Source organism: Numenius arquata, chromosome 5 (assembly GCF_964106895.1).
Source record: "Numenius arquata chromosome 5, bNumArq3.hap1.1, whole genome shotgun sequence".
Lineage (NCBI taxonomy): Eukaryota > Metazoa > Chordata > Aves > Charadriiformes > Scolopacidae > Numenius > Numenius arquata.
This window is the reverse complement of record NC_133580.1, coordinates 12,592,348-12,649,452: the sequence shown is the minus strand read 5'-3', so window position 1 is coordinate 12,649,452 and position 57,105 is coordinate 12,592,348. Positions and strand designations below refer to the sequence as shown.

The 57,105-nt window shown below is 46.7% G+C and overlaps 3 protein-coding genes across 3 annotated transcripts; 2 read left to right on the top strand and 1 right to left on the bottom strand.

The window, feature by feature from the left end:
* Nucleotides 1–3,426: 3,426 nt before the first annotated feature.
* On the top strand, nt 3,427–25,421 carry LOC141464516 (synaptotagmin-like protein 2). The gene is made up of 16 exons (XM_074147478.1): nt 3,427–3,760; nt 6,052–6,203; nt 11,113–11,206; nt 12,678–12,771; nt 12,939–13,032; nt 13,659–14,780; nt 16,085–16,183; nt 16,886–16,977; nt 17,421–17,522; nt 19,441–19,610; nt 20,413–20,515; nt 21,171–21,332; nt 22,066–22,144; nt 22,695–22,794; nt 23,776–23,981; nt 24,736–25,421. The coding sequence occupies exons 1-16, from the start codon at nt 3,660–3,662 to the stop codon at nt 24,879–24,881; spliced, it is 2,916 nt and encodes a 971-aa protein (XP_074003579.1). The 5' UTR covers nt 3,427–3,659; the 3' UTR covers nt 24,882–25,421.
* An 11,486-nt stretch (nt 25,422–36,907) lies between these two features.
* Nucleotides 36,908–42,748, top strand: RAB39B (RAB39B, member RAS oncogene family). Its single transcript, XM_074147031.1, has 2 exons — nt 36,908–37,146; nt 41,357–42,748. The coding sequence occupies exons 1-2, from the start codon at nt 36,932–36,934 to the stop codon at nt 41,781–41,783; spliced, it is 642 nt and encodes a 213-aa protein (XP_074003132.1). The 5' UTR covers nt 36,908–36,931; the 3' UTR covers nt 41,784–42,748.
* A 3,553-nt stretch (nt 42,749–46,301) lies between these two features.
* VBP1 (VHL binding protein 1) lies at nt 46,302–56,509 on the bottom strand. Its single transcript, XM_074147030.1, has 6 exons — nt 56,376–56,509; nt 51,969–52,093; nt 50,873–50,939; nt 50,311–50,409; nt 48,432–48,570; nt 46,302–47,512 (listed from the first exon to the last, which is right to left on the bottom strand). The coding sequence occupies exons 1-6, from the start codon at nt 56,466–56,468 to the stop codon at nt 47,442–47,444; spliced, it is 594 nt and encodes a 197-aa protein (XP_074003131.1). The 5' UTR covers nt 56,469–56,509; the 3' UTR covers nt 46,302–47,441.
* Nucleotides 56,510–57,105: the final 596 nt, after the last annotated feature.

Genomic DNA, 57,105 nt, shown 5'->3' with positions numbered 1-57,105 from the left:
GTTCTCTTCCCCAGGAAAGCTGTTAGAGGGAAGAAAGTCCTTTGGACACTCAGTGTGCTCCTCTGTTCAGATTTATGGTCTTTCCTGTGGCCATGATAATCCATTTTTCCTACCTGCTTTGTTGTGGCAGGACCCAGCAGGGGTGGTCCCCCTGCACTGGGGCATCGTGGTGGTGCAGTGCCTGAGAGCAGTCTGAGCTTGCTCTGCACGGTGGGCATCAGGCTTTAAGCAGATGCTTAAAGGCACAAACAATTCACTCTTTCATGACTCTCCTGTTGCCAGAGAGCAATCCTGACCTAGGAGGGGTCTCCCACTGGCAGGAGGGAATGAGAGCGCAACTGGCTTTTTGCTTGTCAGAGTCTGTCCAAAAGCAATTTACATCAGCAGGCTAATAAAAATGCTTGCACCTAAGAGGTCCCAGTCTAGGGTAAAATTTGCCCCAGTGCTGCCCAGTGACTCCCATCGTTGCCCTACAAATCTGCAAAGCTTTTGTGTTTCCCTTCCCCACCATTTGCAGAGGTGGCGAGGCGAGGGCTGGGCAGGACACACAGAAAGTGGCCCCATCTGCATGAGACCTGTGAGGTCCTGGCTTTCTTAGGGATCTCTTGATTTAGGTGTTTGTACTGCATCATCCCTGTGGTCTCCGAACTGTTTATTACCAAGGCTTTGAGAGGGAAGAGGATTATGAGCAATCTAACAAAATAAATCAAAGCTGTGTGGTGGTGCCTAAGGAGTGTAAAAGCGTGAGCCTTAGATTAAGCAACCTGGGGGAGTGGGCGATGGTTAGGTACAGTGCAGTGTGCCTGCCTGGTAACACACTGTACACGTCAGTTGACTTTTATCCTCCACCTATTGCGCTTGCAGACCCAAGTAAACAAATAACACACTCTCCCTTATTGCTGCGTACCCGAGCAGTTAATGGTGGGGTTCTCCTGTTTCAAGCCTCTGCAGTGGCCAAGACACAGCAGCGCGGTGCACCCATCGGAGGCTGCAATGGCTCAAGTCTCAGCAGGGACAGCCCTGTGGCCGTGGTGCGTATGGAGATCCTTTCCCAGCCCTGGTTACTCCTGCAGGCCTGAGTGGACAGCTTTGCAGCTCCTGAGACTGGCAGCAAAACCTCCAGGTGGAGCGGTCTGCTGGACCAGCTCACTTTCCCACAGAGAGTGCACCAAGTGGTTTGATTTTTAACTATTTAAAACAAAAGAAGGAGTTGGCCGTTTGGTTTCTGTTAACCTTTTCCTTCTTATTCTAGTAAGATAAAACATTCTCAGGGGGGAAAAAAAAGGCTATTTACAAAGTAGCAGCCTTTATTCTTTTTCTAATTGACTACCATACTGATGAATAAATATGAGTCTTTGCTGAAAATGTTTTCTGAAGTACTTTCAGCCCACACGTCATGCGTTTGTTAAAAATAAATAAAAGTTCTAGAGGAGCAAATACTGTGAAAACCGTGTCCCTAGATACTTTTTTTTTAAATAAAATCTGTCCCAGAAATTTCTATAAATGTCTTTGTAGAATTTTGTAGAAGTAAGATTGTGCCTGAGAACCAGAGAGGGTAGATGGTTGGAACCAAGCATGGTAGTGCTGTGCCAACCTGGATGAAACGTAGGTTTAAACAGTAGAGATTCATTAGCGCTTTTTATTACTGTTTCTGTTTTAACTATTTAGAGTGGTATCAATAGTTTCTCAGATGATAAAGGCTATAACTGTAGTGTGACAAGCACAGCCGTACTTGCCTCTAAGAAATATGAAGTGTTTTTTCCTTCCTTCCAAAAATTATTTTCAAATAATTGCAGAGTTTTAATGACAATGCTCATTCCTTTTATGAGCCTTTTTATGTGGTATTTCTTTGTAAGCATTAAGGTCAGATGCCTATTCTTTTTTTCTAACATGTTGTTAACACCATTATGAAAAAGACATACATTTGGGAATGTATCATCCATAAAGTAATGTAAATCTGTGAAATTATGTCAAATGAGCAAAGTTCAGCTGAAATACTTGTGTTCGGCTTCAGCTGTGCCAGTTGAAGGAAGAGGTGCACCATCTGGAGATAGCCCAAAGCAGAGTGACAAAAAGGATGGAGACCCAGCTTTGAGGAACCTGAAGGAGCTGAAGCTGGTTAACATGGAGGCTGAAGTATAAAACCTTGTCAGGATGGCTGCAAAGGGAGCATCCCCATGATGGACAAGTTGATCTATCAGGGAGATCTGGGGCAGGCAATAGGAAGAAGCTGCTTGCTGCTAGTTAGCTAAGCACCGAAATAGGTGGCCCAGGAGGGCTGTGGCTGCCATCTTCAAAGGGGTGGATTAGACGGACAGAGAGCAGAGGTGATACAGGCCTTGAGGTTAGGGAATGGGCCTGATAATCTTCTGATCACGTTTGCTGAGAAAGCTGGGATTTAATCGTTTTTAATGACCTGGCTCCCAAGGCTATGGCTTTGGGAGAAAAAGCCAAGTATGATGAAACCCACGGTCACCTGATGGGCTTGGAAACAGTGGAAAAATCCCATCTGGTGAGCTAGAAACTGCCTACATGGACACAAGCAGAACTGTACTCTCGGAGGTGTGCCTTATTGCCCTCAGGTTGGCCATGAGAGAGGAAAAGGAATAAAGCAGCAAAGCAACACATAATTTACTCTTCCTCCACACCCTGCAGCCTCTGGCCATTTTCAGTGTCTGTTGAGAAGTTAAGTGATCTGCACCCATACTGTTTGAACAGCAAATAGCAGTGCAGCATGAAGCAAAGTGCACGGTTATTAGAAAATGAGCAGCCTCTGGTATTTTATAGCATAACATGCAGCAGTGACACTTGCAGGTTGCTGTTCTGTCATTTTCCAATTACTTTGCAAAGGTTGGCTCCTTATCCTCAGTCTCATTTAGGGCAGAAAAAAGTGAGGAAAAGAAGAATGGAGGTAAAAAAGCAAGCAATTTGGTAATTTAGATGCATATTTTACTTGTATCATGCTGAGTCAACTGTTTACCTGTTAGTAGGAAGGCAGCTACAATAAAATATTGTCTTGGTTAGGTTAATACCACGTGAGGAGCTGTAGGACGGGGCGGAAAGTAGGGCAGCTTGTTTTGGAACTTGTGCTGAAGAACAAATAAAATCCCCCAATGTACACATTCGGTTACCATATGTCGCGCTTATCATAAAAGGCATCTCAGTGTTATTTCTTTGCAGGGATGCTTGAACTCCACGGAGGCAGACTTCCCTGATGAGGAAAGCGCATGCCAGAGGTGCTGGGGTTGCCGTTGGTGAGATGAGCTTTCCTGGCTGTTGAGGCAGCTCAGGCGGGCGGCGAGCTCTCTCCTTCCCGTGCTTGCCTGTTTGATTGACGTTGGCTTCCAGATCGCTGCGACTGTGCCTGAAGAAAACCGAAGGAGCATAATTTTGCTGAGAGAATTTTCCTGGCAAGGGAAGGCATGCAGTGCAGAGAAACGTGCCAGCGAAGAGCCTAGAAGTGCAAGTCCGGGTGCTAAAGCAACTTCCACCCAAGCCATGCTGTTGTGAAGTCCTTTTTCTCCAGACCCATCTTGCTCAGCGCACCGGGGCAGGCTGCACGGGGGGCTGCCCATGGCATTGCGGTGCTCCAGGCTGGATTAGTTCCTGGTGTGTCACTGCTTCAGCTGTCTGAAGAACTGAAGAAGAGTGCAGGGAAGATGTTGGACTTGAGCTTCCTGACCGAGGAGGAGTATGAGAAGCTGATGAAGGTTCTGCAGAGAGATGCAGAGCTGAAGAAGAAGGATGGGGATCGCATCAGGTGAGAGAGCATGCAATAATAGCAGGATGTGAGCTTCCCCTGCAACGATTTTTTTACTTCTTTTAGAGAGGTGTGTGTGTGCGCGCGCAACAAGGAGAGGTGAAGGCTGCAGCAGTGCTGTCCCTTCTTGCTCAGATCCTGTCAGATCTTCTCATTGCACCTTCTGCTTTCTCATCCATCCTGCTGTCGCTGCTGTCCTCTCTCTGCAGGATTGCAGGGCTGGACTCTCCTTTGAGTTAATCAGCAGCCCTCAGAGACGCCAAGGGGAATCATCCCTTTCCTGCTCTGGGAAGGGAGATGCTGATTTCTTGGTGTCAGAGGTCCAAGCAGGAGAGTAGCTGCTACCTTGTTTTCCTCATTCGGTAGCACAGAAATCCCACAGATATTGCTTTAAAATGAGACTTTACATTCCCACCTCTGCTTTGTGTCCCTTTGATGCCCTTTGAGGTGGGTTAGTATGAAGCTTCCATCCTGCAGGCAGAGAGGGGCAGTGAGAAGCTACATGACCTGCCAAAGGTTTGCGGGGAGCCCTTGCAGAGCCAGGAATCGCTGTCAGTTCAGCTCACTTGCCACTGGCCATCCTGGAGCTCAGGTCTGGTGGATGGGGATTGCTTGTTGCTGCTGTCACTTTTTAAATGCCAGCCATTAGACCATCTGGGTTGACAGTATGCACCAGGCTCTGGAAACTGGCACCAAACTCTCCACGGCAAGAAATTAGTAGTTCACTGAGTGTGGATGGCCCTGTGCCAGTTTACCCTTGTTGAGGATGTGAGTTTTTGACTTGCTGTTGAGCCAAAAAAGAGTAAGCCCCGTGTAGGAGGGGTGCTCAAGGCTCAAAGGGGGAGTGGGTGGCTTGGCAGTGGGCTCTGGGGAGCCTTCATGCCCTAGCCTCTGCTTGGGGGTGAGAGCTGGGGGAAGAGAACTGGTGGTGGCATGCAAACGGCTTGGGCTTGAGCTGTTATGTGTCTGCATGCTTTTATATCTCCTCTGAACTGAAACAAGGTTTCAAAAAGGTTTTCTCTTTTTTTTTCTTCTTTTTTTTTCTTTTTCTGGAATGCAGTAAAATTTCTGCTCTGCTGTGGAGGTTTGGGGAAAAGAGTATTTGGGTTATTTCAGTTTTATTTCACTTCTCTTTGGAAGCTGTTGCACAGAAGGCTTTTACTTAGGAGCAAAGGAGTTAGATCCTGATGGGGGTGGTGCCAAGCCCCCCTTGCCGTCAGTAGGGCTGTATGCAGTAAGACCTGTGGTGCGAGTGTGGACACGTTTGGCTCCAACACAACCTGCCTGCTGGGTGAAATGAAGTCAGTGGCATTACGCTGATCTGGTGTCAGCAAGGTGAAAATATGTTCCTACGTCTCCTCTGGTCCAGCACCTCGAGACCCCCATGGGGGCAGATGCAACTGTGATCTAGATGGGAGCTGTGCATCTCCCTGGCTGTTGGTCCTGCTGCCTGCAGAGGCTTGAGCCCGGTTGTTCCCATACCTGCTTCCTTTTGGCCGCCAAATGTGACCCTTCAAGGCTCCACGGTTTTCTGGGGCTTTTCCCCCTTTTCCTGCTGAGAATTGGGCAGAGGTGGGAGTTTCCCTTGGCCTCTTGGGTCTCGCAGGGACCCTGAATTGTGGTGAGCTGTGGGAGGCAGCTAATCCAGCAATCCATGGTGTAAAAACAAAATAACCGGAGGAGGGTTAAAAGTGCAGGCTAGCAAACAGAGCACTGAGAGGTTTAGGTGCCAAAAAGCAGTCCTGGGTGTGCCCAGCGAGTTACAGTAGGAGAAGCTGTGCTGAGGAAGGAGAGCTAACTGTTTCAGTGCCAAAATCGGCATGGCAGGAGGAGGAGTGTTCGGGGAAAATGCTGCAGGGACAGATTGCTCCCCTAAATAACATGATTTATTTCCCTGGTTTGCATCAGATTTGATCCAAAAGGCTTTGCCTCTCATAAAGAGATTAATAGACAAATAAAACAGAGAAGTGCAAGACCTGCAAACAGTCCCACAACTTCCCAAGCCCTCAGGGCTGCAAAGCAAATGGACAAATCTCCTTGCCAGGTGACTCTGATTTGGATTTGTAACATTTGGAAGAAGTGAAAGCCTGTGATTACAAGATGCTGTTCCTACTTCAGATAAAGAATAAATCAGCTTTTGTTTTAATGCTGGTTTGGCCCTTGTGAATAATCTCTCCACCCTTTGTAGTATCAGACAGGTGAACTGTATGGACAATTGTTATGAAGGTAGCTCGGGGGAAGTCAAAACCTTCGAGATCCTTTTGGTATGTAATGTTCTCATTGACTTTCAGGCGGATACAAGGCTCCATCAAGGATGAAAAGAAGAAGAAGTTTGTGACAGGTGAATGGTTTTCAGAAGTGAAAGCAAAACGGTTTCAGGAAGACTTAGAGGGGCCGGATCTACTTCGGGCATCCATTAGAAGGAAAAAGGGCAAACTAGAAAGTAAGTATGTTAGTGTGCATCTTAAGAAAACAAATTGGTGGACCAGAAAAAAGTGGTCAAGCGTGGGGGTCTCCCTGTACTGGGAGGTTGCTGGGAACCAGCCTTTGTGTTGGGATAAGGGGTTTCTCAACTAGGCCTTCAGTACTACGAAAAAAACCCTGATTATCAAAATCAAAGAAAAAATTGTGATGTGGCAGAGGACCAAGGCAAAAGCTGTTCAGCAACTACATGCAGTAAATGCCTTTTCCCCATTTCAGCTTCTTTCTTCCAAAATGTCTGTTTGTCAGAGGTCACTGGTATAATTTCTTGTCATAGAAGCAAAAAGGGAAGGGGATGACAAAGGGCAATTTCTGGCATCAAATTGATATGTGCGGGTCAAACACCCCCCAGATTCCTAGAGTGGTCTGAAAAAAGCAGCCAGCCAACAGCTCTCACAGGCCTCCAGGACGGTGGGGTCAGTCACCTCTTTGCAAAGGGAGGGGGTGCCTCCCTTCACTTGGCAAATATTTGCCCGCTTGAGAGGGTTCATGCCTAGCTTTTTATGTGGGAATAATTCCAAGGCACAATGTGATTTTCAAAGTAAAAAGGGCTTTGGGGCCAAGTCTGAATGGTACCCAGGCTGCTGTGCCATAGCAAGGGTATGTCTGCGACCACGTGCTAATTTGAAGCAGATGTATTGTGTATTGTTTGACATGCAGATGAGCTCTCATGGTAGTATGTAAAACAGATCAAATCAGATTTATTGGCTCAGGGCAGAGAGGAGACGACATCAGCCCTGGGTGAAATGAGCAGGACTGTGCTTTGAGTCCACATGTAGCCAGCCTGGAGCCGGCACTTGGTGCTGAACATTTATGCAAAGCAGAACTGGGGATGATTCACATCCACATCCTCAACGTGAAGACAGGCCAACCGACTCCACAGCAGGACTGTGGGACTGCAGCCCGGTCTCACACAACCTCCTTGATAATTTGTCAGAGTGGGTAATCACAGATACTCAGACATGGCTGGTGAGTGCCTGGCTGCTGCTGCTCTGGAGAAGCCGTGGTCTGACAGCTCCAAGCAAAGTCTACCCCAGTCCCTAATACAAAGACCCTATAACTGGGCTCTGTTCTTTTGCAGTAAAGGCTACTCATAGATCTTCCATCTGTCCAAAACTCAAATGTCATCTCCAGCAGTTCAGTTCAGCCCTATCTCCTCGGCCCAGCTGCCCATTCCTGCTGTGGGGTATCGGCAATATAGATCGCTCCTTTGTTTGGTGGGCCTCATTGGGCAGGGTATCTCTGTAACATTAGTTGCCTGGGTTTAGTGTACCCCTCTGAGCCCCACATTCCTTAGACATATTCTCAAAGCTAAACACTGGCTAGAGACTTTGCTGAGAGCCTCGTTTTCTTTTTGCCTTTTACTTATCCCTGACAGCTCTTGTAACTTAGCGTAGATTCATTGGAGCCTCTGATGCAGAACTGGCCCATCATATTTCATATGAAGTTGCTTTTATCCTTGGTATTAAGGATTCATGATGTCATTAAATTTACTATTTTATCATCCCTCCAGAATGCTAAAACATATAAAACCTTTTCCAGCTCAACAGAGTTGCCTGGCCATTTCTGCAGAGCATGCTCTCTGCTTTTGAGGGTGTGTCTTTGTGCTTGCACCCTCTTTGCATGAAGAGACAGATGCTTCAGCAGCCCCTCTGCTGGGGCCCAGATCAGACAAATGCTCTATCATCTGCAGCCCAGCTGGTAGCCAGCAATGAATTGGATTCAACTGCCTGTTGCCTTGTTGCCAGAGGCATCAACACCCTTGAGCCCATTTCAGGGCTTGCAGCTCATTTCAGGAAAGCAAAATTTGAAGTACTGTTGGTTTTAGATTTAACTTTTACTGCTGGTGTGCACATATGAGATGCGGTCTCAGGTTATCATCTAAAATAATCTCCTTATTAATATAGCAGTAATAGGCAAGTTATGTCTTTGCATGTGCAAAGAAGGAACTTTGCTGTTTTAAGAAGGAAGAAGCAAATGTTACTGAACTACTATAGTAATTATGTTTAGATTTAGCCCTCTATTTCATTTTCAACTTTTTTTCTTCACTTTCTTTCTTTTTTTCTATTCTCAGACTTATTTTGGTAAAGCACGGGTATGACGTAACTTTGTTCCTTCCTCTTACTTTTCCCGCTGCCATTTTACAGCAGTGGTTGAGGATCAAGATTCTGCAGCTAGTATTTTCACCTTGCTGTTACCTGTTGTGTGCTCCACTCCTGCGGTGGTTACTGTATAGATTGTCTCCCTTCACATGAGAGGGCAAGTGCTTCTCTCACTGACTTGTCAGCAAGAGTATTGCACTGGAGAGAGCAGTGCTTGGCCCATCAGGGAACAAGGGTGAAACCCCTTTACAAACAGCTTGGCCGTGCAGCTCACCTTCAATTCGCAGTAGGTGATATAAGAGCCTTTGATTGCCTTCTTGACACCTTTTTTTCTTTTCCTAGAAAGATCAGTCATTCACTTTCTGTTGGCTTTCAAGGTGATGAAGGGGTGCGTATTCATTTAGCCAAATCAATGTAACATTTTCATGACTCTGGGATTGTTAATCCTAATTTAAGTCTTTGGTGATTGTGTTGAGGAGTGAAATGAGAAAATTCCTGCATGGAAAAGCCCGCTGAGACAATTGCTGGTATTCCCTCTGCATGGTAATGGTAAACAGGCTGAGGAGGAGTGGAAATTGGTGCCTGCATGGGAAAATGCTGTGACCTTTTCTGGAGGAAGGTTTTAGCCTTCAGAAGGCAGGGCAGTGTGGATCCCTAAGGGTCTTCACAGTTGGTATTGATTACAATAGAAAACACTAGTAATCACCAGTAATATAAATCTGTAAAATAGATAGATACCCTATATTTAAACTACAGCCTGCAGAGCAGCACAGATGGATGAATTTGGTGATAACTTCTCCTTGAGCTTGTGTGCAATGGATGGGAGCTAAAAATTGTCTAGGAGAGAGACCTTTTTATGCACCTGCCGGGGCAAGTTGGCGCCGATGGCACGGTTAGCTGTGCTTTTCCCAAGTGGTGAGTGTCTTCATTTTAGAGTGATAGGAAATGAGTGAAGCAACTAAAGTGTTAGAGCAGGAGTGGCTGTATATGTATGTATATAAATACATGTATGGACGAGTTAAACTGGTCAGGCCACTACTAATTTCTGTTGGAATTTGCTGCTTTTTCTGTCTCATCCTAAAGTTAGCAAGGACATTTTGCTTGTCTTGATGGGTTATAAGGTACCGATAACCTATTAGTTTGTGGTTGTAGAAGCCAGGTATAGCTGTGTCAGTAGCTGAGCCATTGTGAAGGGCAGTGATCTGGATGGGAGGAAGCGAACACCTCTGCCAGCTGGGAGGGGGGAGCTCTGTCTGAAGGGGGAAGTGTCAGTGGAAAGCAAATATGATGCAATGCCTTTGGAAGTGGAAGCGAGGTGAGAAATTAATGCAGTCGGTGGTTGTCAAAGTCTTTTCAGCCATGACAGGCAGAGGGAAAACATGGGAGCTCTGTGTTTGGTTCCTCTATGTCCAGTGCAGCTACCTGCTGGCATCTCCCTCCCTTGGGTCTGGGGCAGAAGAGGAGGACGTGGCTCACTGTATAAATAAATGCCCCTCAGCATGCTAGTGTGCCTTCCGATGTCTGCACATGGTGTGGCTGGCACTTGCCACCAGCCATGCCACAGCTTGTCACTCCCAAAATTATGTTCAACATTCACATGGACAAAACACAGTCCCTCTCTCAGAAATGTGCTCTCTAAAACCAGCTTGTTCTTACACAGCCAGACTCCTGTCTTCCAGCAGAAGCTACTCCCCAACTTCCCACCACTGCAAAAACCATGGGGCCACCCAGCTGCCATCTCATGCGTGTGCCAGAGATGTGGTCCTGATACAGACATCCCTGAGCAGTGCCTGCTGTGGTCCCCTGCACCACAGGGCAGGCGCTGGATGGGGAGGAAGAGTTGGGACTGCAGCATTTTTCTCCATGGGGATGCACAGGCAAGGCGGAATGAAGCTCCTTCTTGGGATATCCCTGTTATCTGCAGACTGACATTGATATCACAGCCCGTCTGTAGAACTGATCTGCCCTTGCGCTTAGTGCAGTTTTCTAACCAGGTAACAAGCGAGGCTATATTATTTAATGTCACATCTGAATCCTTTGAGCTTCTGATTCTATTGTATTGTGTAATGAAATATATCCTAAAGAGGTTTGGCAATTTTTGTAACAGATATATTTACTCTTTAAAATAGACCTAGCTGCATGTGAATAAATATGTGCAGATCTTGTTGACCAGACTAGTTTTTCATTGCTGTTTGAGAGTTTAATCCTTTTGGTTTTGCAGTAGCGAGAAAGCCTGTTTGCCAGCAAAACGTCTAATGCGACTTTATACCCTGGCAGGCAGCTCTAAAGGTTACTGTCTTCTGTTGTTTTTTCTTTTGGGTCTTTGAGAGCTTAGAAGACATAGCTGAGCCTTGGGCCAGTAAAAACAACAGGGATCTCCTCATTAACTGTATTGGCCTCCTCCTTTGTTTGCCAAGATCAGATGACTTTGAGTCAAAACAGGAAATGGCTGAATTTAAATCCTGGTACGGATTAACTTTATTGACAGCCGCGGCAGCATCCTGCGAAGGTTTCCAGTGGTGGGACAGCTCCTGGCGTGAGTCGGGCGTTAGGCAGCCCCCTTTGGCCTCCCGAACCCATGGGGTCTAGAGGTGCCTTTGCCACACAGGGAGCATGAGCGATCCTGCTCTGGGGCCATCTCCTGTTAAATCCCCAGGGTTTGTGCTGGTGGGACTCATTGGACAAGCCTTCTCTTTCCCCAAACAAAACACACTGGCCATTACAAGTTTAGATAAATGTCATTTCTCAATTGTCTCTGTTACATTACAGATGAGGCCACCGAGCACATCCAGACGGGTCTGGAAAGCAAAGCTGTCCCGAATCCTGCCTTCTCCAAGCACGCTGCTGGCACAGGCGAGGAGAGGTAACCGCTGCTGCTCCTGCAATGCTCTGGTTGCTGCTCTTACTTCTAATGAAAATGGAATGCTACCCATTAAACCCTGATCTTTAACTGAGTTTCCAAGACTGTATAAGTAATAGGTTATATAGGATATTTTTAAAATCCATTTTCCAGGAATTGTCAGAATATCAATCCTCCCCCAATAACTAAGTGCTAATGTGCTTATCCCAGGAAGGTCTTTTCCTGCATGATTTGATAAGGGGTCAGTAAAATGGAAGCTGTCTCTAATGTCAGGATATTCTAGTTAGTTTCTCAAAGTAATTATGGTTTTATTTGTTTAATTTTTGCCATGGAGCAACACTAACAAAATGAACTGTTTGAGGAAACTGCTCATTTCCTGCTGGTGCCAACCTCTGTGTCCGGTGCTCAGCACTCTCCATCAGGGCTTGGTAGGATTTCACATTGTGCTGACTGAGCAGAAACACCCACCAAAAGCATTCCAATGAACAAATCAGGGACCTCACTCAATATTCGTGAGCTATGGAGAAGCCATTAAAATACTCATATATTCATTTATTGTTGCTCCCATCTCATTTGCAATTTTTTGTCTGCAGAATGAGGAATCGTTCTTCACAGGTGGCAATTGCTCCAGTTAAATATTAAGTATGGAGCTTGACAACACTTCCAAACCTCTTGCAGCTGATCATTGGGTGTTGCTTAGTGAAGGATTTTGGGATTTTTTGGGGGTTGATTAAATCTTGATAAGCTTGCTTTGTTTTTTGCATTCAGCCCTAAGCACAAAGCATTCCCATATGAAATTTCACAATCTTGACTGCCATTCTCCATCTGGAGAGCAGCCACCACTAGGCACTCCCAAAGATGGTAGAAACAGTCAGGTAAACTGCCTGTGATATTTGTTTCTTCTATTTATTTATGAGGCAGTTAGTGATTAACTTATATTCCAAACATGAAGATTTATATCCTGTACTATAGTTTTGCCCTAACTATTGTTGTCATAATAATTCCTGTAGTTTCTAAGTCTTCAGTCAATCTGGTTATGCCTTTGGCCTGAACTGGGAGGTGTGGCCTGTTCCTCCCTGGGCCACAGCATGGAAAGGCATCTCTCTCCAGCGTGGCTCTTGGGCTCTTCTGGCACTGCTGTTTCCTGTATTTTTCCCCGCAGTTTTCTCCCAGATGGAGAAAGTCTGAATAAACCTAGTTGTTTTTATTGAGCAAGCTCTGTGCTGACTACAGTAGGAGACTTGTCCTTACTCCAAGTTCAGGCCATTTAACATGTTCCCCAGTCCTTCTAGCCATAATGGAGAAAATAAATAAAGGCACCAGCTCTGGACAGCCTGATATTGGGCTGGGTCGGTAGATAAAAGTGGCAAAGTAGCTGAGCAGAACTGAGACGGCTTTGAAGACTGCCTGATCACCCTACCAGGCACATAGCTACCACTCATCTCCTTGCTCAGACGTTTCTCCTCTCCCACAGATTCAGCACACCTGCTCATGATACTGCAGAGGAGCGTAAAATCTTGCCAAAACCAAAGCCGAGACTTCCTGTCCTGCTGCCTGCATCTCACAAGGTAGTATGGGCACAGCCTCTGTGCTTTGTTTCTTTATTCCTGCACACAGTCTGTACCTACTGGCAGGGGCTCCACAGGCTGCCTGCCTTGGTGTCTGTGCTCAAATAAAATACATTCTTTCAGTCTTGCCACTTTATATACACTGATTGCGTTTGTTTTCCATTCAGAGATCCAGTATACATGATGTCTCTTCCTCAGAGAGCGACACAGGAACAAGTCCATTTGTGGCTGCAACAGACAGCTTGCATTTATCTAAAAAAGGTAAGGTTTTTGTTTAGTGAGCCATTGGTGGTTTTGTTATTCAACATCAAACACCAAGAGATGAGATGCTTTTTTTGTGTATGTATAAATCAATAACAAAGAATATTTCTTACCTTGGCATGTAAGAACGGGCTGCCAACACTTGTATGAGTTATGCCCAAGGCGGCAGGGACCAAGAAAATAAAATCCAATGACTAAAACTTCTCTTGGCTCTCAGTATGTTTTAAACTGAGTGCTTGGCTCACAACTCCTTAACCCACAGGTCGAAGTCACCTTCTTTTTCCTGCCTTGAATGTATAGTGTATTTTTGGTATATAGCAAATAGCCAGTAGGAAAGCTGTCAAACTGAAAGCAAAGCTGCAAACAAATCACCAGCTCACAGCAGCAATGTAGAGCTCAGTGGATTTTTTTCATGTCTTGATGCAGTAAGAAGGGCTGGGGTTTTCAGGGCTTTCTTCAGGTGGAAGGGGGCTTGCTAGAGTCTCAGAATGGGGAAGAATTAGGAACATATTGATCGTTTCTGGAAACTTCCCCTGGCTTTTCTTTGAGAAGCTGCAGCCCAGACTTTCCAGGGAAATACAATGTGATGTGGTGGGACAGGCTGTGAGCGTTTGTTGTCGTTGTAGGTCATGGAGTATCTCCATTGCACACCAAGCTTTCAGAGGATGCTATGCCTCAGCCCAGCAGTGCGGCTGGAGGAGAAGCTGTTGATGGGGCCGCTGGCACCACAGTGGGGCCAAAAACTCCACCCGAAGAAACTTATACTCCCAGCAAGATACCAGTTAAGAGGAAACCAAGCAGAACTTTCCCCAGATCCGAGCAGTTTGGGAATCATGTGGGGCTGGCAGAGAACAACTTTGCAAAGAGAGAGCTGGTGGCAAGTCCCAGACCACTGACCACAGAGGGGGAGAGCAGCCAGGCTGTGAAGCAAGGCGTGAACTATACAATCTCATCGATGAGTAACAAACAGGAGGATGTCGGTCTCGATCGTGAACGCTTCAAGAACTTGAAGAACTTCTGGGAGAAGGGGGCAGACTCTGTGAAGGTGGGAAACATGTCAGAGGACCCGAACTCTGTGGAAGCAGATGGTAGGCAGTTCAAGCTCTGCCGCTCACTCTCCGTGCAGTCTGGGCAAGGCCAGAACAGCGAAGAAAAGCCTGACATCTTCATCAAAACAAGAACCCCCTACAAAAGGACAATAACCTTGTCTTCTGGTGAAGAAGAACCAAGCTACATATCCCCTGCAAGGAAGGGCTCAGTTTCCATCATTCCTAGGTCCACATATGCCAAGAGCAAAGGCGGTCTGGTTACAAGAAATGACTCACTGAGTGAAAGCAATGGGAAGCCACCGATGCCAGAAGAAGAGAAGATGGCACAGCACTGCTCCAAGAAATCCAGATTGCCTGTGCGAGCGCCTTCCGTCAAAATCGAGTCACCTACCAAAGAAGCGTCTGGCAGCACATTTGAGCCAGAGACGCCCACGGACGAGTTGATGGTGGCAGAAGAGCGCAAGCACGCACCGAAATCCCTGGCGAGCAGGGTGCAGATACTCATCGAGCCTGTGCTTACAGATGGTGAGAGCAATGATGAGAAAGAGGAAAAATCTGATTTTGGCACTCATGACAACATGGAAATAAATGGAGAGCTACCTGAGGAAAAAACGTGTGAGTTGTCAGACAAGCCAACAGCTGGTGAACCAGCCAGAGAGAGAGAAGCCGTTCAGGGTACAGACTCGGCTGTTTACTCAGGTACTGAGGGCTGTAACTGCACCCTGTGAAATCCCAATAGAGGGTCATCCCTAAACCTGTTTTCTTCCCTAGCCCTTCTGCATTTTGCACATTTTCTTCATTTGTCCATTTATCCTATATTGCAATTTGTACAGAGTTAGTGTGTGTGTAATATGTTTAGCAACAGCTCTGGAAACAAATCTCGTGTAGTGCGGTGTGAGTGTAAAAGGGGACAGTGCCCTGTTCCCCTGCCTTCCCCCCTGCTACCAGCCCTCAGCCTTACCAGCGAGCACCTCAGCTTGGGACAGCCCTCTGTTTCTTTAGCACTACCTACAACAGTTCACGGGAACTTACTTTATTTCTCTCTGGGAAGACTGTACTTTCTTCAAACATGAGGCTGGAGAAGTTTTTTGTGCTTGTAGAGATAAGTCTGACACAAATAGAAGAAATAAAATGTGAAGCAAAATGTTTAATAAATACTTGAGCTGTTACACTACTTTGGTACAGCAGTGTTTAAATGACATTTTGGGTCTTTTGGGAATCCACAAGTGAATTTGGATATTAAACTGCAACCATAGTGGACCGAACACAGGGTCTGATCTTTCTAGGTTCTGATACTATGATGGTGTCAATAGAATCACCACTTCATCGCTCTCTCTCTGGTTTTGACAGGCTCTTGTAGTGAATGTTAGTATGAGCAAAAGTTATTGTTAATTGCAATTCATTTTACATGTGGGCTCTGGTTGCCCACGGCTTTGCTGTCTGCCAAGTAAAGACCTAGGAAGAGAGAGCTCGCTGTTCTCTTTTTCCAGATTTTGTGTCCTCATGTACCTGGATAAGACCTATTTGAGAGGATTTTCCCATTGACTCATCTGATTTTGATTTTTAACTATGTCAGTTCATGGTTTATTTCCTACCTGTTAACATTTCCATGAAAATCCTGAGTTGCGTTTCAGGTAAACATAAACATTTCCTTTCTGTACCAGAGCATTCTTCTATTTCTCAGGTTTTTTGCCTTATTATTACATGCATGTCAGGATGATATTAAAAGATGGCTGTGTTGCACTGGAAGCGCTTTGCAAGGGCTAGTCTGTTTTAGGGACTGGACTAATCCAGTGTTTACATTTCCCATCATAGTGTGAAGAGTTTTTCTCGGGGGAAGACATTACAGTGCCTGATGATTTGAAAGCAGCCCTGGGCAACGTAACTGCAATGTGCTCTGAGCAGAGTGAACAAGCCAGGGGAGGCACACACACGCGTGCTTGTTGACACACTGCCCCTTTGTGTTTATTTACCATGTTGATTTGGCTTTTCATGTATTCCAGAGGAAGATGGGGATCATTCTCCTGCCGCTCAGGCATTGGCCCGAGTAAATAGCATTAATCTTGCAAAGAGCATGGTGAACATTTACACAACCACAGAGAGTGAGTAACATCTTTTTTTTCTCCTTTTTGGTTTACATTCCATGGAGGTAACGTATTGTACCCGAGTTCTGCATCCCTGGTGCTTCTGTGCATGTACCAGGCAAGGAAAATATTGTTTCATCGTCAAATTAAAGAGCTTATAGTGCCTAAAATTAAATTCAGAGCCAGGAAATTGCAGCTAGATTGATGGTATATTACTCAGTGTCTTCAGCAAAAACCACGAAGGCTTCAAAGGGTTGGCAAGAAGCTTGTGCCCATCTCTCCTCTTCCTCCACCAAGTACTGCTCTTTGTACAGGGCAGTGTTCTATGAGATGGAAATGTGAGCATGTTTGGTTTCTTTGACAAGGAGGCAGATCTGTATGGGCTTAGTCTAAATTAAATCTACACAAGTGGTGCAAACAAGATACACATCCTTAGGCTAATAAGTGAATTAAATTAGACACTAGAGGGAGTTTGCACACTCCCACACATTGAGCAAAAACACATTGGAAATAGCTTTAAGACGTTAGCTAGCAGTTTTTGTCTTCGGGAGGGGCAGCTTCAATGGCCCAACGACAGAAGTGGGGCAAGTGGGTGGGACTCCAGGGCATCCCACAAGCTTTTCCTCCTTCCTTATGCCCTTAAACAAAAATGTGACTTTCTTATAGTTCCCTCATTCTGTGACAAGCTATCTTGATGCCTTTTTTTGTTTGTACCTGCAGCATACAATAAACCTCATTTGATACCTCATCAGTTTCTTGAACCTGAAAGGGTCAAAGAGCTGAGCAGATCCTCTCCTCTGCTGCTGTCTGAGGTAGGCTAGATGCCAGAAATGGCTGGAATAATGTTTACAGCATCCCTGGAATGGTAGTCAGTTTCATGAGAATGTTTCTCCTGAACACCAACAGTACTTGCTTTAGAGCATGCCTTGGTTATGCCATAAATAAATGAGAAAAGCCTTAAGAAAAAAGCTCCCAGTAACCTAAACCAACCCTTCTATCCTGGACGAGTTTTAGTGTTTCCCTGTCTCAAACCACCCTGTCCTTCCCAAGAACCCAGGCTCTGTTTGGAGGCAGGTAATGATGACGTTCGCTGCCGGTTGGAGGGAATGCCTCTGGGGAGACTCCCTGCATTCTCCTCCGCTCTCCTAACCTGATCGCTGCTTAATGGGACTCTGCTGAGCTATTGGTTTTTCTCTGTAGTGTTGCAAAGTGCTCATACGGCAGAGCTTTAAGATGCTTATTATTTTCTGAGCAGACTGAATCAGACACGGCTTCAGAAATCAGCTTCCAGTTTAACAAGCACAAAAAGACGCCTAGCATTGGCAGCCACTCATCCGACATGGCATCTGTCTCTTCGGTAGGTATTTAACGCGTACATCTCGCTAGATAGGGTTTCTCAGTCAGATGCAGTGACGCTGCATTTAGGCTGATACTGATGATGTGGCCTCCGGAGTATCCTGTTGGTTTCTGCATGGTACGTTATTAAAAGAATGGTGATGGCTAATTACTTACTTACGTTAAGGGAGTGTTTCCAGGTACCATCTCAAATTAGAGACCCACTGGATCATTGTTAGACAAATTCACAGTGATAGCCCCCACTGTGAAGTGTGGGGGTGCTCTGAAGGCTGGCAGCGTGCAGGAGAGAGGGGGAGCTTTTTCTAGGTGGGGAGGTGAGTCACACAGCTGTTGAGTGACGTGTTTATGGTCCAGCTCCAAGAGAGCTGGGACGGCAAATGAGTGCCCTCTGCACGCTCATCCTTCACTTTATCAGCAAACTCGAGCTGCACAGCAAAAGCATGATTTAGAGCTGCAACTTCTAAGGAAAGCTGAAAAGAACTAAGAGTGTTTAGTTGAGCATTTTTAAAACATTCCTTAGAGACAGTGTTTGGGGGGGGACGACTGCTTAAATGTGCTTGAATTTGCTGTATTACTGTTACAGCTTTCTCCAAGGTGTATATGTGAGATTTAAAGAATATATATGAAGCAAAGCTGGTAGGGAAAGGTCATGAATGTAGATATATATGATAAAAAAAAACCTTGAACGTTAGGGCACATGAGTCCTTCCCCTAGTCTGGAGAGTCTGGGAGCCATAAATGGGCCTTTTGTGTCCAAGTCATACAGGTATTCTTGAAAATCTCACTCAGGATTCTCTGCTGGGGTGAGTATGTTGATGGGGTGGTAAGTGCAGCTTCAAGGACTGAGAAGGAGATGCTTAGCAGGTTCTTGTAGGTTATAATGGAATGACATTCAGAACCAAAGGAAGTAGGGGAAGACAGAGAAGAATTGCGTTAATTACTAGGAAAGTTTTTTGATAAATGTTCATGGCTGTACCACGGAAAAGTGCCAAGGGGTTTAATTATTTGCTTTGTCAGTGGCATTAGCTTTTATGTTATCCCTTCAGGAATCATGAGTGATTGGTGCAATAGAAAATTCTCTCATCTTTCTGGAGCTGTTTTGTTTCTGCTTCATTGCTTTCTACCAGTGAAAGGCAAAGCCTTGAAAAAGAACTCCAAGGCCTATGAGCAAATGCAGTTTGTTCTGGGAAAGCACATGACTCTTAGGTGCCTGCCTCCCGATTTATACCTGAAACATCATTTTGCTGTACCTTTGTGGCAGGTAGATGCACACAGGCTGCCTCTGGTGGGACAGTGGCTCTTCAGGACAAGGGTTATATGTATTTCTGTTCTGTCCAGCTACATGCACGTGAGCAAGCAACAAGATAGTTTTCCTATATTTCTAGTCTGATATGGTTCTTGCTAACCTATTTTAAATATTGGTTGAGAATTGTGTGACTATATCTACCAGAAATAATATGTTCATGTACAGGTAGTTCCAGTTCAGTTGTCTCAATATATTTCTTGCTCAGTCATGAGACTGGGTCAGGATAGCAGCTGTTTGTACTGTAAGCATAGGGAAAGGGAAGACATTTGTGTGCCTCCCCCCCAGTAATATTTGACTCCGTTTCTCAAAGTCGTGGGATTCAGGGGTGAAAAATCTTCTGCATTTATTGAGTATTCAGGAGAATAGTGCTTCTAAATTCTGGTCTAGGATAGCACATCCTTATGAGACCCTTATTTGGGTTCCCTTTCCCTTGCTTGTTCGAGTACAGCTGCAGATGTGTACCATTTCTGTGCCAAGGACACCACACTACACAAGGTCTGAAAATGCAGATTATTTCTCTGGGAATGTGCTTTTCAGACTATCATTTTTGTCCAGAAACCAAGTCAGGAGGGTGCCTGTGTCATTGGCACTGACCTTGCTCTTCCACCTGGCAGGTGAGTGGCAGCGTGCTCAGTGTCTACAGTGGCGATTTTGGGAGCGTGGATGCCCAAGGTACCGTGGAGTTTGCTCTAGACTATGACGAGAAGAACCGGGAGTTCCAGGTTCATGTGTCCCAGTGCAGGGACTTAGCTGTTGTGGATGAGAAGAAAGGCAGATCTGACCCGTGAGTGATGCTTTGGTGCCTTGTGACTTCTACATTGCTAAATTTTTTGTTCTAGAGGATTTATTTTCTTATGCTTTCTCTTTTTAAAAGCCATGGTTTCTTCCTTCCTTCAGATTTCTGGTGCATGCTTACTGCTGGGGCTTTCCTAGCTGATGGTTCTGGAGCCATTGGCATCAATAAATATGTTGCCACAGACATAAATTTGAACAGATTGAGAAAGCTTTGATCACTACCAATTGTTCCTGTTATCACCGGAATATGTTCTTTCTGCGTCCATGTGAATCTTGATCTCCCCATGGTGAATACACTTTGGTAATAACTCTGGTGATGCAGACACATCTATATGAAAAGAAAGTCTGTGAAGAAGTGCTGTTAGGGGCACAATGGTAGTTGTACAGGTTAGTGATCTCCGCTTTGAAAGATAATGAAAAGGAGCTTGAATTTGAGCCCTGAGAGAGAGACTTAAAGACATTCCACCTTTTTCCTCCTCTCTGATTTCGGCCTGATTTTGAATGCACAGAGATGCCATAGTTATGAGCATTTCAGAAAATGGATATATGGCCTTGCTGTCTTCCCATATTGCCTAGACAGCTGCCTGTTCTGAATGTTGGTGGCATCCACCCATCCCCAGTTCTATTCATAACTTCACATGCAAACCTAGTTAATATTCTAGTCCTCTATTAGTTTTGCCTTCAAAGAGTCAACTCCAGGTCTTCTGTTCCCATGTCACCATTCACAAGTGTTGCCTGCTTATTAGAGCTTGGTGACACAGAACAATATCCAGCTCGAGTTTGTTTTCCAGGTATGTTAAAACTTACCTGCTCCCAGACAAAGCTAGAATGGGAAAGAGGAAGACTTCAGTGAAGAAGAGGACAGTGAATCCCATTTACAATGAGGTGTTACGGGTAAGAACAAATACATGCTCTGAAAACTTGTGTTGTAGCAGGCACCTGTACCAGGTCAGGCCTGGAAAGATCCTGCCTTTGTGGCCAGGCTTCTTCGCCTGCCTCCCACCAACATTGTGCTGCTCTTCCCTTGGGTTTGTGAGGGCAGAGATGTTAAAGGTTTCTCTGCACCCATCTGTGTGGCACCCAAGATGTCAAAACACATAGTGATCTTTGGATGAGATAGGGACCTGCAGCCTGTTCTGTCTTCAGCCAGAGCAAGGAGTGTTCTTCTTCCCTTCCCTGGTGTGCAGTCACAAGGTATGGGACTAGTAAGAAAGGTTTTTGTTATGTCATCTTACTCATCAAGGCCTAGAGGGTTATTTAACAATGCCTGGGCCTGTGTTAATAATTCTTGAAAGACTATTGGTTTTGCCCTGTGATGAACAGAGCACTAGGTTTTGCTGTGCTCAGCAGAAAAAGCTTTGTCAGGGTAGTAGTATTGCTGCAGGACAAAAAAAAAGGTGTTCAGAGTGGAGCTAGTCCGTTAGTGCATGTGTGGAGTGGGTTTGAGTGTCTCAGTCACAGCTTATTCAAGCTTTTGAGTAGTTTATTTCTGACTGTGAAAGAAACAGAAGAAAAATTTGAACCACCTGACTTCTCTTTCTTCCTCTAGTATAAAATAGAGAAAATGGTATTGCTGATCCAGAAATTAAATCTCTCAGTTTGGCACAATGACCCACTGGGACGTAACAGTTTCTTGGGAGAGATCGAAATAGACTTGGCCAGCTGGGATTGGAGCAACAGGAAACTCAACTGGTACCCGCTGAAGCCCCGAGTAAGTGCACCTCAACTGCAGTCCCTCCCCCTAGCCCAGCCCTGAAGCCTTTAGGGGGTGGCAGAAGTCCTTCCTGACTCCTCTGAGGTCTTTGGGTGGTGTGGTGGAGCAGAACAGCCTGAATTGTCCCTAGGGAAGCGCAGTAAAACACCCACGAGCCCTGGACACATTAGTGCAGTATTCAGTGCCCTGAGCTCAGGCCTTCTTGCATCTTATCTGGTGACTGATCTGTAGGGACACTTTCGTAAATGTGATCTGACACTAAGCAACAGAAACTCTGACATGACTTTGCCTCTCTACTCACATAAAGACCATCCCTTAAAAATAGACAGTGCTAGGTGATGTAGTTGAAGATGCCTTGAGAGGTAAATATTCAGGTGCCACTTTTTGTAAAGCCTGTTCTGCTTCCTGCATGCTTCTGGGTTCAGTGGCCTGATTGGAGATCCCTTTTCAGAAAATAAAGGACGTTTGTCTTTCAGAACTAAGATGCTTAACTGTGTCTGGCTGGACATGTCTGGAAGAGACATGTCTGTGAATCCTCACGCTGTTGGTTATGAGGGGCTGAATTTGAGAACAAAGCCACAAAGAAGGGAGCTGCCCTGAGAACGGGCTGCCCCAGCCGTGCAAAATCCGGGTTTGTCCATTTGTGCCCCTCCACTGAACTCAAAAGCTGTTTGCCTTGCTATGTTTACACAATCCCTCGTTTAGTCAATCACAACTCTTTCTATTTCAGAGCCTTTCTGCTGTTAATGGTGTGGATCATCGAGGAGTGATGAATTTGTCTATTAAGTATGTCCCTCCAGGAAGCCTAGGTAAAATATGTTTCATGCATTGAGAAGTATTGCCTCTATGCAGGCACGCCACTTGCAATGCCTCATCTGCTTAAGGGCTGGCTAAAGAGTAATCTCATTAGAGCAAGATCTTAGAGATCAAGCACAAAGGCACAACGAGCAGTGCTTGATAGCACTTTCTGCAGCCGACATCTGATTTTCACATCTGGTTTTATTGGGAGAGTGTTGAGGAGAGAGGAAGGGCTCAAGAACTTCAAACTCATCAGCTGTTGTGAGCACTGTGGGGTGCTGTGATGTGGTGGCAGCAATGCACAACCCCACTTACAGTGGGGCATGCACAAGGTTGGGTTTGCCCAGTAGTTCCTTCTCCTTTCCTGTTTCAAAGCAGCACCAGCACATTGTGGGGCTGGTAATAGTGTTGTGGCACCCAGGTAGAGGAGTGCAGAGCTCCTGAGAGAGTGCACAGAGAAGTCATGTTGCTCCTCCCTCAGGTCCCTGGAGATGAAGCCTGTCATTTTGCAAGCTATTGTAAGGACTGGCATGACAGTTTTTCTCTTCTCCTAAATGGCAGGTCCCAAGAATCCTCCCTCTGGCGAAGTTCACATTTGGGTCAAAGACGTCAAGGACCTGCTGCAGTTGCGTCCTTCTGGAGTTGACTCCTTTGTGAAATGGTAAGTGCATGAGCATGGTCTTGGCTTTGGTCCTGGGTCTGTGCCTCCACAAAACAGTATGTTTTCTTCTTTTTTTCTCAGGCTCCCCTACTTGTGCCTCCTTAGTCTAAAGCCTTCATGTTGCTCTGGGCTCTGTAGGAGAGAATTGCCCTTGTTATTAGCTTGTGGCCAAATTAGGAAAATCCTTGCTGTGATAAAGCTCTTGGTCAGTCACTGGCTGTGACTCACTCAGTGATTTGCTTCAATAGTATCTGAGTGAGAGGAATATGTGGGCCCTGCACCTCGGCCCAGTGTATTCACATGAAGTTGTGAATTTCACCGTGGTATGGGCTTGTGTGCAGTTTGGGAATTTTTTAGGGATTTGCCAGGACTGACATACAGACAGCTGGATCCTGCTTTCATCTTCTCCAGAATTTAATATGTGCATGTTTTCTGCAGCCTGCAACATCAGTTCTGCCTGTTATATGGGAGAGGGTGCTGCAAATATTCAAAAAAATTAAAAATCTTTTAAGGGGATTTTAAGATCTATTTTTTCAGTGATTTGAAGTGCCCACCATGTATTTTGTATATTTAAAAACCTTTCAGAGTTCTCCTGCAGAAAGGTTTGCTGCTCAAGAAGCCTAACTGACCATTTCGACGTGCCCTCTTGGGCATCAAAGTGCTGAAAAATTTGTGAAAATAGAAGTATGACATTTTTTAATGTAAAATGTCAGTTTGCAAAAAAAGTTTGCCAAAAGCAGGAAATTTTAAGCATGTACCCTCTTTTCTGAAAATTTTTGCTTTTCAAATGGATTTTCTTGGAAAAGTTTCATCCAGGAATTAGGAACATTTCACATTAAAACCACGGAGATTTCTTATATAGAGACCAAATTCCTCCTTTCTTCAGAACTGAGGCTTGTTTAGACCGAGAAACTTTGTAGGAGCAATTCAAACCTCAGGTGATGTTCTATACTACATGCTGTATTTTTTCTTCTCTCAAAGCTATGTGCTTCCAGACACCAGTAAGAAGAGTTACCAAAAAACCCGAGTCATAAAAAGAGACACAAACCCTGTTTTCAATCACACTATTGTGTATGATGGCTTTCATACAGAGGATCTAAAGGATGCTTGTGTTGAACTGACTGTGTGGGATCATGAAAAACTTACCAATCATTTCCTTGGAGGAATCAGGCTGGGCCTCGGGACAGGTAAGTGATATCCTTTACCTTAAATGACTACTGTTACCATATTGCTGAGCCACAAGGTACAATGGGAAGTTGCAGAGCATTTTCCTGTTGGGGAGAAACAAGGGATGGAGAGTTTAGGTAATTGGTGAGAATCTTGGTGCTTGCGCTGTCTCTGGGATGGAGGGGGCCCTCGTACCATGATAGCAGTCCTCTACACCCACATTTTCTGCCAACATCAGCTCTGAGGTTTGGCAAAACTCAAGAATCTCGTTGGGTCCATCAGAGAACTTTCCTGCTGTTACAGGAAAACAGACTGCATTACACATCAACATTTTATTGCTGCTCCTCCCAGGAGCAGCAATCTCCTCACTCGGAGATTAAGACAACTTGAATGTCGTGTGGGACAGCACCACCTGGTGACTCTGTCCACATCACCTCCTCCCTTGAAATGCTTTAGTGTCAGCAATAACTAATATTTGAAGAACAGGGCGAGCTATGCTTGTTGATCTGAGCCCAATATTATTTTCCTTGGCAGGTTATGTTTAGGGTTCTTGCATTTTGTGGCTTTTACACTGACTTAATTCTGAACTCTGCTGTAAAATGGAGGTCATTAGCAGAAGAACAGGAGGTGTCTAAGCTGTAACTTGTTGAGGGGAAGTCAGCACCTTTCATGTTAAGGCACTGCCTGCAACAGTTCCATCCCATTGAGTATTTTTGCATGGAGCAGAAGCTCTTTGTGTAGCTCCCAACATTGTAGTTCTCTTGTTCTTTTCAGGTTTGAGCTATGGCATCTCTGTGGACTGGATGGACTCCACGCAAGAGGAGGTGGCCTTTTGGCAGGAGATGATGTCGGCTGCCAATGAATGGATTGAGGGATTGCTGCCACTGCGCTCACTGGCAGGGAGGAAAAAACTGAAATAACCTACCATTCTGCAATAGAACGGCAGAGTGTGTTCATTAGAATTAGGAACCTTCCTGCACCGAGGTGATCGAGACCATCTACGGGGCTGGCAAGTGTCAGGTTAATAAGGCAACTGATGGACAGCACTTTGGAGATGTTAAACGTTAAGTACTAATTAATTCCCTGACAAAAGACATGGAAGATGCCAAACTGACGCTATACTTGATTTTGACCAAGAAGAAACTTAATTTACCTTTTTATTTAATCATTTATATTCTGTATCTTTGCATTGCATTAAGCTCTGGGAACAGTGACAAAAGGAAAAGGAGATATAGATATTTTTATTTTTTTACTGTTTCTTGTGCAGTTTTTTTTTCTGTGCAGAGATGTAGTTGTACTAAAGCAGCAGTGTGGTATTATTCATATTCCCCTGCAAGTGGTACACTTTGTACTTGATGTAGAATTGCTCCAAGTCACCAGCAGCACAGGCTGAGAATGGGAGCTTTGCATTTGTCACTGGTGATAACACGTCTCTAACGTGAGGAAAATTGAGATCCAAGGTGAGTCTAAAGAAAGACAGGACTATTTGAAGCAGAAAATGGAGCAACCTGAGGAGGATAACAATGAGGAATTCAATGTATTAATTTCTTTCTGCTTTAATATGAAAGAGAAATGTGATGCAGCTAGTGGGATTTTGCAGCCAGGGGCTGTTTTCCTAGCTTTCCCACAGGTTCCTCAGTGACCTCAGACACATTCCTCTATGAAAGGACAGTTTCAGTGCAATATAAACTAAAGTGCTTGCCCAAATGGAGAATATGGTTACATTGCCAACAGGCCTAATCGCACCTTTGAAATGCCTTGTGTGCAAAACATTTCAATATGAAATAATGATGTAGTAAACAGTCTCGTGTTAGGCTGGCACAACGGGTCAGGAAAGAAAGGTCAAAACCACACTGGGACACTGGAGATGTTGTGAGCCGTTGGGAGAGGTAAGTAGGGAGTGAATGAATGCAAAGGGTAACTGGGGTGGTGTCCTGCCTCTGCACACCCTGCTGCCCGTCTGCTCTCCCTTTCTCCTGATGCCTGTTAGTGCGTTGTCTGTGGCCGGAATTTCCTTTTTGCCAGTAGCTTGCAAGGACTTTGCATCTGGCACATAGACCATGGCAGAGTGGCGATGTGAATGCATTTTGAAATGCAGCTTTGTAATTTCTATTTTGGATGTACATATTGTGATTAAATAGAATGTTTTTCTTTAGTCATCAACTGGTCTCCTTGTACCTATTTTTAGCATGATCTAAGTAACGAAAAAGCAAGCAAAAGAGGTGTTAAATTTTGTCATGTCAAAATGAAGCATTTTTGCCCAGGGCAGGTGAAGTGTCATGCAGAAATAACTGATGCTATCCTACCCTAGATTTTGGCTCTGTGAAAATTTTGATATTCTTCTTTAATGTATTGATTTTATTTAATTCAAGCTCAGTGTAAATTTGGAGCTTAGCAAAGATGGTTGTGAATAGCCCAGAAGGCCAATCACATCCCGGGCTGCATCAAAAGAAGTGTTGCCAGCAGATCCATAGAGGTGATTCTGCCACTTTGCTCTGGTGAGACCTCACCTGGAGTACTGTGTGCAGGTCTGGAGCCCTCAATATAGAAAGGACATGGACCTGATGGAGCGGGTCCAGAGGAGGGCCACCAAAATGATCAGGGGGCTGGAGCACCTCTCCTATGAGGACAGGCTGAGGGAGCTGGGATTGTTCAGCCTGGAGAAGAGGAGGCTCTGGGGAGACCTCATAGCGGCCTTCCAGTACCTGAGGGGCCCTACAGGAAGGCTGGGGAGAGTCTGTTTACAAAGGCCTGCAGACAGGACGAGGGGCAATGGTTTTAAATTGGAGAAGGGGAGATTTAGATTGGATATTAGGAAAAATTTCTTTACTATGAGAGTGGTGGAACACTGGAACAGGTTGCCCAGGGAGGTGGTTGAGGCCCCTTCCCTTGAGACGTTCAAGGTGAAGCTCGACAAGGCCCTGGGCAACCTGGTCTAGTTGGGGGTGTCCCTGCTGACTGCGGGGAGGTCAGACTAGATGACCTTTGGAGGTCCCTTCCGGCCTGGACCAATCTATGAATCTATGAATCTGTGAATAACTGAGTGGAAAAATGTACACTTAAAATAACACGACTATTTCATGAAATGAAAACATTTGGGAGATAATCAGCGGCTTTTATGGGGAAAAAATAAGACAGTTTTGAAATTGGAAAAAGATAATACGTGAAAATGTACCAGTCATAGTACTGAAAACACTAAGAGTCTGTAGAGCAACAGAATTAAATAATGGCTATCTACTGAAGGACCTGATATATATATATATAGCATGTCAGCCCAAAGATACTTTGCATGGGCTCCAGCCTGGCATGTTTTGTTCACCAAGGTTTGGTTATTTATTGCCTTTGTGGGATAAGATAATAATAATATTGGGCCTAAGATGAGAGTTTTTAAATTATTATATTTACCTGTTTAGGTGCTGAACATGTGAATATTTATGCATACATATAACTTACCTGCTACGAGGAGCCCTGCTCACCAGTGCGACGGCTTGTTGCAGTGAGGATACCCGCAGGACTCCTGCTCTCACCCTGAGCGCTTCCTTACCCTGCAGGGTGCTCCCGGGTGGAATTTCTGCTGTGGCTGTGACAGCGGTTGGTAACGCTGGGGATTTTGGCTTGGGCAGGCCTGGGTCTCGTCCTGGAGGGTTCAGCTGACTTCTCTCCATCGCAAAAATTGAGTCATCCCACCTCTTCCTCCTCCTTATCCTTCTCCTCCTCCTCACATGCGGTATTAGCACGAGTTTGTGATGACGTTGCCAAAACTGCTGTTTGCGTCAATGGAGCTGGAAATGTTTGTGTTGGTGTTTCAGCAAATTAACATCTTTTTCATTGGTGGTGCTAATAGGATAAAAAGGGTGTCAGTGGGCCAGTTTCATCCCAGCACAGTTGCTTTTATGAACTTGGCCCAGGACTTCGTGAACAGACTATTTTTTGCATTCAGATTCCATTGAGGATTTTTGTTAATCTTTTGGTGACTTGTTTATTTAAATTAAGCCCTGATTAAGTTAAGAAGCTTTCTTTGGCATTTAATAGTTTATCAGAGAAAAAGATTACGCTGCCAAACCACACGCACACTTGTAACACAGCTGTATTTGAGGTAGTAAAATTTGCTGTGTTGTATCTCTTTCACTTACTGCACAGAAAGCACTTTATCAGAAAAAGATTTAAGGCACTTTTATTGTCAGTGTCATATGGAGGAGTGGAGGAGCTTGTGAGTATAAGGTTAACGGCCGGTTTGTATTTGGCTTATGATGTTGACATTTGCTGTCTGTGAATGCTACACTTAAAGGAAACTCAGGCCCGTAGGCATGTGCTGATGATGACGTGAGCTGGGTGGTAACTGGTCAAAAAAAAGAAAAAACAAATGGAAAGTAAGACTTCATGCATGTAGTAAATGTGTTTTTTAAGCCTCTCATTTTCCTGAGTACGAGCATGTGGGTACCAGTGTCGCAGCGGGAGCTGACTGCGGTCACCGAGCTCTTGCTGGAGACAGGAGTGACCCCGGGCTCTGAGCGGGTCCAGGCAATGCGAGGTTACAGGCACCGTCCCCTCAATGTAAAATACAAACCTCAGCATCTATAGCTGGGTACCCGCTTTCCATGAGTGTTCTGCATTTGAGAGTGAATGTGCTTCCTTTGAGTTTGTGCCTTATTTATATAACTTTTTCTAAGGAACCTTCCAAGCAAAAAAAAAAAAAAAAAGAGAGAAAGCAAGAGTCTGGAAAGCATTTCTGCCCCATCAGGCAAATAAAATCTGTGGCCTGTGTCCATTCAAAACTGTTCATATTACAGGTATCAGAAACTATTGAAAAGATCTTAGAAACTCACTAAAGAAGAGAAAGAAAGAGTTGTTGAATCTTGAACAACATCCAGTGAATGAGTGTCTCAGAGGAGATGGAAAAGAAGTGGTTGAATTAATTATCCATTACTAAATATTTGCTCAGCTTTATCCTTCACCAAGACAGGAAAAAAAAATTGAAGTACTATGGAGATTCAGGGAGAAAATTGAGCTGGCTAAATAAACCCATTGTAATATGTGATCTGTTAAAATAAGAAATGCTCTACTTTCACAGGCGTGTTAAATTAAGTCAAAAAATGTATCAAATAGACTGGTGTATCAAAAACTGAGTAAATAACCATGCTTTAGTTCCTGATAACTAAGAGTGAGCATATTCAGCACCAGGTTTGATTGTTGTTTTAGCTGGCTGTTCTGTACTTTAGTATCTTTCATGGCTTAATCCTTTTTCTTTTCCACCTGCCTACTTTCCACCCCTCAGGTGTCCAGGTCATCTGCTGTTACTGTTAAAACAGATGCCCGGGAGGACATGTCCCTCTGAGTGCTGTCATAAAGGTTGTCGGAAGACATTGGGAAGCTCACTGCAAAGCGCCATGCAAAAGCATGTTTGCAAAGACACCGTAAGGTATGTGTTTCTGGAGCTGTGCTGCTCTCAGCAGCATCGCTACTGCGCAAGATCCTGCTGACCTGTGGAAAGCTCTTGGAACAGAAGTCCCTTCCCATGTGGTCAGCCAGAAGCAGCCACTTTTTCCCAGGGACGGCACTTTTGGGGATGCTCCCTGTACTGGTGGCTCTGCCACAAGGAGCAGCTCTCCCAGCAAGGGTCAGGGTGAAGTTTGTGGGGCCACAGGAGGACTCTTGAGTGTATTTTGGTACTACAGTACCAGCTCCTGGCCTGTCGTGAGCAGGAGATGGCTGGTTTGTAGCAATGAGGTTTGAGCAAGAGCAAGCAACTCTGGGTTGGCCGTTCCCACTTTGGGGGCGTTTGCCAGCTTCTCCCACCCATCTGAACACATTGGTTGGTTGGAGGTTGCTGAGTCAGCTCACAGCAGCACAAAACCTGAGCATCGGCCTCCAGGAGGCCCATGGAGAAATCTCTATTAATGGCTTGTATGCGATCTCTTTCTTCGGAGAGGGATGGGTGTGGTGAAGAGCTGGAAGTGTCTCCTCCAGGAGCCCTACAGAAGTTCAGCAGCCCTAGATTGGTTTTGGGTTTGCATTAGTTTCCCATTTACTCAGCTGAAATGCTTCATGTCAGATAGTGAAATCTGGATGAAGTTGGGTGAAGGTGTCTGCAGGCAGCAGCATCCTAAGAGGAGTGGAAAAACACAAACAGGAGCAGGGTCTGAACTTGCCAGGCTTGCTGGTCACACCAGGGTCATGCCAGAGGGCTCTGTTAGCATCCGTGCTGGAGAGGGGCTGCTGGTGGTGCATCCCTGCAAGCGACCTGACGTAGGTACTCATTTAAGCAGGCAGATATTTGCTTTTTAAAATGCTGTAAAATTGTAGTACGGCTGAGCTTGTCGCTGGGCTGTGGTGACCCGAACTAGCTAAACCAGCCCTGCTTTAGTAGATTGTTTTAGGAGGAAAGGAAGGAATCCTGAATATGAAGGCATTTCTTCTGGTCAGTTTTCCTTTTTTTTTCCAGGAGTGAAGTCAGTTTAGCAAATTACTTGGCATTCTGTATTTTGTATGGAAAATATACAACACCACAGAGCCACAGTCCTACCCCCTGCAGCACCTTAAAGACCTGCACAAATAGTCCTCAACAGGTGTTGCAGCTTCTGATAAAAAAGCATGTGTTTAGCGGTGTTGAACAGCACAAGTGTATTTTGCCTTTTCTTACTCCATAGACCTGCCTGTGCTGCTGCTAAATTTGAGACGCTACCAGTAGGAACAGAAATCAGATTTCATGCATCTAACAACCTGTAATGCCATCCTGCTAGTTATTAACAATCCAAAGTAGCTCTTGAGCTGTAGGCAAGCAGTCTGAGCTCTGGACTTGGAGGGGAAGCTAAAGAGCTGTTTTCTGGCAGCGTAAGTAGCTCAGACACCCGCTCTGTAGGAAGAAAAATCACAATAACCTCTTTTCCTCTCCTCCTCTCTCTCCCACTCACCATTACTAATTTATCCGATTGTAATGGCTTCTATTTGCTCTAAGCAGATCTTGTTCCCTTCCTGGGAAGACTTGAACAGCTACAAGGACATAATATTCCCAGCGGAGGATCTGTTTTTGGATTCAGGCAGACTCAGGCAGATGTAATGAGCTCTTGATGGGAGCCCCCCTTTTTTGACTGGCCGACCCATGACCATTTTAATGTGATCATAATCTGAAATCAGACACCAGGAGCTGCATCTGGAGTAAACCATCCCATGGTAATGAGCTGACATTTAATTTATTGTCACAGGGAAACGTTTTGCAAATGTTTTATGTCTCTTCAAAAGCCGAACTGACTCTTGCTCCATAGGGCTGGAGACTATGTTGTGTGGGTGCTGTGTGGCACCAGAGGGTGGCCCTGCCACTTGCAGGATTGCAGGGACAAGCTTATCCTCTGTGCACGTCCACCCATGTGGATCACACTGTACAAGAGTTTAATATTCCTTGTCTGTTCAGATTGCAAAGCAAATGCTAACACTGCCCTGGAGTGCTGGTATTGACTCGAAAGGCCTCTCTGGTTATTTTGAAGTTTCTCTGCATTTGTGTCTCTCCCACATTCTCCTACTGGTACAGATCCTGGCTGGCTTTGCAGCCTGATCTTTCTAACTCCTTGGGAGAAGGCAGAGCCTCCTGCTCAGGGGATGGGGCAATTCAAGCTGTCTGAGGTAGGGCAGCTGCTCTGTGCTGGACCCCTTGTTCCACTATAGCCAAGAGAATGAGCAGTAGTGGTGGAGGATGGTTCATCCCATCAAGCTGAGTGGGATAAATAGCTCTAAAGATGTTCCTGCTTCTCTCTGTTGGCTACAGAAGGAGCCTGGACACCTTGTGTAGGAGAGACATTTAGGTAATTTGTCCCTATATTACAGGGCACCATTAATGGGACATCCAGCATCACTCAGCCATGACTACATTTATCAAACCTGTGTCTGCTCTACTGCTTTTGATTTGATTCCAGTGTAACACTGGGGGACGAGTGGTACCTCTGCAGGATTGCAACCCTGGAACACCAGCCAGGATGCTTGGAGCTGCCATACTGGTATTCTAATGCTCACTAGAAGCGTTTTGCAGACAGGTTGGCATCTGGGGAGCGGGGTTAGATAAATTTCCTGGGAACAGAGGCTGCCAGTCTGCCACAGAAGTCACCACTACAAAAGGCTCCTGAGCCCAGCCAAAAGCCAAGGTGGGACAGAAGTTTCACCATGTGCCTCCTGGCATTCAGCCCTGCCTGTGCTTCTCTCCTGCTACTGCTGTTGGAGGCTCTAATGCTGTCACCTTGTCACAAAGTCCTAAATTATGCTCCCAGTGCCTGCTGTCAGCTGGGCTGTCGGTTTCTGAGCACCGTGTGGTGCCCTTGGCTTTACACTTGTCTCCACCACCCTGACTAACTGTGGGCATCAGATAAATAATAAACATTAATTCGCTTAATACCTTCCCCCCATCCTGGGTTTTACAGTGGCACGCATCAGCTAGCAGGTTATGGGTGTGATCACGTCTCTGTCAACAGTGTAATCTGTCTCTGTGTGACAGCTCCTGGACAGGCCTAATTTAACAGTGATGTTTTTTGGAACCAGCTAATAAACAGTTTGCTACGCGTGGTTATCCAGGCCCGTTCTCAGCACTCCCATCACCCTGGTGTGTGGCCCTTGCTGTTTTCAGTAAGTAATGGGTCTCTGGCCTGTTTGGTAGCGTACACTCGCAGGGCTCTGCTTGTGTGCAGTTTCTCTCTGCAGTGATGAGTAGCCCCATTGCAAGTGGGGCTGGGATATAAAACCTGCGAGAGCCAGGGACGTCAGGCTGTAGGTCCGGGTGCTCCGCTTCACTGGTGTGTTGCGGTGACTGCACCTTCCCAGGCTGGGTGCAGGCACAGGCCATTTCAGGCAGCTCCCATGCAGCCAGCCCCGCAGCGAGGGATTGTGTCTGATTGATTGTTTTTTGTATCCTTGGAAACTGAAAGGGCATTAAAATTGCATGGTGCGTGCAGTGCTGATGCACTCTCCTCCTCGCCGTGCTGCCATGGGCTTGGAGATGGCATCAGCCTCCGGCTGCTAGCTCTGGGGTGTAAAGGGCACTGGCTGGTTTTGGAGAAAAACAAAACTACAACTGAACGGCAAACTGTTTAGAGGGAAGAACCTCTGACTCCTAGCCATCCCTGACCATGGCGCAGCACCTTCTCTGTGGCCCAGTCACAGCGAGCCTGGGCCTCACGGCAGAGAGCTCCTGCGAGAGGAGCTGCCTGCCTTCAAACGTCCCACCCCAACCCCAGCCAGGCTCTTAATGCAGGGTTCCGTGGCAGCAGTTCCTGCTGTTTGGAGCACACATGGCACTCACCACCTGCCAGCATGTAATGGGATGGAACTGGGCTCTTAAAAGCCCCTCCTAAGTATGTATTTAGGGCTTCATCATCTAACACTAAAAGGAAGTTAATGTAATTGCTCTGGGATAGAGACTACAGGCAGTGCAGAGTAGCAAGGGAGTTGTTCTCCAGCCTTTGCCCCCTTTTGTCCCAGCTTTCCGGCCTTAAAATAAATTTCCTAAATAAGAAAACATCCAGTGGTGGTGTGGGGATGTTCTTCACCTTGTGCAGGAGCTGCAGGCACAGGCGGCCCTGGGGAAGGGCTTTAACCCACGCTTGGCTTACACAGTGCAGGGCTGTATGGCGGTGCTGCCTGCACAGATCTCCCCTTGGCAGCTGGGATGGACCCACGGGTGCTGCCAGCAGATGCAAGAGCTCAGTCCAAGTGCGCCAGTGTGGGTTCAGCCGTGCCCTCACCCGTGGTCGGGTCATTTTCAGGCAGCTCTACCCCTGTTGTGAGGAGGAAGGAGTTCCTCTGGACTCACTCCCGGCCCCACGGGAAGGAGCTGGGAAGGGCTGCCCCTAATCGCAGGCTGCTGACAGCCTGTGGAGGCTGCACCGAGCCCTGCCGTCGGTGAACATGCTCCCGCGGCTTCTCACTGGCACCCGCCGCCCTGTCCCCAGCCAGCAAACCTGCTTTTGCATCAAATCTAGGTTACTCTCTGCCTCTCTCTTTCAACACACCAGATTTTCCATTTGCTAAAACGGTACCAGAACAAAGGCTCTCCCAGGATCTCATTTTCTCCTACCTTCTCAGTTGCTGCTAATTAATATCGTGGCTGCCTAGTCACGCAGCGTGTGTTCATCTATATGCATGTGTTCAGGGAAGATGAAAATAATATCTGCATCACGGGATCCTGTGGGCTTATTTGCTGGGGAAAACGGGTCCCTGATGCTCCAGGAATTCCTCTAGCTCTGACAGCATCTGCTGGGCACCAGCCCACCCCTTGGGGCTCTCCTTGGCTCCTCACAGCCAGGGTGCTTCGACTGCTCCCGGCTGTAGCTCACGCAGCTGCCATGAAATGTCCACCAGCGCAGGAGATGCTGGTGAAGGTCGATTTGCAGGGTGTGTTTCTGAGCACCTTGTGCTGCTGGAGTGCGGTCAGACCTACGGAGGAAAGGGAACGTGGGCGATGGTGTGTGCGTGAGTGCATGGGGAAGAGAGGAAAATCGTGAGGAGAACCCACAGTCTGTTGTGGGCTTGAACTAATGGGCATCGGACGCTCAGAAATCATACGGTAAAGTGCAACAGATCCCCACAAAGCATCGCTGGCAATGAGTCACTGGTTAATGCACTGCTAACTCGGATTTATAGGTTTAATATTTTTCTGTTGCTGTGCAGATTGCCTCATCAGTTTTCTTTCCTGTCCTGAGCTACGTTAAAATAGGATCTTTTGGGGTTGTTATTTTTTAATAAATATATTATATTTCAAAAGATATTGAAAAAAATTCCTTGCCATTTATTCCTCAAGACTTGAAATGGTCTCTCTAATGTCCTAGTCCAATTTACAAGAATTTACAAGCTGGCTAACTAATTCATAAATGTCCTTTTTTTGAATATGTAATGAATATAATAGCCACCATGAATGTGTTTAATTTCATTAGTGGTCATGCAGAAGGAGCTCTTTTTCATGAAACCATCTTGATTTAAAAAAAAAAACCACCACCAATGCTTTTGTAAGTTTTAAATAAGAAAAAGCATCAATAATCCTCTTTTTTAATATCTGACAATGCACACATTTTAGTCACCATTTTTAATAATATACATGCTCACTTTCCCTTCCAGAGATCAAAACTCTGCTCTGGCAAGTGCTGAACAGGCAGGTGCTTGCGCTCGGCCGTACCCCACGGAGCCAGGCGAGTGCGGCCACGTGCTGCCAGTTTGGGACAGGCTGTGTTTGGGGACATCCTGGTCCAAACTGGGACTGGCAATCCCAGGTATGTGTACACACTGCGCGACATTCACTGCCACTCAGGATCCTGAACACTGTGCTTCGCCCTGCGGAGCCAAGAACCAGCTCGAGCGGAGAGAGGGAAAATGGCCTTGTTAAGGTTTGAGGTATTTAAGTTGCTGGGTATTTAATGTCTGTAATTATTCATTTTTGAGACTGTACACACATCATATCACAGAATCACGGAATTGTCAGAGTTGGAAGGGACCTCTAGAGATCATCTAGTCCAACTCCCCTGCTAAAGCAGGATTGCCTAGAGCATGTTACTCAGGACTGCATCCAGGCGGGTCTTGAAAATCTCCAGAGAAGGGGACTCCACGACCTCCCTGGGCAGCCTGTTCCAGGGCTCTGTCACCCTCAAAGGAAAGAAGTTTTTCCTCATATTTAAATGGAACTTCCTATGTTCTGGCTTGTGCCCGTTGCCCCTCATCCTATCGCTGGAAACCACTGAAAAGAGTCCGGCTCCTTGCAATATATATATACATACTATATACACACACACACACACACATAAATGTGTTTGTGCAGGCAGATGTGGTGGGTTTCATGTCTGTCGGTACGATATCTTACCATTACCCTTGTCCCTTTGCAGACCAGGCTGACATGGCGCAGGTGACCCAGCGCCCAGGGCAGTGCTGCAGATGATCTCCAAACGTGCCAGGAGCACTTGGGCTCCCCCCCCGGCGTTAGATGCCAACAGGAACGAAGCCCCCAACACAGTGGTGAGGAACCAGAATCTCTCCAGAAATGAGACTCGGATTTAAAATACATAAAGGTGTTTCGTGCCCTGCTCAACCCCCCCCCCGCCCTGGGGAAAAGCAGGGAAAGGCCAGCCTTGGCCTGCACCCCTTAGCTTTGGGGTCCGCCTGGCATCCCTGCTCCCCCTTGGCCCTGGGCTCGGCACGGCTTGCCTCAGCCCTCGGCCCCCCACAGCCGCTGGGGACCCCCGCAGCCGCGCGTCCCCCTCCCTCAGCCCCCGGAGCTCCCCTCAGCCGCGGGCTCCCCCCGGCCGCCCCGCACGGTCCCGCCCCGCCCCGCCCCGCACGGCTCCCGCAGCCGCCGCGTTTCGGGGGTGGCGGCTCCTCCCGGCAGTGCGGTAGAGCGCGGCCGCCATTGCATCACGGCGCGCCCCGCGCTCGGCCGCGCCTCCATCCCGCAGCCCGGCACCGGCACCGGCTCCGGCTCCGGCACCGGCGGGGGGCGCGGGCGCTGCAGCCGCAGGGAACGGCCGCGGCAGCGCTGCGGGGAGAGCGGGCTCCGCGGCGACGCGGGAGCGACCCGCGGCCGGGCCCCAGCCCCCGGTGCCGCGGCTTCGGGGCCGCCCCGGCAGAGCTGAGGCGGCGGCCGGCGCCCGTCCAGCCCCGCGGTCCGCGCAGCACCCCGGCGGCAGAGCCGGGGCTCGGCGGGATGCGCCGGCGGTGACGGGTCAGCGGGGTGCCGGGCAGGGGCCCGCGCCGGCCGCCATGGGGCCCGCCTGAGCGGCGCGGCCGCGGCACAAGACAGCGGGGCCGGCCCGCCCGCGCCCCGGCGGAGGGGGGGCCAGGCCCGGGCCGCCGCCGGCCCCCGGAGCGCCGCGGACCCGGCCTAGCGGCGCGCCCCCTGCGGGCGGTCGGCGCGGCGGCGGCGGCCGCCCCCGGGCCGGCGGGCCGGGCATGGGCGGCGCGGCGGCGGCGGGCGGGCGCTGAGGAGGCGGGCGGCGGCGGCGGCGGCAGCATGGAGGCCATCTGGCTCTACCAGTTCCGCCTGATCGTCATCGGCGACTCCACCGTGGGCAAGTCCTGCCTCATCCGCCGCTTCACCGAGGGGCGCTTCGCCCAGATCTCCGACCCCACGGTGGGCGTGGATTTCTTCTCCAGGCTGGTGGAGATCGAGCCGGGCAAGAGGATCAAGCTGCAGATCTGGGACACGGCCGGGCAGGAGCGGTTCCGGTGAGACCGGCGGCGGCGGCGGCGGGGGCGGGCGGGCCGGGCCGGTGCTGGGGGGCTGGGGCCGGCGCCCTCCTCCTGCGAGACGTTTGGCGAATGAGACAAAGAAGAGTCAAATTGCACCTTTTGCCTTTTTTTTGCCTCCCCCGTAGCGTACCGCTTTGTGTACCCGGGATCGGTGTCCACCCCCAAATGGCCGCGCGCGGGATGTATAGGATGTGTAGGCTGTGTAGGATGGGAGGGGAGGGGGCCGAGGCTGGAAGGCCGCGCTGGGCTGTGGGGGATGTTTACAGCCATCAGCCGGGAGTTGTGCATCAGAGGATGCAGCTCGGGAGGGAGAGCGCCTGCTCCCCCTTGGCGCAGAGGCAGTCACCAGGATGTGTCACCTTTAGGCTCGCTGAACGCAATGGAATTCCTGGTTTGATTCTCTGATCCGCTGCCCGTGGGACAGAGAGAGGCCGGGACAAACCCGTGGTTGAGGCTGTGCGGAGATGGATGGTGCTTTCCGGCGAGTGCCAGGCCTAGTGCTGCACCAACACAAACGGCTTGAGAGGTTAAACCATAGTAACGAGGACTCGATGAGGAAAAATAAAAGCAGCGTGTGGGACCATGCCAAGAGTTCCTCCCAGAACTGTATGGTAAAACCAGCAGTCGTGGTTGGTGCAGGCTTGGCCCCAGCTGGACAGGGGGCTGGTGTTGCCAGGGGATGTGTGCTGCTCAGACAGTGCTCGTTTGGAAAGGGTGTGAGTGTACCCTCAGCTCCTTGCCTCCAGATTGCTTATATTTTTCATGCATCTTTAACCCTCATCCTCTCTTTCATCCTGCTCCCTCCGGGAGCACTGTCCTTGCTCCACATCTTTGCGCAGCTTCACACAGCTTCTACTTCTGTGCTGTAAGGACTTGCCTGAGGAATGTTTTGGTTTCATTCAATAGATGAAACCTCCCCTACCCTCACCCCTCTCACCGCCTTCCTTTGCATCTGTGGCGCTGGCGTGTAGCCCAGGATGCGCAGTCGTTGGTCCTTACTCACTGACAGGTTTTTCTTCTGCTACCTTGCAGCCTTTCGGGGCGAGGAGCTCGTGCTTTATTCTGCTGAGAGAGGAGGTGCTTTTGCTTGCAGTTGCATCAGCTTCCAGCTTTGCATCTCGGGCTGAGGTCTGTAGAAAAAAATGGGCCTGGGTGCCTTCCCCAGCTTCTGCCTTTGCTGTGAAGAGCAAAAGCTGTTGGATGGCTTCAGTTTCCTTTCTTTTATACATCAGGAAGTTTGGGGCCCTGGAGGCTGCTTACCCTTAGTGCTGGTGGTTGACCCGGCCTGGCGCTGGGGTTGTAATGATGATGAGCAGGCGACCTTCAGTGCAAGGGCAGGCTGCACTGCTGTGATGGGCAGCAGCATTCAAAGGCAGGAACAGCGTAAGGGGCAGGAACAGTGAGTGACATAAAAAACCACATCATGCAACTTTGAAATGCCCTTGCAGTCTTAAATTCCCAATGTGAAAAGCTAGAGGGAAGCAAACAAACCCAGGTGCCTTTATGGTGCACGCTGGGGTATGAAAAAAATCAGGCACAAAAGTCTGTTTTGGGTTTATCTCTTTCAAGTCACCATTAGCACTTTGACAAATCATGCCCCATAAAGACAGCAACTCTTGGGCTGCTCCTGCAAGCTCTTTTTCTGGGCGAAAGGCAAAATGTAGCTATTACTTGAATAAGTTGAAGCCTGTCAGACTTGGGGCCATAGGCAGGAAGCACAATGATGCCGGTTCTCTCCAGAACCCTTAAATTTTTTTTGTCATAGCACAGGGAATTTCATAAGAAGGAAATTTGTAAGAATGAGCCCTGACTTCTCAGCCTTTTCTGATTTGAGCATTTCCAGCCTGCTTTGCCTGGTTTAACGGCTGCCCCACAAGGAAGAAACCACTGTAGTTATTTTGAAGACACCTTGTTGTCATTCTCTGGTCTGCAGCTGCACTACGTTTCTGCTCTTCCTTACCCCTGTTGTGAGCTTTTTCACTCTCCATAAATTAGAAGCAATTTCCGTGCAGGCAAAGCTTAAATTACAGTCAAGCATGTGCCATTCTATATTGCCGGGAGGCTGCTTTGGAGCCATAGAAGAGCAGGTTTTCCTGGATCCAGCAGGTTTTGCATGTCTCCGTTGCTCAGATAACTGTGATTTCTTTGTCTGAAAAATGATGTTGTGTAATACTAACAAAAGCAAAAGCGTGTGCAGCCCTTGCCCCCTGGAACTGTGTACTACCACCTGCAGAAGAGCTGTTTCCTTCCAGCCGGCAGCTCGCCCTTAGCTGAGAGGGAAAGACTCAAACAAACAGGCGCGGACCTCAGGTGCAGGAGTCCCCACCATGGGTACACAGTGGTTCCCAGACAGAGGCAATACCTTTATTGTAAAACTTGGCCAAATAGGTGCAAATCCCCGTACTGCTCTGCATGAGCATGTTGAGCATGGCAGGAGGAGGGAAGGTAGGAGTCCTGGAAGGGAACTGGGGAGTGATGTGCAGCATGAAGGCAATAGTTTGCTCCCTGGGGGTTGGTAAGGAAAACAGGCTGTGGAAGAGGCTTTAAGAAAAGGCACCGAGACCTTCACCTAGTTTTACCTCAAAGCAGCATTCAGCTTAGATCCTGTCACGTCTTTCAGAAGTACCTGAGGTGGTGTTGATGTTGGCAGGAGGAGCCAGGACTGATGGCATGGAACTCAAGGGAGAAGCAGAAATGCCTGTGACATTCTGGGGGTGAATTCAAAGCGCCAATATCTGTTTGCAGCTGGCTAGATAGCAAAAGGCAGATCTAATTCCCTCAGTGCCAAATGTGCAGAGCTACTGTTGTCCCTCAGCCAGATAATTGGGAGAGGAGAAATTATCCAAACGCAGCCAACTATCTTTTTTTCCCCCCTCTTCTGGCTTTCTTCAGTTTTGGCTGTGGATTTTCACCTGTCACTGCATGTCTGTTGATAAAGCAATCCTTGAAAACTCCAGTTCATCCTTTCTTGGGGCAGTTTTGCTAGATTCACACACTACAGGACCAAGTAACCCCTAATAACAGTCTTGCATGTCTAAAAAAAGGATTTGTCCCAAGGTAAGAACGCAGCAGTGCTTATGTTTTCCCAGCAAGGAAAGTTCAGGCCCAAGTGTTAATTCCTCCAGGGACTGAAATCGATCATTGCTTCTGGATTTAGAATGAATCCATGACTTTGCAGAAACACCACAGTTTTACAGCTTCTTGATTTTTCCATGTGTAGTAGTCACTGAACTGTAGCTCTGCTCAGCCTCGTGCTCTCGGCTTCGCTCCATCGCCCTGCGTTGGCTGGCTTCATGTGCTGCTTCTGCCACGCTGAGGTCTGCCCTTGCTCAGAAGAGTGGCGGAAGATGCGCTCCATTCCTCAGCCCGTGGTTCGGGGGTTTTTTTGGTTACTGTTTAACGTTGTCAGTATTTGGCAGGAAAAAGACCAACAGTATTGCAGGTTCCCCTGGGAAGCTGTTGTATGATTTTGCTGTTACTCGGGAGGTCGGATGGCTGCTCCCGTTAGTGCATCAGCTGTAATGGTGTGTGCTGTCAGTTTGATCAGTGGCATTGTGGAATAAAGTGTAGGGGTCTGTGGATGTCCCTGTGCCACGGCCCCGTGTGTGTGGAGGGGAGCTACAACCCCATGGCCCGCCTCCCAGATCTGTAGCCTCCTTCTTTTATGTATGTGTCAGAGAGTGGGTGTTTGGTTTCAGATGGATCCTTTGATTTGTAACAGCGCTTCTAAACCAATGGGTTGGACAAGGTATTCAGAGGCGGGGGATGGGGCTCTTCAGACTAACAGCAAAGGGCATGTGGAAATTCATGGTAGAATATAGAGACCAAAAATAGTGGTGGGGATTTTGAACGGAGCTGTAATAAGTCAGTGGGGCAATTACCCAAGGATGAAGTCTTTAAGCCAAGATTAGTTGTCTTTTTGAAGGACAAGCTCTACAGAGCACAGGCTAAAAGTGCTAAGACATTGTCTGAATGGCCCCTCTGCCCTCTATTCTGCAGGGTAGACAGGGTGGTGGTAATGCTGCTTTCTTAAACAAAGACCTATGTTCAGAAGGCCTATGTTTGACTTAAGAAAAAAAATAATCAGAAGACACAAGCAAACAAACAAAACCCCATGTGAAACTCCTCTGCCCTTCTTCACAAACAGCTGTAACTTAGACTTCTGTTGTGGCTTATTCGTTTCCAGGTCCATCACCAGAGCCTACTACAGGAACTCAGTTGGCGGACTCCTCCTCTTTGACATTACAAACCGCAGGTCCTTCCAGAACGTCCACGAGTGGCTAGAGGAGACCAAGGTGCACGTCCAGCCATACCAGATCGTCTTTGTTTTGGTAGGGCACAAGTGTGACCTTGACACGCAGCGGCAAGTCACCAGGCACGAGGCTGAGAAGCTGGCTGCTGCATATGGTATGAAGTACATTGAGACCTCAGCTCGGGATGCCATTAACGTGGAGAAAGCCTTCACTGATCTGACTCGAGATATATATGAGCTTGTTAAAAGGGGGGACATTTCAATCCAGGAGGGATGGGAAGGGGTAAAGAGCGGGTTTGTCCCAAACGTAGTGCACTCTTCAGAAGAAGTGGTGAAATCAGATAGGCGATGCTTGTGCTGAGCTCTTCTAGTGAGGCAAGTGGTGATGAACTCTACTAACCAAATGTACTTTACTAAGTGAACTTGGTGTGACAGAAGGGAGAGCAACATTCCCGTTGTGAACAGCCTCCCACGTTGTTTTGGACACCAGAACAGACCCCGGAAAGAAATGTTCTGTTCCAAATAATCTTGCAGAACTGGGGGCTACAAACCTAACGGAGAGTGAGGCTGCATGTAGATGTTGTAAGGAGACAGGAAGCAGAAATGAGGGGCTGCACGAGAGAGGAGAGAGTACAGAGAGAGCTGAGCGGGCTGGCACACGCCAGGGTACTGTACATGTCCTCTTTTAAGTAAATCCATAGCTCCGTGCTGGGTATTGAAGCCACAGTGTGGATACTTCGTTAGTGTGATAAATGGGCAGACAGAGGGAAAGAAAGAGGACATCTTCGTTTGTGTCAGCTGTTTATTACCAGGAAGGTATAAAGGCAGCACAGACACCTTTTCCTCATACGGCCAACTCCACAGGAAAAGTTTACTGACATGGTATGCACACTTCTGAATTTTCTTCCTTATGTTCTTGAATCTAGTTCCATAGCAAAGAATATTCTGTGGGATTTAAAGAGGAAAACAGTAGTTATTTGATTGGTGATTAAAATTTAAATTATTCCACCCTTCCTCCCCCCCGGTAGTGCTTTTCTCGCTGAGCTGAACTGGAATCCTAAGTGGCAACTCCTGCAATTCAATGCATTTTTATGCATTTACTACCTAGGTGAGTACCCTGCGCTCAGGGCTTTCCAATAGCATTAAGTGATCAAGAGCATAAAGAGAGAACCATGTCCTCATATGTTATATCTTAAGGCTGGGGTGTTGGAGCCAAGTGGGACGCACCAACATTTCTCTCTTGCTGACAGCACTGTGCTGACCTTTTGGGTGTCTTACTAGCCAGGTCACAAGGAGGAATGGAAAGGAGGGGGGGAAACCCACCCCAACAAAATAAAAAAAAAAAAAGAAAAACTTGAAAAGCTTAACTCAGGTGCATCAAACATCCTAAAAAGGTGAGATTTGCTTTTAAAGAAGTTAAACAGCATGGAAAGCAACAGCTTCCATCGGTACTTTTTGCTGTTAAAGTGTCATTTTCTTTCTTGGCATCTGTGGAAGAAGAGAACTAGCAGTGGGAAGGAGGCGCGCACAGCAGAAGTGTCTGAGCAGGGGGAGAGGAAAGCCGCAAGACAAGCTCAAGAGTAAAAATTGTTTTCCTCCATGTTTTAATTTGACAAACGAGGATCCATCTCAGGTTGGTCACAGTGGGATGGTTGGTAGCTGTGTTGCAAAGGCGAGATGTAGGTGGATGTTTTCTGGGAATGCCATTCACCACTTCAAGCTTTGCTTCTGCTAAGTTTTAACTTAAGCTTTTGAAGTGCAGCAGAGTAACTGCTGTAGCAAACTAGGCAAGTTCAGCCTATTAAAAGCAAACAAACAAAACTATAATGATTTTTTTTTTTTAACTCGAGTTTGGAAGCTTTACCTGCCAAACTGCTAATTGGCAGGAGGGAGGGATTTGGTAAAAAACACAGGAAGCATCTAGTGTTTGATTTTAGGCCTCTAAGTAGAGAAAAATAAAATACTTGTTAAAGCTTTTTAAGCTACGCCACGTATAAAGGTGTGGGTCTTCTTGATTGTTGAGTTCAGACTATTTCTCCCTTTGAACCTGGTCTCACATTTCGCAGCACGTGGGCAGAGCTGTATGAACTAAAAAACTGCAGTTTCCTTGGTAAAGCTATAAAAAAAAACCCCAAAACCTAAACAACAAACCAACCCAACAACCAAACCCCTGAAAATTAGTAACATTTTTTATTTTCAGTGTTCTAGGAACAATTTCGGTTCCTGGGCTCTGCAGGGGAGCAGCAGTGTTGGCACCTGCTGACAGGGCACTGGTAGCAAGTTAAGAGGCAGGGAGGGGGGCAATAGTCCAGCACCTCTCAGGAAGGTTGTCACTGCTAACCCCTCATCGCTCCCGGGTAGGGTATAAATGTATCAAAACCCGTGTGCTAAAGCCCAGTGCATTCCAGGCAGATTCAGTTGTGGTTGAGTTGAGTGCCCTGAAGATTTAAAAGAAAAAAAAGAAAAAAAAAAATCACAAAAATCCCTTTACAAAAATCTCTTTCTAGGTAAGCAAAGCTGGAGAAGATTGATGCAGAGAGCGCCACAGGAGCTTGGCTGCCATGGGCTCTCGTGGGCTGATGCCAGTGGAGAGCGCAAGGTTTGCTCGGAGCGGGTCTGTCAGTCGCATTTTTCACAAAAGTGAGGACAAACAAGTACGAAGGGGTCAGTTTCTTCATTCTTACAGTGGGGCCTCCACCAAGCAACCGCTTTGGTCTTTCAGGGTCCAGCTGCTCATGAGGTGTGTCTTGGGTTGCCTGGCGGAGGGTGGCAGAGCTGGGGTGTGACATTAATGGCAGTTAGAAGTTGGATCAAACAGTGTTTTAGCAATAAAATTCTGTAATTCTGTGTGCAGGAACCTGGCCAGCAGAGGAAAGATCACTTTTCATGAGACAACCAATATTTGATTTAATGGGTTTTGGACATTCCCCTTTATTGCTCCCAGAGAGAAATTCCAGAAAGCCTAAATCAGTAAGTGCATTCAGGCCTCTAGAGTAAATCTTCAGTTTAAAAATATAAGTGTCGTAATTCTAAAGAGGAACAGTACAGAAGAAACTGTACCCAGTCTTAACTACTTAGAGGTAATAAATGGTTATATTAAATGATAGAGAAATCATTATATACATCTTTTTCTAATTCCTTGCATTTTCTAGACAGCTTATTAAAATATAGGAAATGTAGATTCATCTGTACAAAATTTGGAATGTTTTTTCTAAGATGAAGAACTTATAGGATATGCTAAGAATTCTTTTCTAAGAACTGGTTTTAATGCTTTGACTTCTAGTGCAAGAGGGATTTAGGGAAATCAGAAGGTGATACCTTTCACAGGATAAAGGTCAGGAGCTGTTTTACTCTAGGACAAAAAGGAAAAAAAAAAAAAACGCAAAAGCTAACTTTCTGTGGTCTCTACCACATCTTAAAAACAATCTGCATGTTAGATTGAAATTGCTCAGAACCTCCAGAATAAAAGCATACTATACACTTTCCTCGCTTTCTGTTATGCACTGTAACGAAATGTGAAAATAATGCTGTATTTAGCTGTCTGTATGTGACTGAAAATATGCTTGTATTTAGCAAAATGGTTACTATGTGATAATGTGAAATTTAAAACTTGTAAAGAAACGTTGGTGGTTTTTTTTTCATTTCTGCTTCCCCATTCTTTACCAGTAAGCTCTCTACTACCTGTAACTTCTATACCCTCGCCATAGCAGAGCCTACCAGGGACTGCCTCAGCAATAACTGGCCACCCTTTCCAGCAGCACCCGCTGTACATTTCTGTCTGAAGGCCCACTGCTTCCACCTCCAGAACCAGCCACCTCGCTGAGAAAAGACAGTGCAACTATACAAACACTGGCCATTCTAAAACAAACCAAAAAGCCCCGACCAAAGCCAGCCGTAGCCCCTCCAGGAGGCCTTGCTCAGCAGCAGGCAGGACTAGTCACAGCAGCTGAAGCAGCTTCGGCAAACCGACCTGGTCTTACTCAACGTAACAAAGACTTAACAGCAAAGGACAGAGCAATATTGGACAAGGGTCAGTTACAGGGTAGCTTCAGTTCTTGTCTGTGAGTTTTGTTTTTTTCATTTGCTTTGTATCAAACAAAAACCATCTCCCATCCCCCAAAGCCAGGTGCCTTTTCAACCTACCAAGCAATTCTGGCTCGAATGCTGTCGCCACCCGCCCCCCCCCCATCCAGCATTAGGTCATGGCCAGTCGCACACAGCACTTGTTTGGCTCGTGCAGAAATGCTTAACTGGTCAGTTCATTGTGCACAACAAAGGCAGGCAGTCGCTGCCTTCGGACCAGCCAGTGGGAGGGGGGAGCAAGCTTGAGCCTGTTGGGATCTCATTAATCCAAATCAAAGAGAAAACCGCAAGAGAAATGAGGAGGTGTTCGCAGCTGCCTTTCCTGGCATCGCTGGAGCTCTTCAAAGGAGAGGGAGCGTGGCAGCCTGAGCAGCCCCACGCACAGCCCAGCGCAGCAGCAGGCAGGTACCTGTCAGTCAAATAGTACATGTGATCTAACTCTTCCTCTGCTACAGCCAAAGCCACTGTCACAGAGTACCGCCCTGCAGGAACCCTACAGATGAGCCAAGCCCAGGTACTTACTTGTAAGGATTTACCCGTTTTATGCCCACCCCTGCAGCTCTTACTCTTTCAGAGCCCCCGTGCTGTCCCGTCAGTTGCTTGTATTCACAAATTCAGATGCGCTGACTCACACCCGCCTTTCACTCATGCCCGTATTCTGGTATTTTCACATCTGCTGCTTCAACTGAATTTTTTCACCCCCCTGCCTTAATTAAGGGAGGGAAACATTATAAAAGACCACACATCAGATTCCTGGCCTTCTCACACAAAGAAAAATGCATAAAAGCAGGTGTTTGCCACAACTGTTTAGTTTTACTATTTTAATATCATGAAATAAAAGTACAAAAAATTTACAGGTATATTGTTTCTTACATGAAGGTCAAACAGTTAACATTTGCATTTATTTTGCAGCGAAACCTGTATTCTCAGTCACAGAATGTGAATATTAGCCACTGACATCACCACTGAGCATTTCATTTTAGAAAGAAACTGCAGAGGTAAAAGGCAACAATCTCGCAAGGCTTCGTAAGAACCAAAAAAAAAAAATATTCCGACTGTTAACACCAGAAGTCGTGCTTCAGTAAAACATCCTTATCTCATACAGGTTTCACCACGTGGGAGGCTGAGAGTGTTAAGACATTTGAACTGGACATCTTGTCTAAGGGAGCGTAAATAGGGGGTTTCTTGTTAACAGGCTATCAGCATTTTGGTGTCCTCGTTCAACGCATTTGCAAAAACAAGCAGCGTGTGCACATGTATGAAAAAGAACGGGGTGAGATCACCTGCAGTCCTGACATCGCTTGTGCTGTTGGCTCCGTTACCACTCTTCTCTGAAGACAAGTCACAAACTGTTGTATGTAAAGTGCTGAGAGTTCGGTCACAGGCAGTTAACTAACCAGTAACTATTAAAGACAAGTTTATCTGAAGTGGATATCCAGGAATGCTGGCAGGTTGATGCTGCCAATTAACTGACTGAAACAAAATCCAAGACTTCACTGCATTTTTTCTGTCTCCTAGAACCTTACGGCTGCACGTCTTCCCGTGCAAGTTGTAACTTCATCAGCTGTACACAGAGATGAAAAAGTAAACCCCTGCATCACCATAACCCGCTAAAATGTCAGACCCCATTTCATACGTGCCCCTCAACTTTTCAGACAAGCCTTCAGGTAGAAATTCATTTATGACAGACTGGTCTGATCAAAATACTATGTCCTTTGTTGGACTGTGTGGTGCCTTTTCAAACAATTCATTTCATGAAGCATGCACGAACCAAATTTTTGAGCTTACAAATAAATAAAATGGTGCTCACCATTAGGTTTCATATGTTTTACCATTTACTGAAATGCTTAAAGTAACTCAGTCCCTTAAGAATGAACTTGGGGGTGTTTAAATAAAAAATATTTGGAAATTGAAACCACATTTAAAATTGGCAAAACTATGCTTTGTTTTTGGAAGGGTCTTGCTTGTTTCTTCTCTTTACATCCCAATTATAAACTCTAGCCATATCTGAGGGTGCGGAATTAAGGAAATAGCTCTTGCATTCAGAAAAGAAAGAAGAAAAGGAGAAAAGCAGGTTATACAGTTGGCCACACTTTACTTACTTGTAACAGTCAATATAGAAACCATTTGATGACAGAGCTGACAGTGCAAAATCTTAAAACACAGGAATGCTAGTAACTGTTAATAACTGCAGCATTTATACCATTTACTTAAAAACCTCCAAAAAGATATTACAGAGAAACACACGTTTAGTTTTACTTATGGCTGCACTTCTCTGATTTCCGCCAGCCTGCCTGTATCAGCTGCATTTGCCCATTTCAGGCACCCATAACTTCCTGCAGCACTAAGACAGCTTAAGTATCAACTTGAAAAAACAAGTCGTTGTGCCTTCATTTACTAAATCTAATGCCTTCAGTTGATGGCTACCCTCATCGTTAAAATAGTTTTAAGTAGAAAGTATTAAAAAAAAAAGAAAAAGTTAAGCAATCCTAAGCCAGCAGCAAGCAGTGCTGCAGCAGGGCTTGTGCTGCTTGGAGAACGTTGTGACGGCAGCTGAATCGGGTGTGATTAGCTGGAAGAACAACATTCATACGCTCTACAGAGGAAGGGTCACTTTGCTATGAACTGGCCACCTGGCCGTCAACCTGCAGCACCCATCCACGCTCCCACCTCCCTCCCAGTCGGGGCTTGGCACCACCGCTGTTGGTTTCACAAGGACCCACTCACCAACACCAACTTTGCTACATCCGGCACAGCAGCCCTCAGCTGGGCGCTGGAAACACAGCCCCCCTTTTTGCTGCTCGAAAAGGCTACAGAATTCTAAGGGCAGCCAGTCTCAGATAAAAACATGTCAGGAAATTGATTCTTACCTGTCTGTTAGCTTGCGCATACACCTCTTCCCCTGCACATGAAAAATAAAGGATACTGACTTCTGTAGTGGTGAACTGATCTCTAAGAAAATCCAGGTCTTCCTCTAGAAGATCAAGGTTTCTTGTGGCTGTTGACAAATTCTTCTCTAACAGAGCCTGAGCTTCATCAATATCATATTCAAGCATCACATTGGCCTAAAAAAAGAAAGATTGAGAAAAGCTTTTACTTTTGCATTGTAAGGAATAAGCCATAGCAAGCTTGTTTATAACTTATCACATTAACAAAAGGCTGTCCTGACAGGCCAAGACAACAAGGTTCAGGCCAAGCAATGCCAGAATCCACTCAGGGCTTCCACCACTTCAGTAACTAATAAATCCCTCTAGTGACTTTAATAAAGTCCTCTTCCTATAGCTAAGCAACAAGGGACTTCTCTCCCTGTGGACTGCATTCAGCCTTTCAGGTGTCAGTATCTCCACCATATTTGAAAAGCGAGAGACTGCGTTTCTCAGCAGCACCTTTCAAGTGCCACACAACCCTAGAAACAATTTTTGATACATTCAAGATTAAGCTGAGGATCTCTGTGTGAACACTGACAAACAGCCTAATGGCTTTGGTCATTAACAAGAACTATGACAGGCATTTAAAGATACAAATATATAAGAAGTCCTACCCTACACCGTGGTGGTTTTTAATCTACAAATCTTTATTTCAGTAAGAAGCTACCACACGAAGAGATAAAAGAGCAGTATCAAGTGAAGATGCACCAATGAAGCTTTGTCCCATTCAAGAACTGAGGAGAGCCACATGCTACTACCTAGGTGTGATCCCAGGGATGGCTACACAGAGCTGCAAGAGCGAGATAAGCCATTCTTCTTGTAAAGTAACTGGAAGACAGTTTCCCCAATAACAGCAATACACACAGGCCACCATGCAGCCTGTAGGCAACAAGGAGGATCAAGGCAGAAGGCCAAGAACACCTAAACATAATAAATTGCTTGTGGCATTTTATTATCACTTTTCTGTATGACCCACCAATAGGATGATGTTCTCTGATGTTCTGTTACAAAATAAACCTGGGATGCTCCCTGCAAATCAATGTTTGTGAAGTCTGAAGACAGTCTCCTAAAAGTGACACGCATCAGACCGATCTCCTCTTTTTACGATAGAAAAGAAGCGGGAGAGGTTGGGAGCAACTGCCCAGTCCATCCAGATGCTGCACGTGGCAGCAATGTTTCTGTTCCTAACCAAGTGGTGGTGTTTGGCAGCCAACACAGGGATTTGGGAACATCTGGGATTTAGAAGTCCCAAAGTAAACATTAGCAGGTTATCTCCACATATAAGGAAGCCTCTGGATACAAAATAACCCAACCTTATATTGATTAAGTAGTTGAAATTCTGTGTTTTGATCTCTAATCCCACCAGTCTTCGGCACAAATTCCACTCTAAATGCTGGCAGGTACCTGCAAGTAACAGAAATCCCATCTCTCCCTAAAAATTTGCATGAAAAGGGAAAGCAGGATGCTAAACACAAATAACGTAGAGAAGATGGGAAGCTACTTGCCAAATTAAGTTATTTTGCTGGCATGTTCCCATTCCAGCCAATGCTGGGGGGTACTCTGAACTGCAAAGTGATAGAATTGATAAGGAAAACATTCATGAATATGCTTTTTGGAAAGAACAATCCAGAAAAATGACAACTCTCTGAAGTTTTACTGTTCAGGCACCAAATAAAATCGAACATGAAACCTTCACTAATGCATTGAAATTGTCTTGTTAGGATTACCCTGCTGAGAGGGCACAGCTCCACTACACTCACATGAACAGAACTGTACCCATAACCACTGGAAGTAGAGATGAGACAGCAGCGAACAGTGGCTTTTACAAGCCTTTTAAAGTTATTTAAACAGTTTCAGAGAAAGTTCCATTTTACTTACCCCCAACCACAAACACACTTTATCTGTAGGAGGAACTGAAGCTTTGCAGTAGAGATTATCTGCCAATAAAAATCTGGTTTCCATTGGATTTGTGGAATCCTTAAGACAAATGATAAAACTTAAAATTGCTATTTTCACTGGAAACTTGCGTCAAAGACATAAAACTTACAGTAAAGAGCACACTGTTCTGCTTTTTGCCATTGATACAGTATTAACTTTGGTGGAACTCTATGTAATCTTAGTTCAACATTAAAGTTAGAGCTCCAAGAATAAAGCATTTTAAAAAGATACATTTAAAAACAATATAGAAATCTCTATACAGAATAGAGATGAAGTCAAAGCTTAGCTGCACTCTATACACTATTAAAAGTGAAGTTTGCTTTACAAACATTAACTTGTTTTCAACTAGCTTTCAAAAAGTACTACATACCTTTAAAAACAATTCTGTTATTTATAAAGGCATATTAAGTGTGCTCTCCAAAACATTTCTTGCAATGTGTTCTGTTAGGGTGGAAAGGTCGTTAGCTTTTCTCATACTCATTAGATATTCAAAATAGTTTACCTTTTTCTTCTGCATGTGTTTTAAAATTTCTAATGTCTGTTTAATTTCAGGAATCTGACTTTTTAGCCTGTGAATTAACAACAATCACAATTTATTATTTTACAGAGACACAAAGTTTCCTAAGCAAGTGAGCAGTTTTAGTATACAATCCAACCTCCACTCCAAAATGTGAAGCCCTAGCAGCTTTCCAGGCTTACAAACGCAGGTTTGAAAGATATAGCACATAAAGGCATCTCAGCTACAGCTTCACCTGCCTCTCACATACCGAGGCTCACTGGTTTTCTGAAGCAGAGCAACACATACAGCTTCCAAACTGGAACAAACACGTATGAACAGTAACAAATACCTATTTACTAAAACAGTATATTTTTGCGTATTTCTCCCTGGAGGAGAGGGAAACCTCAGCAGAAATGCAGATAAAAAACACTGTATGTAAAACAAAACAAGTGTATTTCTTCTGAGGTCCACTATTTTAACAAACAGCTTAGAGCTACAAGAATCAGTGCTGTTAAAGCAAAAGCTCTCTCCAGAGTTCAGGGCATCCCCCTCCTCGCAGCTCCTGCCACTGCCCAGAGGCACTGGGACCCCCCTCTGCAGCCGGCAGTGACTGCCAAACAGCATCCAGCAGGAAATTTTGAGGGGTACTTTTTCCATGAAAGAAGTTTAATCTAAATAAAATATTACTTGAAGCTTTGATTTTAGCTTTTAAAAATTCGCTTCTTGCCTAAGTTTCAGATCAAGACTGAAGCTACTGAGGAGAGATGGGATTATGAAACCAAAAGTTATGGGCTTGGTACAGTAGTCATTTGATGAAAATGTATTCTTATTTACATGAGGCTACACAAAATTAAGAGACTATAGCAGCACTTTTTCACCTTAAAGGCTAAGGATCAATCCAGCAATACCGTAAATTCTTTTGCATATAACTCTCAGGAAGAGGAAAGAAAAAAAGCTGGGCTTTCCTGAAAGTACTGCAAATATTAGCTCTCCTAAAATCACCTTTTTACTTCTTGGGATATTTAAAAAAACCCCTAAACTTATTTTTTTAATAGAACTGTGCTAAACATTCCCCAATTCTGCAAAAATTATGACTTACCTCCTTTTCTTTTGAGCAAGATTAAGTTCCAAAAATTTATACTTCTGATACTGCTCATCCAACTTCTTAAGAACTACATCTGCTGTTTCATTTCCAGGCTGTTTCATAAAAGAATCTACATCTTCCTTTAAGGGGAGAAAGAAACCCTCAGTGTTAGAAGAGTTTTACAGAAATCCTAGATACAGTCATGCTATCATCTTACTGCAGCTAAGGCTAAAGGGGGTTTTATTTGTAAACAAACTTCTATTTTTCTGGAGCGAAGTACAAAATCATTTTGTTTCCTTAGTTTTCTCCTTTTCACCTCCCCCTCCCCTTTTTCGGTCAGGGAGCTACAGAATAGGTGTAAGGATTATTTCATACCCAGATTTGCCAGCACCTTGTTAGTGGTGCTTTCAGTCCTGGCCGATGTCAAATGACACCTAGTGGGGATGGATATCCTCAGGCCACAGCTAAACTTTGGTTTCCTATCTGTAAAGCAGGGATAATGCTTCTCTGTGGCTAATAAGATTACGAACTATTTAGGGTAAGACTGATGAAGGAAAAGAATCACAGCCTGATCAAGCACTTTGTGGCAGAGAAAGAGGCAAAGGGGGGAAAACTGTGGTATCTGCTCAGGAAGGTTTCTGGTAGTAAACAGCTTGTCTTCGGAAGCTCCTTCTAGTCAGCAGGAAGCCATGGAAACCTCTGGAGAACAATTCCAGCCAGTCCTACCATCGACTGTAAAAGCAGCCAGAGAAGACAGGCCTGAGCAGGCAAGGATGCTGACCTCTGCAAGTGCCTCCTTCAGACTCCCAGGAAGCAATTCATCTGCTGTGGGGAACGTTCACAGCCTTGTGCGTCGCGCTGGAGATCAACCACTCCTTGCTGACCCTGACAACGTTTACCTATGATCACACTCGTCCACTGTGGTAATTCTGTCCTTATTTGTCTATATAGCTCTGTAAACTCTGATGGAAGCCCACCATAGACCTCTTCAGTTTCTCCTTTGTAATGGGGCGTTTCCATTCCAGTAGCTTCACATCAGAAAAACACTATATAAGTAATATCAGACATAAAGCTGGTTCCCCTCGTTATGACTCCTAAACTCTCTTGGCTAAAGAAGCTTACTATGAAATTACTGAACCTGGTAAGAAGGCACCCACCTTCCCTATCATTAAGGAAACAGTGCTGCAGCAGAAATATGAACTCCACAACAGACCTCAGCAGGCAGCATGATCTAGGTGGTACAACAGAACTCAGGAGACCGCAGTTCAGACTAACTGCCCGAGGAACACCTGAAGCTACCTCACCGACAACAGAACGAGAAGCATTCCTGCCTCCTGACAAAGCCTGTAGAGAAGCTTTAACAATGAGGATTAGATTCAGGCAAGTCCTGTAGAAATGAGGCCTGAGGATGTTCTCCGATGTGACTCCCTCTTGTGGAAGTGATTCTGCTCAGGAAAATCACCCCAAGACAGAAAGAAAAAGCAAGTGGGCAACAACTCACCCCACACACACTGCCCAGGAACCCACCTCTGCCGCAGCTGATGTCCATTTGTACAGACAGACAAGACAGAACCCAAGTCCTCCTGAAACGAAGATGCTGAGAAGTGAATCCAGGACCCTGTATACTGGTGATCTCCTCTCACTACATAACGCCCCAGTCCAAAGTGCGGTTTACCACCCAGGATTTCCAACTGCAGCTTCCAAGTCCCGCTGGCTTTTGGCCCATCTTACCCAACTGCAAGGCTGAGACACGGTCTCTTCTTTGACCGTGAACAGAACAGCTTTGTTGCAAAGCTGGGTGTCAACACTATCAGGATCCCTGCTTCACGGTGTCACGCAGCATCTCAGCTGCAGAATTACCTTACAGGTTCTGCAAGGACCTGCCAAAACTCATCTCTGTCTTTTTAGGAAGAAAATTCACTGGCAAAACACCACTGTTGTATTCTGTAAAGGTAACACAATCTTTGCAAACTTCAAGCCAAGCCACACGAATACTCTGTAGAAGCCCTGAAACAGCAGGATAAGCACACTCCCACGTGCCCTTATGTTTATCTTCTGAGCGATGACCCAAATAAAGCGCTGCACGCACTGACTCTGCTTCTGCAGGGAGCTATCATCACCTATGGGCAGATACAGAGAAGATGACAAAAGAGACACGTTTCCATTTGCATCCCTTGTCCTCCCACTCACAGCCAGGCTGAGGAAGGCAGAATAAGGAAGGCATTTTCTCTGGAAACATCTGGACAAGAGTTCAAAAGAAAACAGAGTTGAAAGTTCTACTTGGATGTTTTTTAAACTCCAGTGAAACCCTGAGTTAGTGCTTAATGTCACTTGAAAACTGGAGAGGCACAAAAATCCATGGATCAAAGCCTAAGAGAAGGTATCTGCCATCAACTGTTTGAAGAGCCTTTACTGAATCAGGTCACTTAAAGAAAACACCTCTGAAGACAAGATTCCCAGTAAGACGCCTATGTAGCACGTGGTGGGGGAATGTCAAGCAACTGATCAGGAAGTCTTTATCATCATGAGAGTATACAATGTTTTTAAAACAGAAACCTATTTACTGAAGAAAAAAGCTGTTACAAAAAACAGCCTCAAGACACTAGTATTTTCACTTTGTGGAGCAGAATGCCATTAAAAGCCTCTTAACATATGCTTTTTTTGAATAAAAAAAGCCTATCTTAACATCTATATCCAAGTACTCCAAGATCACCACTGAGGCTCTCCTCTGCAGAGACAGCTGTATTTAATTAGAGCACATCTCACAACTGAGGATTAGGAAACCTCAATGGGTTTCAGATCCAGACATGGGGTTATGAAGCACCGAAGCACAGAACTACGCCCTGACCCCCAGAACTCTTGCAGGCCGCATGGTACAGCACGTGAGGTACTTCAGACACAGGTATCAAAAGGGAACAACATAGAACCAAACACGAACTGCATCAACAGCTACAGCATGAAAACGAGGGATGGGACAGACACTCTCAAAGTGTTTGCTGAGGCTGGCTGTCTCCTGTTCCCTGCCAGGGTGGCCACCTCCACAGTAGGGTCAGCACAGACCACAAGTTCTCTGTCACAGCAGTTGAGGTCTCGTAGGGCAGCTGAAGCCATGGCCCTTTCCTTTAACTAGTGCCTACATTAGTCTCGCACAACGGGGTGGAAGGAAGTTAGCCCCTGCCAGTGATGGTTTTACCTCCAAACAAGATCTGCTGGACCCCAGTAATTGTTAAATAACCTTAAAGAAAAAGTAGGATCTGGATGCACTGAGAGCAAGCGCCCTGTGCCTGTTTGTTGAGGACCTGTGACCCAGCCAGGCACATACGTAATACAAGCACTACACCTAGAAACACCAAAACGCAAATCAAATCGATTGATTTGTCTAAGAGCAGTCATACCTGACGGGTCCAAACTGCTCTGGTAAAGACATCAAGACAGATCTGAGAAATACACACCTTCAAAGTCCGAGAAAATCTCAGTGACCAAGCAGCATGATAAACAAGGCATTCAGGGCGGACATCCAACCTTTCAAGATGAGAGCGCAGCAGGCAGGTAGAGCCAGTCTGATCAATACTTATCGATCCAACGGAATAAAGTAGCAATCAAGAGCGCACACCAAGAGAGAGCTTATAGCAGAAAGTGAACAACAGATAATTTTGACATTATGTCACTGTACAACTCAATGGATCCTTCTTTTGAACCAGCCGACAGAATTATCAAACGCTTGGAAAAACTTTAAAGTCGGGTAAACAAGGTCAGCCTGTTTTCTGAAAGACACACACGTTTGTTGGGTTTTGAGAAGTTGGGAAACCGAGCTGGACACCGCGGCTGCTTCTGAAGAGCGATTCTGCTCCACAGTGGAGAACTAGACCGTGAGAGGAGGATGTGGGAAAGGCGCTCGGAGCACCACAGCCCGCTCGGAGCGCGGCTCGGCGCTACCCGAGGTGGAACAGGAGCGGAACATCCTGCTCCGGGCGGGAGGAACCGCCGGGAGGAACCGCGGCCGGGGACGGGTGACAGAAGGGCCCACTCGTACCACGCTACCCCGGCGTGAGGGCGGGCCAAGTGATTCTACACGGCAACGCTCCAGGCGGGGATGGGAGCTTGCTGTAAAGCGCGTTAATACTCAGTGAAGCCGAGAGAACCCAAATAAAGCAACTCGCCCCCGTGAAAATCCCCAGGACTAAGGCACACCCCGCCCCACAGGCCCCGGGCCGGAGGAACGAGACGCGCTCCGCTGCGGGGCTGCCCCAGGCCGGGCGGGGGGAGCGGCGGGGCCGTGAGGGGCAGCCCCGCCGCCCGCGCTCCCTCAGGCACCGCCCGCCGCCGCTGCCGCCTCACGGGGAACGGGCCCGCCTGCCGGAACGCGGCTCCACCCCCACCCTGGAACCCCGCCCCGGCCCGGCCGGCGGAGGCGCCGCTCACCACGAAGACCGCCTCGGGGATACCGAGCGGGCCGCGCTTCTCGCCCGCCGGCCCCTCGCCGCACCCCGTCTCGCTGCTGGTGGCCGCCGCCATCTTGGGGAACCGAGGGTGCGTGCGCGGCTCTTCGTCGGGACGCCGGAGACGTACGTCAGCGCGTCAGCGCCGAGGGCGACCCCGTCCACTGGCTGTCGGGCTTTGAGTGACGCGACGACGCGCGGCGGAGGCGGGGCGGCGGCCGCCCCACGGCGTCGCCCATTGGTGGGCTGGGGCAAGGGGCGGGCAGAGGGCTTTGCCGTGATACGTTTAAATTTCTACCACGCAATTGCGTCACGGCCTCGCGGGAGGGGGTGAGGTGACGCAGGCCGGGCGGGGCCGGGGCGGCGGGACGAGCCTGAAGGCGGGCGGGCCGGCCTCGCCCCCGGCCCCCGCCCGGGGGGTGCGGCAGGGGCTGGTGAGGGGGTTCGGGCGCTACACGAAGCTGCTGTTCAAGCGTCTCTGTTCAGTTCTCTCTTCTCCAGGCCGCTCGCGCTCCAGCCTCAGGCGAGCCCAAGCAAAGCTGCCCCCGGCGCGTCGGCCCGCGGGGCGCTCAGCAGCAGCCACAGTTAAACGTTTCCACGCTGCCAATTTCTGATCTTGAGACTTTTTAGACGGTAAGATGCAGACCTGAGAAAACAGCCTTTACGCTTCCTGCGCTTCGTGACTGAGAAAAAACAGATAGTTAACCCTGTGC

Bases quoted from the DNA above. Each gene is read 5' to 3' on its own strand.
- LOC141464516 (XM_074147478.1), top strand. From the start codon at position 3,660: ATGTTGGACTTGAGCTTCCTGACCGAGGAGGAGTATGAGAAGCTGATG. The intron at 14,781-16,084 runs GTACTGAGGGCT...CATGTATTCCAG, and splicing joins AGACTCGGCTGTTTACTCAG to AGGAAGATGGGGATCATTCT. The intron at 23,982-24,735 runs GTAAGTGATATC...TGTTCTTTTCAG, and splicing joins CAGGCTGGGCCTCGGGACAG to GTTTGAGCTATGGCATCTCT.
- VBP1 (XM_074147030.1), bottom strand. From the start codon at position 56,468: ATGGCGGCGGCCACCAGCAGCGAGACGGGGTGCGGCGAGGGGCCGGCG. The intron at 52,094-56,375 runs GTGAGCGGCGCC...CTCCCCTTAAAG, and splicing joins TCCCCGAGGCGGTCTTCGTG to GAAGATGTAGATTCTTTTAT. The intron at 47,513-48,431 runs GTATCCTTTATT...CCGCACCCTCAG, and splicing joins GTTCACCACTACAGAAGTCA to ATATGGCTAGAGTTTATAAT.
- RAB39B (XM_074147031.1), top strand. From the start codon at position 36,932: ATGGAGGCCATCTGGCTCTACCAGTTCCGCCTGATCGTCATCGGCGAC. The intron at 37,147-41,356 runs GTGAGACCGGCG...ATTCGTTTCCAG, and splicing joins GCCGGGCAGGAGCGGTTCCG to GTCCATCACCAGAGCCTACT.